This window comes from Cyanistes caeruleus, chromosome 16, assembly GCF_971803275.1.
Source record: "Cyanistes caeruleus chromosome 16, bCyaCae1.hap1.1, whole genome shotgun sequence".
Taxonomy (NCBI): Eukaryota; Metazoa; Chordata; class Aves; order Passeriformes; family Paridae; genus Cyanistes; species Cyanistes caeruleus.
In genome coordinates, this window is record NC_141716.1 from 11,720,024 (window position 1) to 11,788,078 (window position 68,055).

At 44.3% G+C, this 68,055-nt stretch overlaps 1 long non-coding RNA gene across 1 annotated transcript; it reads right to left on the bottom strand.

Annotated features, from left to right (window-relative positions):
* Positions 1–37,510: 37,510 nt before the first annotated feature.
* On the bottom strand, positions 37,511–41,996 carry LOC111938301 (uncharacterized). The gene is made up of 4 exons (XR_002868925.2): positions 41,830–41,996; positions 39,728–39,945; positions 38,646–38,950; positions 37,511–37,633 (listed from the first exon to the last, which is right to left on the bottom strand). It is a non-coding gene; the product is annotated as an uncharacterized LOC111938301 (long non-coding RNA).
* Between the last annotated feature and the right edge of the window lie 26,059 nt (positions 41,997–68,055).

Genomic DNA, 68,055 nt, shown 5'->3' on the forward strand with positions numbered 1-68,055 from the left:
TAGATTTGTAAAACACTGTCTGTGCCAAAAGTTAATGTCAAATGCCTGCAATGAAAGTGCAGGGCATGGCTAATGGAAGGAATATTAGACAACAGACAGTAGACTTTGTTTTAAAAATTTTATGGCTGAGACATGAACTGATAGAAGCTGACAGTGATGAAAAAAAGGTACTGCTCTGGAAAGTGGCCAGGTTTTCTGAAGCTGCTATCAACAGAAAGGTAACAGATGCAGGGTTTCAGTAACAGGCCATGACAAAACACAGCCCCTGCTCCCACCAAGACACCAACACTTGGTTAATCTCTTCCAGAGCACTGCAAATTACTGAATATTACTTACCTACAAAAAGAAGCCTGATTTGGGATCCCAGTAAACCAAAGTTCACGAGGTTACTAATGTCAGGTTCTGCTATGAATCCCACAGCACTGTGGTGGGTTTTTACGTGTGTGCATGCAGTTAACCAAGCCATAAACAAGTCGTGGTGCTGTAACAAGCCTGACGCTGTACGTGCTGCTGGGAACCCTTGGTAAATTTATCACACATGTCATAATAAAAATAAAAAAAAGGAGCAGAACTCCTGACTTCATATTCCACAGGGTTGTTTCCTTCTGCTTTGTCTGACTGAGGAGTTGGATAAAGCCCAGTCCTCTGGCACTCCAGCAGCTCGGAGTCCCTCCAGCAAGAGAGCCACGTTCCTGATGTCCAGGATGATGTGATTTACCTCACACCACAAAAGTGTCACGAGGTCTCTCACTCGATGTTTTCCCAGGTGAGAGGTGCTGCAGAGGTGCCAAGCACTGAGTGGTTTGGAGCTCAGTGCTGGAAGGCACTCCAAGAAATTTCCTTTTTAGAAGCCAACACCTCCTTGGCTTGCCAGACATAAGAAAGAAAAGGACTCTGCTCTTTGTTTGGTGAATCTTGACACTGATGCTTTAGTGTTGACTGATCCTACTACTTATTTTAACTTTCCATTGATGGCTCCTTTATCTGGGCACCCAGACTCTTTCCAGCACAGCCTACACCACATGAATAGCTGAATTTTCCTTCCTTCATCTTTTCTTCTGCTGGTTGGTGGCACATTTCTTCGACCTTCAGCTCCATGGCCCAAGCCCTGTTTTTCCTTCAGTCCCCAGAGGCAGTGCAAGCAGCAGTTCCCTGAATGCCACCTTTACATGGCTGTGCTCTCACAACTAAACACTGGGCAAAGTCTCGAGGGGTACAGGTGTTGTATTATTATTTTCTGTGTTAGCACAGATTTCAAGTAGCTTCTTTCAAAAGCCTTGTCAAAAGCTTGAAAAATTGGACCAGACAATAAAACTAATCTTAATGTTTTCTTGTAGAGGGAAGGAGAACAGACTCAAAAGTTCAGCTTTCCTGTGGAATGGGGAAGACACAAAAGCAAGTTATGCATTAAAAAGGACCTGATTTACCTCTAGGACAATCTTAAGAGGATGACTATTCAAATAGTTGCACATTCAGAATGGAAATATTTGAGTAGATATTTTAACCGTGTTTGCACTCTATGACACAAACTTTAGTGATTAACAGAACAAAACCACTTATTTCAAGGCCAGGTTGGACGGGTCTTGGAGAGAAACCTGCTCTGGTGAAAAGTTTCTCTGGCCATGACAGAGGTTTGGAATGAGATGGTCTTTAAGGTCCTTTCCAATATTTTTATTTTCAGTAGATTCCATTATCTGGACACCCAGACTGTTTTCCTAACAACCTCAACCATTATAATTTTCTTTTTTTCCTCTTTCCTTCAGCTGGTTGCCGGCATCTGCTACATGTTTCTGTGGAATTTTGTTCCCCCACCCCAACTTCCTGCCCCAGCTGGGCAAAGACACCCACTTGTGTCTACTTGATTCCAGACAATTCATTTCAAACCCAGCATGTTTATCTGACTTCCCTGGTAGCCTTATAGTGGATCTGGGAGCACTAACACTCTGCTGGGATATCAGCATCCTGGGAACGTCCTGGACTCTTCTCAGGAATATTCATCTCCTTTGATGGGCAGCACAAATTCTGGTGTGCTCCTCCAGGGCCACAGCCCGATTTCAGATGCCAGGAGGCGTTTGCCTCCCCACAGAGCCACTCACGTTGAACTCTCTGCCATAGCAACTAAGCCAGCAAACAGACAATAAACTGCTTTTTTCTAAGCAGGATCCTGGTATTCGAACACAATGACTAAAATACTGCAGAGATTTCAGTATTGCCACTTCTCTGAGTGCATTAAAACTTCCGTCTGGTGTATTTCTTTATAGCTGAGCTCTTGCAGGGAATGGATTAAGTTGAAAAATCCTTAAATCTTTCTCTTTTTTTTTTTAATCTTGGTGTTTATGTGGAAAAATGCAAAAGCATATAAACTGCAGTTGTACTTAGCAGTATTTTTTTTTTTAATCTACAAATACTTAAGAAAGAAAGATAAGGAAAGAAAATGAAGGCCTTAGTGAAATATCTGGATTGTATTTAATGTTAGCAAGAATTTGTGCACTTTGTAGCTATTCTGTTTTTTCTTATTTTATAAGGTCCCAGCACATTTGGGGGATTACTTCTTATTTATTAGCACATAAAAAAGTGTCCCTCAGAATAATGGCCAAGGCAGAGGAGGACCATGTGGTGGGTTGAGGCTTTGGTGGGGTTTTATGAAGCTTTGGACAGCAGAAGTGAGGAAGTCCAGGAGAGAATGGATGACATGAAACACATCCCTTCAAACAGAACAAGCCCAAATTCCAGCATGGGAAGGTTCTGGCCAGAAGTGATCACTGAAATCATGGCTTGCCTCTCATATATTGGTTTCTTGATTTTCTTGTGAAGAGCTCCTTGTGATGATGATCAAGAAAATGTAAAGCTGCCTCCCTGGGGCTGCTGCCATCAGTGGGCTGGTGCCAGGCTGTGACTTTCTGTCCTGTGAGGTCAGGACACTGGCCCAAGTCAGAGTGACATTGCTGACAGCCTCCCAAAAGCTCTCCCCAAGAGCAGCCAGGCTTTGACTTCAGGCCATTCTCCCCCTTCTTCGTTTCCTGCTTGGTTTGAGCGCTGCAGAAACCTTGCTACACTGGCCAGAGCCACAGGATCGATAAAGCAGAGGAGGAAAGAGCTGCATTCCCACCTGCCTCGTCCATCACTGGCAAACCTGGCAGCTCAGCTCTGCTGCCTGAATCCCATTTTTTCACTTGACAAAAAGCCTCTCTTGGAGACCGCTGGGGGAGAGACCTAAAACCTTATATACATTAAGGCTAGTGAATTGATACCCTGTCAGATGATGAGAATCTCTCTTCATCTGCTGAGAGTTAATGATGATTTATTAGGCAGAACAGACAGGTCCCAGGACATATTTGCAAGGACTTGTCAATCAGAAAAAATTCCTCCAGAGATTTGGACTAAGCTTATTTCATACTTTTTACTTAGAAGACACGAGAGGACAGTGAGATTCAGCTTGAAGCACTTCTCAGATAACATGAAGCTTTAGAAAGATAAAAGGCTAGATGAAAAAAGACCTCTTAAGACCTCGGTACAATCCCATGTCATCCCAGAAATGCCACTAAGGAAACATGTATAAGTGAATAGGATTTGGGGGGTGGTAAAATAAACATGACAGCTTGTAGGGAGGATTCCCACTGAAAAAGAAAGTCTGAAATTAAATCAGTGCCAGGCATACTGACTTAGATCTCAATACAAAATGCACCAAAACACCTTCAAATAACTGAACCTGGGATCTCAATGTGTAAATTTCTGACACTCACACATCAGATTCAGGGATCTGTTGATCCATCAGGGTAGGACTCTACCCAAAAGTAAATGTCTCTGTTTCTGCCAGCCACCTCGAAGTCAAGGGAAATAAATTATTATTTTTAGGGTGTGCTTCTCACAGTGTTAGCACAGCAGAGAGGTGAATCACCCTGGAAAAGCTCCCACTCCTCTCTAGGGAATCAGGGCTCACTCAGTCCAGTAGGATCCATGAGGACTCTGAAGCCCAGGGTGGGGAATCCACCCCCACCACTTGTCAAAGACTGAGCAGGAGGTGAGACAAGCTTAATAAACCTCCCTGAGTTTTAAAACTGTCTTGTCTGTCCTTTAGCTTCCCTCTTTCCAGACCCATAGCTGCTGTTCAAGGGAGGCTGGATGGCAGAGGAGCAGTACCAGAGTTACCCTCCTGTAAACCAGGGTTTGAAGGAGGCAGGGGCTGTCTGAGGTGTGCTCCAGGACGTGCACCAGACACAGCTGCAGAAATCCATCCCCATTCAGACCTGGAGCAGAGAGCACAGGCAGCAAGGACATCCTCTTGTGACTGTGTCCAGAGGGACAGTTAACAGGCTCAACAGACAAAGGCAAATGGGAAATGCTTCCCAAGCCCAGTAACCTCTCTGAAAGACAATAAAGTTCTCACATTTATTGTGACCCACGAGAAGGAGGCGGCAGAAGGGTGGACAGAGCAGTCTGCCTGTGGCAGCAGAGTTAAAAGCTCTCAGCTCACAGTGCCCACAGGAGATGGAAGCAGCAGATATTTAACTTGGACATGGGTTCTGCACACCTCCAGCTCTCTGACCACAGGAAGGAGCTTGTGCCCTGCTCCCTTGAGAACCTTCTCCAGCTCTCTCCTAATCCCACCTTTGGAACGAGCCTTGCAGACAGCGGGCGGGTGGCTCCTCGGGGAGTGGGAGAGCAGCATTAATCACCTTTGAAAAACCCTCATATTTTCTAGTGACAACAACCTGTGCAAAAGCAGAGCTCCTGCTGCAGCATCCCTGCTTGCTGAGATTTATAGCAGAGCAGCAGGAGCCTGCTCCAGGCTGCTGCAAGGCCTCTCTCACACCGTGCCTTCAGCTTCGAAACACCAAGCAGAATCTGCCTTCCCTGCTTGAATTATAAATATAAGCTTTCTCTTTGTACTCCTTTAAAATGAAAATGAAGAGTTTCACAGAAGTGGGCCAAGATATGCAAGCCTTTTTTCACTCTGGAAGATAGAAGAGGTGAACCCTACAATGGCAAGAGACACACAGGCTGGGATTTGATGTGAGGAGAAAAAAGCAGGGTGTCCTATCAAAGGGACTGTGTTCTGCACCCTGCAACCACCCAAGATCTCTCAGCAGTGAGACAAGATCCAGCTCCCACAACAGCCCAAGTCATGGGAGAAAACTGTCTGGCATCAATTTTGCTTTCCTTGCAGGGCTGCATGTTCCCCTGAGAGCAGCCTCCCCAGAGAGCCCTGCGCTGACAGAAGTTGTGATTTTCCCTGCACCCATGGGGAGCTCAATCCTCCCATTGCAAACCAGAGCTCAGCACTCCACATGGGAAATTATGCCAACCCCAGCACTGGGTTTTGGGGTCAGGTGCCAACCACCAGCTCCTCTAAAATTGAAGAGAACTCATTCATACTCAAACCCCTGTCTTTGTATGTCCACACGGCACTAGAAGGCAATTAAAAAACCTGGAAAATTGGTAAAGGATGAAAAAAGACCTGCACTTTCCTCCATGGTCTGGTGGACAGATGAGTTCTGCTGTATATCTCTCTCCTCTTACTGGATTTACTTGTGCAACCTTAACATTTCTGTGTCTGGAATAGAGATTTTCTTCTGTCCTTGCTCCCTGCAGCTCCCCAGCCCATTTCTCATTGTCATTTGAGCAGAACTATACTTCCATGGAAAGTTTATCATCACAGAAAGTAAAAGGCAGGGAGGAGAAACACCCACTGTTCAGACTAATGGATCAGCTGATTGATGCCAGAATGCAGCATCAGCTTGCTTTGGTTGCTTCAGCATTTGCTGTCACTGGGCAGAAAGTTCCCCCACTCCAGAAAGTTGCTTAATAAATACACACTCCTTCCAGCTTCCCATTAGTGGGCATTAAAGGGGATCTTGTGGGAGCACTTGTCTTATAAAGTTAAAACATGAAAGCAATCTGTTCACATCTGTCTAATCTGTAACCAGCAAAGATGAGAGTGAGCTCCAGGAAAACCACCCTCGTTACACCTGGGCTGCCTCTCTCTGCCTGCTCTGCACTAAATGTTGATTATTACCTTGCTCCTCTCCACATTTCATTGTGGGGAAATCCCTACTGAGCTCCAGCATTCTTATAGACCCCAAGGACCTGGTTAAAGGGAAATCTAGAGGGGTGAAATCTCACTCCAGCTAGTCTCTGATGTGTGGATGAACCCAGGATGTGCAGGAAGGGGAAATGCAAGGAAGCAGCCTTGTGGGAGCAGGGCAAGAGATGAAAGAACAACATAAGGTAACATCTTATGAGCCATAGAATCTGCTCCCATATGTTTAATCACTCCAAGGGAAGATAAATCAATCCCTGTGATAGAATCACACAGGGTAAACCTTCCAAAGGAGGAGATCCACACCCCTTTAAAAGTTTACAGGACTTTCCATAAAGAAGATCCTGCCACTGACCCAGGTATAATAAACAGCTTCCTTCTGGCCTGGATGGATCTTTGTAATCCACACTACTCTTTGCTTCACGCTTTTCTTGTTTTTGTTTTAGATTTAGTGCACATTACGAACACCTTGCCAAGAAGGGGAGTGTGGGGATTTAACACCTTTGGTGCTCCTGCAGCTCTGCCCTAGGGACAAAGTCAGGTATTGTACAGCGCATTTGCTTTTCTCTCCCTTTTTTTGTTTAAATTAAACTCTTTGTATAAATAGTCATTCTGTCTGATTATATAATCTCCCACATTTAGATCGTCTGTGTTGCAACCATGGCAACTCCCAGAGCTGAGCACATTCGGTTCAAGTTTCTTTCTAAATTTGCTGATGAGGGTGAAGAAACAGCTTTGGAAACCCTTCTCAGACAACCTACATTTGTTCTTTGCTTGTGAAGCTCAGTCCAGCTTCGATTGACAGGAATCAGCACCCTAAAAAAAGTTAAAAGCAAGTGTCCATCCCCTTCCATCTTAAATGGTTGCATCTCTGGTACTAGCTATGGATAAGAGCAACATCATCAAAGAAAATAAATATCTAAAGTTTGTTTAATTAAAATTGAGCAGGAGGATTGAGCAATGGTGGAGCAGGAGAATGACATCTCCCATGCACAGAGCAGGCAGCACCCACAGTAGCTGGGCAGGTTTCATTGCCTGGCCTCTCCAGTGAGCTTCAGCTGTCATTTGAAAACCAATACTGAAGATAAAAGGTGACAAAATTAGCTTCTAGTGTGGCTAATAAGCCGCTTGAGAGTGATGTTACCTGTCTGGAATGCTGATATTTGGTCCTGATTTTCTCACTGCAGAATGTGACTCAGTGGTTGGGTGAAGTGGAGCAGCTCAGCCACGGAATTAGGGAGCCTTTGGTCACACTGAAATAATTCCAGATATAGTGTGATATTGAAAACTCTCCAGCCCCCACCTCTTCCCATGCTCTGCATGGAGTTTGCAAAGGGAAAGTAAAGCAAGGCCCCACACTGTGTGCAAAGTGAGAAAAGCAGAAGCAGATTTTAAATAACAAGTTTGAGGGGAAAATAAAAAAAAGGTGTAATTAGGTAACTTTTCTAATCAACCATTGTGATCACCTACTGTATTTTGCTATTTATATCAGATTTCTTGGTATTGCCTTCAAAGGGGTGAATCAGCACAATCAGGTCTTTGTTTTCCTTATGGCATAAATACCCCAGATGAGAAACAGAGTCAGATTTTCAAGTAACGTGACTGAAAATGCTCAATACTCATCACAGCTGCCAAAACGTGCCATAGGCAACAATGAAATGCAGTGATTTTGCACTTGAAGCGCTTCCAAATGTACTGGGACTGAAATCCCACTGTACTAGGTACTGGATAAATCCTGTGGTCAAACTGGAGAACCTATGCAAGAAGTTCAGTTTTGCACATGCAATGGCCTGTCTGTTTTGCAGGATTGGCTTCTTCTGCTGCAGCCCAGGCTGGTGGACAGTGGCAGATGTGACCTGAGAGACTGCAGGCTGCTTTAGGTCTGGTTATAAAGCTGTCTCACAGCCCAGAGATTGTCATCCTTACACAAATGTGACAAGACCTGTAATCCAATTGAGGGAACCGAAAAATATTCCTTCATACTCTATTTAAATCTTCACTGCAACGAATGAAAGCAAAGGTTTCACACTTATTGCAGGCGCTTTAGAGCTTGTACAGAATTTAATCTCTTGCTTTGCTTGGATATTTACAAGAAGAAAAGGCCCAGCCATGCACAGACAATGCATGCTACAATTACACTTACAAGAGCAAGTGGCAATCAATAACTCATGTAGACACTGATTTTGATTATATTTAATCCATGGTGATGATAATAACTTACTTATATCAATTAATTTCTTTCCATTTACATCTTAATTGCCATACCAAAGAGTCCTAGAAACTGTACAGCAAGGTCCCATATTTATTTTTTTTCGTCAGGTTTACATGAGCTTTGACACCATCAAGCACTGGTTTGATGCTGCAGGCTGGAGGGAGAGCAGAGACTAAATGCAATAATTAATTATGTACATTTGAAATCGAAGAGGGGAAACCTAAGACAAACAGGTTGCCGAGTTTATGCATTAACAGTAACTTGTTGCATTAATTTGGTTTCTCAATGATGATTGCTAATTCCTAATTCATTACATGAGGAGAAGGAATACACTTAGCCAGAGCTAAATACTTTTGTGGAGATGCTGGACTCATTTTAAGTGTGTCCATTCTCCTACCTGTAGACAATGGAATTCTTTGTTATCTCCTTCCTTGCCTGATAATCCCATGGAGAATTGAATAAACTCAGACATTCCAGGGAATAACAGCAGCAGAATCAGCCTGGCATATTCACAACCCACCAGGACTCAGCACAAGGTGACGAAAGTGTTCAGATAAGCAAATAAAAAGCCACCTGAGCCTCCTTTGCAGGATAATGTGGCAGGAACCTCTCTGGGAGCCGAGTAAACAAATGAATTAATAGGAGTCGTAGCCTCTCGTTGGGTATTATCCATTCTTCTTTATTAGGTTGCTCCCTGGAAACCTGGGTAAACTTTGGCTGTGACTTTCTTTTTGATCTTCTGTGCCCAAATTGCCCTCTTTAATGTAATCCTGGAACCTCTTCAAGAAGTCTGTGTTCACAGGCCATTCTGTGCTTATTTCCATTTGAAAGGGCAGCTGGTGCAAATCCTGGCTGGAGCAGCTCGGTGGGGTGGCCATGGCTGGTTTGAGTTTTGGCCATGAAAAGGAAGAAAGAGAAGAGATAGGAAAGCTGGTTCAAACTGAAAATGCATTCCAGTATCCAGGCTCGTGGGTCAGGGGGAAGAGGGAAGAGAAAACCTCCTCCAAGGAGGTTTCACTGCCAAGCCCTGCCCAGTTTGCCATGGCTCACAGGGAGACACCTTTACCCCTGCCCTGGAGCTCTGCTCTGCTGCTTCAAAATTAGGAAGCAAATCCTGCAGAGTTTGGGGACATTTGCTGTTAATGTATCTAGGAGAAATTAAAGAACATAAAGTCACTTTGTCCTGCTGCTGGTGGTGTTTTCTGTCCATTTTTTCAAGCCTGTGTCCTCTCCCTGTACCCTGCAGGTAAAGTGCTTGCCAGCCACAAACTGATGGAGGGGGTATTTAAAAGAAATAATAGCAATGTCTGCTTCCAAGTGCTCTGGGTGTAGGTCTACAGCATTTGTTTAACCAAGACACAGCCCTATTTTAAACTTTTTACATAAATACAATCTCTATGGGTTAATTCCTATCACTTACATTGCCCAGCTAATCTGACACATTCCCTTTATTGGAGAAATTAAATTATAAGATGACATTCAAGTGGTGGTTTTGATATTTGTGTGACTTCTTTCACTTTTTGTTATTACACACACCCCTTGCTATTGCACCAGCAGTGCCTTTATAGGGCAGGGCTCTGTGAATGAGATGCCTTGTCCAGCACATTGTCACCTGGTGTATGAGGCAAATAGAGAGGCAAGAAACGTGTGTGAGTGTCCAGACCTGATGCAGTCTTTTGGCAAAAAAAAACATTTTTTTCTGTACACACCTGTCTTAGGTTACAGTGTAAAATGTAACCACAAGTCTGTATTCTGTCACCATCCTCATGGGCTGTTAAAAACAGTTGGGGCAGTGTTCTTTACCTCCTCCATGACTCATCCCTGACAGGTCCCTCTAGGGATATTTTCTGCTAATGAGCCATCAGGCCTCACTGCAGGACTGATAAAATGACATCATCCCATTGTCAGAGGCTCTGCCCAGGGGAAGGAGCCAAGCATTCCTACCTGGATATAATCTGAGGTTTGGAACACCAGCTACTGAATTCCCAGGGGACAAGACCTCCATAAGCACCACTGGACCTTCAGAGAAAGATCTGACCCTCCTACAGGATCACTGCTTCAACAGAACCACTTCCATCACTCCAGCAGGACCTGCAGCCACTGTTTAATGGGACTGATACCCTGACCTACAGGGTGACAGCTTGTGTCCTGACTCTGTCAGTTTAAGCCAGTGTTTTCTGCCTTTATTTTAATTTTTCTATAAAATTGTAGTTCTGACTTGGAATCTCTCACTGGTTTGCTTTTCAAACGAGTGCAACATGTCAGAGCAATCTCATGATTAGCTGCAGAAGAACACCCTCATTAGAGTCCCTCAGGAAGCTGCCTTGAACTTCACCAGGAGCCCGCTCACTTCTCTCAAAACCTTCACCAGGAAGGAGTATTGCACTGTGAAATATTTCAGTGCTGCTGCTCTAGATTGCCTCAGCCCTGCTGGCCAAGATCCTGGGGTGAGCACAGCTCAGGAGGAGTCCCAGAGCAAACAGCTCCTGAGGAGGGACAGGAGAGGATGCTGCAGGGCTTGGGTGCTGAATTAGCTCAGTACCCTCACAAAGGCACCACAGCACCAAAATCCATCTGTAAACAAATTATAAAGAAACAATAAAATTTTAAAAATTAAAAAAAAAAAATAGCAGTGTCTGTTGCCATCAAGAGCTGAACATTTTCTGTTGTAATCTCTGTGGTAGAGAAAATACTGGACTATTCCCAGAGTTTCTCACTCTGAAAGCAGGAACAGAAAGAACGAGTACAATTACTATGGTAATTTCCTATTTTCTAACTACACAGAGGCCATTTGGCTATCCTGGTATAATAATAGTTGGTAATTTTTGAGTCTTTAATAGCTACTATAAGGTTGGTCCAATAATGCTGCCAAAATCAGCAGGCAAAGACCAGAGCTGTTTGGACATTCACTGCTATTACGAGAGGACCTCACAAAAGGAATTACTTTATGTAACTCATATTTCATGAAAGCAAATGAAATCTCAAATGTCTTATAATTATAATAATTATTTCTGCTTGATGTTTAATTACTCTCTCTAATGATCCAGCGGCACTGTAATGGACAGGTAAAGCTGGGATGAAATTCTTTCTCGTGTAATTTGGTTTCTAAAGGAGGATAAAGGTTTTGGTGTTTGTGGCAGCAGCTGATTAAGTAACATCACAATTTCCATGAGTTGCAAAATGTGGTTAGTCGTGGCTGTCCTGCTTCTGCAAATCACTGCTGATGTCACAGAAACATGGCTTGGGCTGTGCACTAAACTCTTGCTCCGTGAAGTATTCCTGTCAATGTTGAGTAAAGCACAAGTAAATGATCACTGCTGTGATAGGTGATTATAATGAGAGACCTGGGGAAAAGGAACAGCCCATTAAGATCACCTGGAGACAGCATTTAAAGCAATTTGTATGAATATGTGAAAGTGATTTAAATGAAGGAAAATACAATGTTTTGATTTTGGGTGCTGTAAAAGGTGAAGGAAAAATAGAAGGAGAGTGGTGGAGCTAGAAAAGGACCTTGCCACCATTTACAAGGCAGGAGGGAAAGTAGAATGCAACTCTCCTGGTCTTATATACCAAGTGTTAAAAGTCTCATCCAAAATTACAGAATTTCATGTTCAAATCCTCCATTGCACTAACTTAAGGCAGCAATTTTACCTAAATAATCCTGCTTTTTATGAGAGTATTGTAGTTGTGAGACTGACAAACCCTCTGCCACAGTTCTGTGCCTCTCACCATTCTGGGGGCTGGGCACTCATGTACAGAGAGTGCATTTTGGTTCAAAGCAATGCTCAAATAAAGAACATCTAACTCAGCTTTTATCCTCCAGGCCAAGCAGCCCAGTCATGGTCACAGCATCACTCTAAGACCCAGGCCAGGATAAATGATGAATTCCCTGATGCTTCCATGGAAATAGAGCTTAGGTGGTGGCAGCACACCCTCCTGTTTTGGTGTGGGAGCCAGGACTGATTTCAGCTGCATAAAATCCTCATCCCAGGCAGCTCAGAACGTGCACAAGCAAGATTCCTAAACCAAAAGCTGACATTGGAGAAGCACAGACATTGATTTGTTGTGATCCTGATTTAAAATGAATCACAGAAGCACAGAATCCCCACATCTTTTAGACTGAAAAGGACTTTAAAGACCACCTTGTTCCACCTTCCACTATCCCAGGGTGCTCCAAGCCCTGTCCAGCCTGGTCTGGAACACTTCCAGGGATGAAAGAGAAACAAAGCACAGGAATTCTTGAGTCAGAGACCAGGAAGGTCAACAGCAGAAGAGCATTCCTCAAATTTTCTGTTCTAGTGCTGGGGGGCAACACCAAGGTTCAGGCTCATTAGCAAACTGGGTGTGAATCTGGTGATAGTGGCAAAATGTCTCATTCTTCAGCCTAAGGAAAATGTGAAATATAGTCTGTGTGTCCATCTTTCAAAAACCTGTCCTGAATCCCACGGAGCTGGGGAAGGACCAAGTAGCACACAGCCAACATGAGCAGGAAAGACACTGTCCCTGTGCTCCAGTACCTGAGAAACTGTTGATTAAGAAAAATAAACAGATTCTGTTGAAGACCTGCTGCTCTGTTCCTCATGCCTGGGAGGAAACTACCTGTTTGTGCAGAATTTCTCCCTGCAGCTGGCTGGTATTTTAGCAATACAAGACTCTAATTTTAATACCATCAGAATTCTCCCAGGCTGCAGGTGAATCTATGCTGCAGAAATGGAGCCAGGTTTCATTTTAGTTTGAAGTATCAAAACTGCTGACAATTAAACTTAATTGTATGAATAAGCTCCTTAACAGAATGCACTGCTGGGCTTTCATCCAGCCCAGTGCTGGCAGGAAAAGGGAAATCTATATGCAAGGAGCCTGCCAACGTCCCACAACCTGGGAGAGCAGGGCTTTATCACTCCTTAATAGGAACATATAAGGACCCTGATCTCCCTGCCTTTCCAAGAAAACTTCATTTTTCTCTTCCGTGAAGTGTTGCATTAGCGGTGCTCATCCTCAACAACCTGCTTCTCCCTTGCCACATTGTCTTGAAGTTACATTTCCAGAAAAAGCATTCAATCTTTTCATAAGGTGTAATTATTGGCTTTGGCTCTACCTGCACTAACAACAGGCATGAAAACTCTCAACAAAAAAAAAGGCCAAATATTTTTTTTTTTTTTCCTGGAGATATCCTTTCTGAAATATTAATGTTTGTTCCCTCTAGGGTGGCACCTTTATTTGCTGTTTCTAATGCAACCAGTTTGTTACTGTGCCTGCCTGTGCAACAAGGACTGCAGTGAGCAAATATCTTCCTGGGGCCCAGGGGTCAGTTGCTTCCTATTTCATTTCTCTTTGGTTTAATTTTAATTTATTTTCCCTTACTCTAACACTTATGGAGATCTGAAGGCAACTGTTGAGGTTGAATAAATCTAAATACCATTACCAGTGGTTGGATATAGCCTCAGCAGAGATTTCTATAACACTGTAAACCCACCTATTTTCATTTTCACATAAAGCAGGCTTAAGGAAGGGACAGCTGACCAACACTGCGCTGTGAAACTCAGAATTTTTGATCCATGAATCAACAGATTTTTGTCTCCAGATCTTCTGGTATGCTGTGATTTTATCACATTCTTATAATTACTAACGGGACAAGTCCAAACCCCAGACCAAATGTCACAAGGCTGAGCAAGATTCTTGTGTTAATCAGTGATTTGTTTCTGACTCTCATGGTGAAGAATGTCCAAAACATCTATATCACATCTGTGAACTGTGGCAGAACTGAATCCATTTCCCCCCAACAAAGAATCCCAGAGCCCTCACCCATCAACACAAAGGTTTTGATTGGAATAGATGATAAAATATGGTTCATGGGGAAGTTTGAGGAGTCAGGAGAGTGCTTGGACACTGTGAGTGCTACAGAAAGCATTAAATATTCCAGAAATTAAATATTCCAGAAAGAAAAGCTCAATTCCAAAGCAAAACAAACCCCACAAAGTTGAACACTGAGGCCTTTAACCCAGGGCTGGTCAGGACAGAGCACAAAAATATTCCAAGTCCAATCCCAGCACTGTGCAGCTCTCCTGCAGTGGTGGATTTATCTTTCCTTTGCTTTGCACTTGTGTTTGTGCTACCTGGAATTTTAGTGAGCTTTCAGCCTGTTTTTAATGTGTTTTAGAACAAATCAAACCCGCTAAATTGATTAATGAGGATTTATGGCATTTTAATTATGGAGTGTGGTTTTGAATGATTTAAAGTCTGATATGAGCTCAGAGCAATCCAAGATTCAGCAAGGAAATGAGAAACATGACATTTTGAAAAGGAAACCAATTTCCCTTAACTTAAACTGTTGCTCATATAAACCAAATTATAAATATACTCTATGACTGTAATGCTACAGAGGACAGCTTACAAAAATATGATTAGTGGTGCAATTTCCTTAGGTTTCAGATCCTTTCTTCTTTTCTTTGCCAGCTTTAATGCAGGAAAAATCAACATCCTCCCTCCTCACCCACCCATCTTTTTTCTATGAAAATAAAGCAACAAATCAAATCTGCAGGAGAGCTTGGGGATATCCTGATAAAACTCCACTGTTCAAAGAGAACTCAGGACGAGGGGGTAAAAAAGAAAATACAGGTATAGAAAGGGTCAAGGAATAGCTGTGATCCCGAGGTTCTGCCTCACCTAGTGCCACAGTTCAGCTTGGACTGACACCCACAGTTACTAAGAGAAGAAAAACAAGAGATCTGACAAAAATTTTGTGCTCCAAAGACCACCCCGCTATAATTTGGCAGGCAAAGGAGCATCAAATGGGACAAACACATTAAAAGCACCAAGAGCTTCCTTTGAAATACTTCCTGGTGGGTCAGGCACAACATCAACAAAGTCAGAACCTAAAGAAGCACCAATAAAACCTATTTTGAACTGTGGGATGCTTTGGTACATGAATATGTGGGGCTGTGTGGGATCTGCAGGGCACCTGAGAATGGCAGCACTTCCTTAGGCTTTGTTGCTTGGGGTTAGAAAACTCGGCTCTGCTAAATTTCAAGTAAAATAAATTTTAAAAACCCCCCAAAAAATCTGGTTTGCCTCATCTAGAAACTGAAAATCTGATGCTGCCTCTATCAAGAAATTGGACTTTTTTCTCATGTAAGTAAAGGAAAAAAGAATGAATTCATTGGCATTCTCCTTGCACAAATAACATGTGCAGCACTTCACAAAGGCAGCAGATAAAAGTAACATTATTTTATTTATCAGCAATGATGGGAAGGAAAATGCAAGTGAAGTACTTGCTTGAAAGTGTGTAGTAAGATGACTTTGTGTGTGAAGTATTGGTTTCTTGGAGTTTGGCAGCAATTTATTTGTTACAGAACTCCCTTCTGAATACTGTTTCCAACAAAACATGACCATCAGTTACACGGATAAGGAATTTGAAGCTTCCTTTGGGAGCATCTCCATTAAGGATCATTAGAACCAGTCCCTGCATGTTCAAGGAAGGCTGTGCACCCAGCTCCTACTGGTATGAGTATTTTGTTTTTACACAAAAATCCCTGGTGCTGAGAGCAGCAAGGAGACACAAAATATAGGGCAGCAATATCCTTTTAAGTATTTTGGTGGGTTTTTTTAACATTTTTTCCTTGCTGCTTCTTTTCTCCCATGGTGCAGTCCTGGAGAAAACATTATAAATTCCCCAGTGCTCAGTTTCTAGTGTGTATTTAATCTGTCTGCATTCAAATGGTAATAGATTGTTACTGGGATACCTTCACACAGGTGCCTGGTGTGTATAATACCTCTTCATTACAGCACTGAGTGAACTGGATCCTTTTTTTTTTAAATATTAATCTCTTTAGGTTTGCACAAGTGGTGCCACACATCATAATTTCAACCTCCCAGCTGATGACTCATTCCATTACTCCCAATCCCATGCAGAGCAAGGCAAGAGACTGTCTGGCTCTCCAGCTCTGCTGGATAAAACCCTGTGTGCAACCAGAGCTTTGTGAGGATTCAGGGGAGGAAGCTATTTCCAGGGATGAGGCTTTGTTAAAGGCACAAGGAAGGCAGCTGAAATGCAATAAACAGTTTGTCTCCACCTCTGGAAGAGTCCAAGGCCAGGTTGGACAGGGCTTGGAGCAAGCTGGGATAGTGGAAGATCTCCCTGTCCATGGCAAGAGGAGGAACTGGGTCAGATTTAAGGTCCTTTTCAACCCAAACAATTCAGTGTTTCTGTGATTCTGTGATTCTCTCAGCTCCCTCATAGCCTCTACCTGGATTCACCAGCCCTGTGGCCTCCAGAAGTTATGGAGTGAATAATTTGGGTTCCACCACAGGATCCCAGAGCCACAGCAGTGCCCTGTGCTGGTTCTTGCTCGCTGGAGAGGTTACAGGGAGCAAAGCCAAGCTGTCCCTCCCTGGAAGCTGCAGTGGGGAGGAAGCACAAGGGATCTGTGCCCCAGGGCAGCCAGGGGGTGACCAGCTCCTCTTGCCATGGATCCCATGGACATGGCTTTGCCATGGGAATCCCATGGGTTATTCTGGGCTGGAATTCAGGGAACAAATGTTCTGTCAGTCCCAGGGGAGCTGCTGGGGCTGTACCTGCAGCAAGGCAGCCCAGAGGGGATGAATGCAGCGGCCACCCCATGGCCAGCATCTGCCCAGCTCCTCCTGGCAGTGTGACACAGCTCTGCAGGACACTCAGGACATTCAGCTGATCTCAGGGGGAAAGACTGAGCTATTGCCATCACCTCCATGAGTTTCTGCAAGTGGAGCAACAAGGCACCAGCCTGGTGCCTACAAGATTTGTGCCTGATCTGAAATGACCCTGAGACTAAAGAATTTCATGGCCTTTTTGCTCCCCCCAGGAGAGCCTTAAAAAGAACTCCCCAACATAAAAATGGAGAAAGACAATTATTAAAGGCAGTAACTACAGCACTGGGGACTGTAACTAAGAAAGGTTCTCAGAAACAGGGATTTGGAGCATGACATGCTGAGGAAATTCATGCTCCTTTAAACAGAAGCAGTTGCAAGTGTGACAGTGCACACAGACAATATGTTTCAAGTGTTTGGGACCCTGAGAGATTATTGAATACTGAACATTACCAGGTGCAGTGCCACATGGAAGATGGGAGCAGCAGGAAAGTTCCAGCAGAGCTGAAATGATCTGAAAATAAGGAAGAGAACTAGGAGGGATTTATGCAGGTCTACATCAGGATGAGGAATGCTGTCAGTGGAAGGAAAGGATGAGTGGATAGATTTCTGACAGAAACAGGTCCTTGCAAACTCCAAGTGTAAGAGTTTCCTGTTATTTCCTGCCACCTGTGCTCAGCTCTGAGTGAAAACTAAAAGAAGAACAAGAGAAGCTGTAAAGGAACTGAAGATTTGTCCAATTCTCCATGAGCATGGGCCATATCAACCTCTGTCAGAAACACAGGATGGGTTGCTTCCTCTCATTCTCCTTAAGCAATCCACCCCTTTTCTCCCCATAATTAAAAGTATATATATTCTTATTCTTGGAAACATTAGCTTGGAAAACATGATCCAGAATTATTGACAGCTAAAATGCAGAGCATTAAGAGAAAACAGGGAACTTGATTGCTTAAATCTTTAAAGTCTGGAGAGAGAGCAGAGGGAATTTGTGTAAAAGCAAAAAGACACACAAAGCTTAGTATTGGAAGAGCTTCCACATCTTGACTGATTGTAATTACTTGGAACTTGGATTTTAATAATTTTTGTCTGTTAAGGTAAGTTCTGACTGGGAAAAGGGAGATATATTATTAGGCTTCTTCCTTGAAAAGGTTCTGTTTCCAGGATACTGGAAGTATGGAGAGACTTCCAAAGGCAAATTTCAGTTAGGCACAGTCAATTAAAGCTGAACAACAGGATAAAAAGTCTCCTTGGATAACTCTTGGCTCTGGTGGTAGGTGAACAACACATAATTAGCACCAAGTTGGCAGCTGTCTGTGGGATATTTGACAGAGGAAAGAGCTCCCTCCGCTGTGACCTCTTCTCCCAGCCAAAGCCTGCCCTGCCCATTCCTGGGTGTTGGGGAAACCAGATTTAAAAAGAAGAATTTTTTTTGCTTCCTACATCCTCACGTCCTTCCTAGAAGGACTTTTGGAGCTCTTTCTCCTCTGTCACGTTCAACCTTCCTCTGAAATGTGTCACTCTGCTCGCCCAGGCAGCGATGCCTGGCAGGGCTCTCCAAAAAGCTCCAGCAATCACTTGAGGCCCTGGGATAGCAATCAGCTATGCAAAATGATAATCATCCTTCACTCTGTGATGTCTTAGGAAGAGAAGTGAGAAAAACACGATCTTGGGTGTTTTGGTAAAGAAACTGCACGATAAACAAAATCTCTGCGGCTCTGCACAGCATAACCTGGCAGCAGAAACTCCCTACACCACACTCCAAACTTCATCTGGAGCAGCCTGCATTCTGAAAACAAATCTGGGGAGAGTTACTATACACTGGAACATCCCCAAAATCCCAGAAAAAAAACAAAAAAAGAGTGAAGTTACCAGGAAAATATACGTGTTGCTTCCCTCAAGTCTGTGCATAATGTAAGACATCTCCAGTATCACAGCAGGGAGAAGAGTGGATGGATGAATGAAAAATCATCTCCCTAAGCTCTGGATGGTGAAAAAAATACATATTTTTAGATGTTTCCCAGGCAGTGCTGAAGGCCTGGGTGGATGGGGCACTGGGCAGACTGGTTTAGGGTGAGGTTAGGGTTAGGGTTGGAATGAGAGGAGCTTTAAGGTCCCTTCAAACCCAAATCATTCTATAATTTTATAACACTGCAGTCAATATATACTTTTGTAGTGCTCTTGTCACAAATCATTTCTGAAGGGAAAATTCTATGGTGACAAACTGGATTTCTGGTATTGGGATGAATCTGGCTGGAAGAAATGGGTAAATCAATAAACCAGCAAAACTCCTGTGTGCAAATAGCCAGAAATTGCCTACAGAAAATCACTCTTGAGCCTGCTGGTTCTCAGTAGTGCAGCCACCACGGCAGCTCCAGTGGCTGGGAATTTACAGCTGCTCTCTTCTCCATAGTAACTTAAGAGTCTGCCTGAACACAGAACCACAGGATCCCAGACTGGTTTGGGTTGGAAGGAACCTTAAATCTCACACAATTTCACCCCCTGACATGGGGCAGGGACACCTTCCACTGTCCCAGGCTGCTTCAAGCCCCATCCAGCCTGGCCTTGGGCAATGCCAGGGATCCAGGGGCAGCCACAGCTGCTCTGGGCCTGCCCATCTCCTCAATAAAGAATCTCTAATCCTGTGGGTTTGTCTAGATAAATTACAGACATTTTACCCAACAGATATAAACAAACAAACAAACAAACCAACAATAAATAAATAAATATATATATAAATAAATATATAAATAAGTACACACACAAATAAATGAATAAATAAGCACATAAATAAACACATAAATAAATAAATAAATAAATAAATAAATAAATAAATAAACAAACAATCTCACAAATAAACTCATAAATAAACACATAAATAAATAAACAAATAAATAAATAGAGTGAGCTACATTGCATTTATGGGAGGTTAAAAGCAGGTACAAGGGCACTTAAAACAGAGGAGAACAAATTGCAGGTCTGCAGCCTGGCTGATCCACGCTGACACCTCCAGGTGCTCAGCCTCCCTGGGAAAGGATAAAACGTTTCCCTTAAGTACAGTGCTAATGGCAATAATTGGGAGATACCATCCTGAGTGCTGAAGCAGCAGAAGCCCCGAGCTGGCCACAGGAACATCTCCTAATGTTCAATTAAGATAAGGTTCAGTGTATTGTTCAGTCTGCAGTCTCTTCTTTTTTTTTTTTTTTCTTTTTTCTTTTTTTTTTTTTGGCCTGGGTAGAAGCTTTTGAGATCGATATAAAATGAAAATAAGTAATAAAAAAAAATAATATAACCCATGGTTTCAGTTCTACTGGAGCCCTACTGAACATCTCTCTTCACTCAGCTCTCATGCCTAATTGCCAAGCACTTGTGGAAAGCTCTCCTGGTCCAGCCCTGCTCAGCACTGTTGCCTGGAGGAGCCTGTTTGATAAAATGATCATCATTTTATCAAACCTGTGCAGCCTGCAGGGCTGTGGCTGCAGCAGTGCCTCCCCAGGACACGGAATTAGAGCTCCATAAGGGCTCTCTGCCATGGCAGGGGACAGGGGACAACTGTGCCATGGGCAGCTACTGACCCAGGCCAGGCTTTGAGACAGAAACCAGCAGGGGCTGGGTTTGGGATGGTGCTCTCAGCTCCTCCCATGCTCCTAATTCATGGAAAGTTTACAAAAGGCCTGAAACATTCCATGAATTCAGGTTTTACTTGGGAAAAATGGCCGTAATAAAAAAGAAACCTGTAACTGTCGGACACGAAATGATTCACACAGACACAGCTCGAAGTGAGATGAAAGAAGAAGAAAATTTATTTTGTCCTTTCAGTATTTATAGATTTTCAACAATGACCAGGGATTGGATAGCCAGGTTAACACCTTCCCATCCACACTGGCCATGAGAGACGTCCATCAAAAGGCAAATCTTTAATGGAATGTATAAACACCTGTGTTTATAGTTACTTTCCTGGAAAAGGGGCTGGAAATTATGAAAACAATATGGAAAGGCCTGATTCTCAGGGCGACAGAAACCAAAAGCAGGCCAAACCAATCTGAAAATACCAGTTAAACATTAGCAGCAGCAAGTTTGGCTCAGTTTTTAACACGCACTCAAAGTGACACTTAGTCTCCAGATTAATTCCAATTTTATTTCAAAATCTGAAGGGAAATTTGGCATTTAAATTAACCTTCCAGCCCAAAGTGATGTTTTTTCCTCTACTCTCATTCACTGAGAACATCAGCACACCTTTAATTACAGTTTCACCCCAGATGATTATTCTGCTCCACTTGGCAAACTCAGCCAAGAAATCACCTATTGTACAGCTTTTGTGCCTTTCCACATCTCCCAGGGCCTGAAGAGCAGAGGCAGCTCCTCTGAGTCCCTCCCTGCTCTCCAGCCTGCTGTCCCCACTCGGGGACCCTTGGCTTTGGGGGCTTCCAAGAGCTGAGGGATCCCTGTGGAAAATCCAGACAGAGATGATGATGTTTCCTTGCTGCCCTCCCGTGGATGTGCCATGACCACAGCCACTGGTACCTGACAGAAAATCCATGCCTTTGCATGGAGATGTTTGGCTTGGCTTGCAACCTGGATTGTTTTCTCTCCTCAAAAATAGCTGCATTTACCAAGAAAATCGGTGTTTTTGTGTGTAGGGAACGTGGAGATGTTTCTAGATCATAAATTTTAATCCGAAATCTCTCTGGTACACAAAGATTAATATTTAATGTCTGTTCTATAGTGTACTTTCTACAGGCCAATCTTTTATCTTCAAAACTTGATCAGCACAGACCTACAGAAGTCAGACTTCAATATGATAACAATACTTTGTGGACACAGTGGTTCCTGAATTCCCTCACTGTCTCCTACTGACAGTGATGGTGTTCCTGTGAGTCTTAAAAAATGAGCTAACACTTTTAATTCTCTATTTTCTCTTCAGCTTATATTCAGTACCACTGAGCATCAAGTGTGAAATGCTAGGAGGAGCCAGATCAGTGCCAGGACAAGATGAGAAGCAGTACCTTTGCAATTGAGGTCATCATCGAAAGATTAAAAAGAGGCTGTGATCTAATTCCATCTGTTAAGTATCTAGGGACTCCATGTCTAGTACATGAGAATGCTGTCCTTATAAAAGGAATTTTGGAAAGATCTTCAAGAAATGCATCAACTTTCCAGTTGGTTAATGAATTTATTTTTTTTCCAAATGTCAGTCAAATACGTCACAAGCTCAGAGTCTGATATTACATACAACACGGCCCTGAACCAAATTCCTCCCCTGTTTTACAGCTGCTGTAATTTATATTTCCCAACAAATCACGACTTTGCCTTTTCTCCCCTGCTTTAAACAGCGAAGGAATGGAGACTGTGACCACTCCAGAGGAAAGGACAAAATGCTAAATTGACTCAGCAGGAAAATGTCACATTAGCCCTGGTGCAACCCGTGGTGCTCTCCAGAAGCAGAGGTGGAAGGAGCCAGCTCCAGATATGGGGTGGTTTTCCCTCCCTAGGGGGAGATAACATCAAGTGCTGCTCTCAGGCACGGGGCTCATTCTGGGAACTGAGAGTGCTCCATCCACAGCCTCCTTTCTGGTGCCTTGACACAATGCAAGGTAAAATCTTGCACCACAAACTCCGAAAAGCTGCCTAAAGAATCGTAAAATCACAGAGTGGTTTGGGTTGGAAGGGACATTAAGGCCCATCCAGTGCCACCCCTGCCATGGCAGGGACACCTTCCACTGTCCCAGGCTGCTCCAAGCCCTGTCCAGCCTGGCCTTGGACACTTCCAGGGGTCCAGGGGCAGCCCCAGCTGCTCTGGGCACCCTGTGCCAGGGCCTCACACCCTCACAGAGAAGGACATGATACTGGCCACAATTCCAGTTTGGCAGCAGCTCTTCTTTCTGAAGAATTGATTACATCCCTGACAATGTTGCTTTTCTCTCACTAGCAGGTAGACCCTAGAATGAAACACTCCAGACACCCAAAAATTCTGCAGAGCCCGTCCTTCTTAGATTTGCAGCAGGAATGTTTCCAGTGGTTTGGAATAAGCAAACCTCCAGAGAGTGAGTGTGAGTAGCCAGGGCTCATTTCTAATCTCCAGTGAGTTTATGGACAAATCCAGCTAGTAGAGGATAAAGCTGTTTATGCACTGACCTGTAGTCACATAGCTGCTGCAATCATCTGAAAAAATAAATCCCAGCAGAGCCAGGAGTCAGGTCATGGCTCTGGTATCAGCTCACCTGCAGCCACCTGAGAGTTTTGGTCCCTGTGATCTATTAGGTTCACAAAAATGTGTCTGCCTTAACTTGTGCCCTCTGGGAAGGATTTTTATAGGCTGTTATTTCAGCAGGTGTGTACAGGTAATCCTCAGGTTTCTCTGGAGGTGTGGAACACAAGCCTGTGTGGCACAGTGATCCCCACACAGGCACTGAGCTTTGCAGCTTGTTCTGATTCCCAGTACAAGCCTGACTGGATTTAATGATTGATGTTTGCCTCTCCCCAGCCTGCTCCACTGGCTCCCCTGAAAACCCACAGCCTTTAGGCTTCCTCAGCCACAGCTGGACCAGGAAGATGTGTGTCCTTGGATTCTGTGCAAGGCCAGAGGCATTTGCCAGTTTTACCCATCCCAGACCCCTGGGAGGTGGGAATAGTCCTGGCATTTCATTCCTGGCTGTACCTGCAATGCACAATCATTTCATACAGTCATGTGAACCCTCTGCTCCCCTCGTGTGTTAGCGAGGTTGCTCAAACTGAGGAAATTGTTTCTGAGCTAAACACACAGGGTGCTGTCAAATCAGGAGTGCCCACAAAGCCAACAGCAACCTCACTCTTGAAAATATGATGACAAAGAACAAGTTCCATTTGTTGAAGTTACGGCTCCATTGCTTTTTGGGAGCAATATTCCGTTTGGTTGTTCTCTACCCAAAAATATGTGGCACATCTTAACTGAAACCCCAACTGCAGGGCCACCAGTTGCATGTAAAATTATCCTTTCTTTAACAGCCATGTTCCCTGGTTCCTCATTTCCCAGATTTCCTGTCAGTTTGGGTCTCCCCTAGAAGCAGGAAGGCATTTCCAAAAGTCAGGAGCTTTGCCTAGTGCCAGAGCATGATCCCTACCAGCTGCTCCCCTTGCTGAGCAGGGAGCACAGGAGCAGCAAAGACATGTGCTGCACTCCCCAGGCTGCCTGTGAACCATGACATGTCACTTTTGAGGTCACCTCCTTTCCAGTATTCCAGGTTTGATTGTCCCAGTGCAGGAGGCAGGAGCTTATTTTAGCTCTTGGAGCATCTCAAGAGCTTTTGGAGATGGAAGGCAGAGAGAAATAAGGGGCAGGAACTGCCTGTTCCTCCATCAGGGCTGATGTCAGGCCTTCAGGAGGGGAAGGGGAGATGACAGAATAAGGATACACCTTTCAACAATCATGCAAGGAAATTCCTTATCCTTTTAAATCTGTTTTTGTGAGAATTGTGTCCCAAAGTCAATGACAATTCCCACAGCCCTGCCGTGAATGAGCCCAGTTGAGGTCAGGGCCTCATCTACTGATTCCCTTCTGGCTCCTGCAGATTTCTTTGGGATGTGCTTTTCTGTAATGTCTGTCTGATGGTTTGGTTTTGGTTTTTTTTCCTGTGTGCATAATATTCTTTTCATCCCCTAAATTTAATTTTCTAACTTGTTGGCTTTATTGCTTAAAATTTTAGTAGAGGTTTTGGGTGTGCTGCAGACAAAATAATAATTTATATTGTATCAGTCAGTATCACTCCATTGTCTTAATCTTTCATAATGGTTTTTCTGCAGCTTCCAATTTTCCTCCGAATAAAACAAATTACTTAGCAAGTGGAATATCTTCTTGTCATAATAATTTAATATTAAAATGTCAATAAGATTTGGTACACACAGCAGAGGGCACAGAGGTACAGAGGCAGAGCAGAAATGAAGTAAACTTAATAAAGTGAGTGAGAAGGTACAATAGGGATTGAGGTTGGCTCCTGCACTGGATATGAGAGAACCTTTTTATCCTGCAGTGCAGTACAAGCATTGTGTAAGCAATAAAATGATTGCAGGAGCACTTCTTGCTGCTGATGCTCATGATGCTCGGTCCTGGGGGAGGGAGCAGGCCTGGATGGGGACAGTGGGTGACAGGATCAGGCCAGAGGCTGGGGACACACCCTGTCCTCTGCAGCTCCGAGGGGTGTCAGCCTTGTGGCTGGTGAAGGCACCAGTCTGTGGTTCAGCATCCCGAGCCAGCCCTCGGGGCAGGACTCGTGCTGGGAAGGCTGAGCCCTGCATCAGCAGGCAGATCTTAACGCTCATTTGTGAATGTTCTCATGAAACTCAAAGTTTCATTTTGGTCAAATTCTCCTTCCGATCCAAACTCAACAGATTGCACTGGCAGATGAATGCTGAATGCTATGAATTTATCTAGAACATAACGAGTTCCCTAAAAATGTCTGGGAGCCTCAGGAGCAGATATGTCCTTTCCCCCAGCAGGAGATGGTCAGCAGGACACGCTTTGGGAGCAGCCCTGATCCTCCATACACATCTTTGTCAGATGAAAGTGCAGAATTACAATGACAAATCCAGAATAATTCAGGTGGGAAGAGACTTCAGAGGTCACCCTGTCCAACCCACTTCTCAGAGCTGGGCTAGCTTCAAAGTAGCATAAATTCAAAAAGAAGCAAATTTGCATGAGCTCCAGGACCTTATTATCAGTCTCTCTTCTGTCTCAGGCTAGAGGAAAAGCTGTTCTTAAATCTAACCAGCCTTTTCTCTCCTGCAGCTATGAAAATGGGTGTTGCATTCACAGCTGACTCTTTCCACACAAATATATCACCATTTGAAGTCCCCATTTTCAGCACCTAAGATCTCCTCCTGCTGAAACAAGACATAGGGCTTGATTTAAGTGCTCAGTTTTTCATAATTCCTGGGAAGGAACAAAAAGGAGAGCTGGAGAAACCCTTCTCCCTTTTCACAAAGAATATCTTACACCATAGTTCTACACTGCATTGAAAGTAGGCACCACTATTATGTCATTTCAACCAAAGATGGACAAGAGTCAGCTGAAATATGTCTTGCTCTGTCCTGCAGCCTTCCACAAATAATCCCAGGGGTGCCTGGGCTGCACAGGGTGGCAGCAGGACACCAGGGAGCTGCAGAAATGTTCCCACCAACTCAGAGCATCTGAAAGTTTGATGAAAAGTTGGTTTAGTCTTCTCCTCACATTTTTTTTTTAACCAAGAATGAATAGGAAAGGTCCTTCATCCACTCTGGGAGGTTTTTCCTTATTAACTGCTGCCCTCCTATGTGTTAAAATAAAAGTGGTAAAGAGCAAAGTCCCTTGAACAGTCACAATATTGAATGTCAGGATGATTTAACTGTCAAGAGCTGTAAACAAACTACTGGAAAAGGAGGGTTGTTTGAATCTCTGTGCCAGTGGAAGGCTGTTTGCTGCTGTATGGTTTGTTTTCCAGTTCTCAGGCTGCACCAGTTTATAATCAGTCAGCACTTTTCTCCAGAGCTCATTCCACAGGACTAATTGCTTGGATAATAGGGAGCTGATGCTGATGTTCAGCCAATATTTTCCTCTCCTCCCCAGTGGGCACTTTCTGGCTGCCACCAGGAATCCCTGCCTCTTTCTCCATCTACATGTTAATGCTTCCATCTACATCTTAAATACTTGTTGCTCACTGTAATTCTCCCTCCTCCATTCAAATTTTAGCTCTGCAACACTGCCATAATGCAGCTTTGATTTCTCAGATAACTCTCTGTCACTCCTTAATCGCTTTTCATTTGTTGGCTTCTTCCTGGTGTGGAAGTGGTCATAACAGAATGCAAGTTTCTACATATGCCCAGCTACTCTTTTATGGACAATATTCACATATTTTCTTCCTTCCAAGCCCCAGCTCTTTCAGACCTGACTGTCTGGTGGACTTATTATTAACTTATTATTATATAATGTAGCCGTGCTACATTGCCAAAAATATATTCTGAAATATCAGATATTTTGGGTTTTCCATATTGCCTCCCCCTGCTGAGTGTATCCCAGCTACCAACACCGACCAATCCCACCTCCCAACCCATCCATCCATTGCTTTCATCTCATTGTACCTTGCCTCATTTCTTTCCTCTCTTGGTCCATCAGTGTTTTTCCCAGAATGTTTTTCCCTTTGTTGTTTGCAATGCCTTCCAATTTAGGTATCACCTGGGAATTTAATTACTGTGCTTTCTTCCTGCTTTTCCAGGTCAGTGAATGTGAATTTGAGCAAGACTGGACATAACAGAAGTCCCTGAGGTCACCTTAGCACAGCTCCTAACTGGGCCTTGCACACTGCTGTGGCACAGCTGAGCTTCCTGGGAATGCTCCTTCCATGGGAAATGACTCCAAGGAATTCGACAGAGCTAGTTTTCCAGTAAGGGCTTGTGAGCCACTGTATAAAATTATTTACAGGAGTCCAAAATGACAAAATAAAGGTTTGACATCCAAATTTAGTAAAACAACTGAGAGGAATGATGCATTTGTCTTTACAAACAAGCTGTGGGTCTGCTGGTAGATAAAACCAGCACTGAGAGATAAAAGAAGCAATGAGGTGGATTCCACTGATTGATGAATGGAAAAAAGATATTTGCCTTTATAAACAAACTGTAGGTTTGCTGATAAATGAAACTGGATATTGAAAGATGAAAGAAACAATGGGGAAACACCATAAATTCCAAAAGAATTAAAAATTAAAAGGGAGGGTTATACATTAGAGGGGAATGTTAAATATCAGGTGTTCCAGGAAGCCTGTACCTCTCAAGTACCTCAGCCAATGGGGAAAGAAAGGGACATGATGCTGGGAAATTGGGATAAAAAGGAGGATGAGTCCTCCAAAAATTTGAGAGACCCCAGGGGAATGCCCCATGGCCTCTCCCTTTATTCAAATAAAGTAAAAGGACTCCCCTGTCTCCTTTTTGGTCATAAACCTCTGGTGTTTGTGGATTAATTTTCCTAACACAACTAACCCAGCAAGCTCCTTTCAGTGGGAAACAACAGCTGCTGTCCTTTCTCTATCCCCCTCTCCTCTGGGATTTATGCAGGTCCCCTCACACAGTGTGCATCATTTCCCTGATTGAACCACAGAATGCTTTGGGTTGGAAACACCACAAAAACCACACCATTCCAAGCCCCTTCCAGAGGGAATGTCAGCTTCCTTCCAGGCCTTTTCAAGGTTTCCCTGTCAGCATCCTGCCCTGGCTGGTCTGCCAGGGATGCACTTTTGGCTACAGGGCAATGCTGGGTTTCTCCTGCAGAGAAAGAACACACAGGTGCAGCCCATCCTATGCCAAACCCACCCCACCAGATTTGGTTCAGTCCTGTGGTGGGCTGAGTGCAATCAAACTAAACAGAATGAACCTTGCACCCCTTGCACTCCACAAATAACAATTTGCTCACTAACAAGGCAATTTTGTCAAAATTTTGAAGTTAATTTTCAAAGAGACGTCCTATATGAGAGTAAATTCTCTTCAGTCCCTCAATCCTTCTGCAAAGAACTGAGAAAAACAGAACAAAACAAAACAGCCCAAAAATTATCTGTAGAATTATTTAGAAAAATCTTTTCAAAATATGAAGGGAGCTGAAAATTATTTCAAAACTCTGTAGAGCAAGATTGATAAATAAAGTATAAATTATGCTCTATTATCTACCTTTCCCACAGAGTGGTGCTGCACCCCACAGAGCACTGCACACTCATCCACGGGCCAGGACTGAACATGGATAAAGCTATCACCAATTTATAACAAAGCCTAATAGAGCAGTATTTGGAAAGCACATGGGACCTTCAATTAAATCCATTACTTTTTATTATTTCCCTTACTCCCCTAACACCTAGGGGGCAAAAAAAAAAAAAAAAAAAAGCCAGGCTGGTAACCAATTGCAGATCAATGAAATCCAAGTGTGTGTCCTGGCAGGAGCAGCAGAGGTGGGTAATTATGCATTGCTGACAGGAGGAACGTGAGCTGGAGATGCCACACGGCTGCCTGGGCTCTGTGGCGTTCCCAAATGGCATTCAGGAAACATTTCAAGGGGATCAAAGCTGCCTCACGGGCGCTATACAAATTCACCATCATAAACACTGAATAATACATTACACTAATCTGATTGCTATTGACTGCTACAGTTGCATGTGTGACCTTGGGCATACATTAATCAAAGGCAGCCGCTCGCGTTTCCATCCTGCAGCGACGAGCGCAACTCATCTCAAATCTCCTCCAGTGCCTGTATCTCTTTCTGTTCTGTCTGATGGCACTCGGAGATGGAGGCTGCTGTTTGGAGGGAAATGCCTTTTTTCTACCCTCCCCTCTTTGTTTGAACACACACAGGAACGTTCTGATATGGAATAACAAAAAAACACGCACCTTTTTGTCCACCCAGCGCTCCCTGAACCCAATTTAGCAAGTGTCACAATCTGAAAGAGCTTTGGAGCTTGAGAGTAATTGGTTTCCCAGCAGAGACTACAGCTAATCCCAGAAGCTCTTTGGAACTTCAGCAGACGTGTTTATTATTTACCCTAAGAAATGAGGCGGCGTTGAAATGGAAGAGCCCATTGCTGACGGCCCTCTCGCAGTGCTCTGTGTTTGCTCACATGACCTGCAGCAAAAACCCCAAAAAACCCAATCCCTCACCAGCTCCCTTTCCCTTTGTCACTAGCAGAAGGCAGGGAATACAAGAAGGAGCTGACAGTGTGCTGACAGCAAACAGAAAAGGCATTGCTTTGCCTGCGCTGATTCCCTTCCCTTTCCCCAAGGCTACGAGATGATACGTGCTGCATTATAGGGCAAAAATCTGGTGCAGGTTTTTTTGCTGCCTCCTGCCCCAAGGTGGTTTTTGAGAGTGGAGAGCCTTCCCCGGGGTGTGGTGAAGCCCAACAGCAGCGATCTCTCAAAGCATGGTGTAAAAAATATATAATCAGACAAAACCTCAAAATAATCTGTTGAGCTGGGTTTGATGTGGTCTCAGACCATTGGCATGCAAATGCATTCCTTTAACAGCTTTATTCCTTCACTTGAGGGCAAAGCATGACAGTCAATAATTTAAAGGCAAAGGACTGAAAGAGGCTGGGATTATTCCCCAAGCAAGTGTTGTAAATGTAGACCATTTATATTTAAATTAAATTTAAGCAAGCTATGGCAATACTGATACTATATGAATAACTGGCTCTACGCCCACAGGTACGTGCTTTTTAACTGTTGGGTTTAAAAATAAATAAAATTTTTAAGAAACTTTTCAATGCTTCTACTAAAATTTTGCTCTTTGCCTTGTCAGAGAGTGCTGAGGGGTAGGTGCTGAAGAATACCTGGGCACGAAGGGGAAATAAAGAGGAGCAGGTTGTGTGGCTCCTCCTGCCAGTCCAGCACTTCTGCCTCCCAGCTATGCAAAAACACACAGAACTTAATTAAGAGGGTCCATTTTCCCTACAAAGCCTTTTATGATCCCTGGCCTTTGCTCAGATACATTTACTTTTCCATCAGTCACATCAGAACCTCCGGGCTGCTGCCAGGGGACCCCCTGGAAGCTTTCTCCTTTATAAATTTTTCACACCAGTTCTATTACCTGGAGTGGACTTTCACTCCGTGAGGATGCAGCTTGATCCCCCCAGACCTCTCTCCACCCTCTCTGCAGCTGCCACAATGAAGAATTATAGTGCATGCAGACCACTCTTCCTCCTTTTTCCATTACTCAGCAGCTCTTCAGCACGTAACAGAGAGTTTCAGGATAAATTAATGGATATTTTAGGACATCTGAAGAGTGGTTTTAGAAAGATGCACCAAATTTTGTAAAGAGAATCTCCAGGCTGTGTCAGTCCCTTGCATATGACCATGAATGGACATCAAAGACTGCCTTGGAAATAAAAATTAATGAAAGAATTTTGATGTCTTTGTGGGTTTTTATCCAAGTGACACAACACAAAATGGTCACACACTGGAAACCTCACTGCAAAAGTACTTTTCTTGTCCCTCCTAAGATTCCTCCTCACATCCCACAAGGAAATTTTAATTCAGCTCCCATGTGGAGGTCCAAAAGGGGGGATTATTGGCTATTGCAGACAAGGATGTTCCCAAACTAACTGTAGGAGAGAGACTCCAGGAATTCCTGAAATCCAGGTTCAGGAAATAAAATAAAATAAAGGAATGGCTGAAGACTACATCCTACACTGGCTGGCTATTTTGTATTCCCATGAGTCAGACAGCTGATCTTTTTACTCTGCCCTCTCTTTTCACCAGAAAAGCCTGGAGTTAAGGAACCTCAATTTCACTTGCACAAGTTTAAAGCCAGCGTAACTTCTGACTCTTATGGGCATTACTTTTGATTTATACTCATGACGCCAAGGAGAAAATCAGATCAAGAGAATATAAATCAAACAGAGATCAATACCAAGCATCAAGGTACTAATTCTATCTCCTGAAACAGCCTTTACAAGCTGCAGGAGGCCAGGAGACAATTCCCCTGGCACGGGCAGGGCAGATTTATGTGGAGCTGTGGTCCCGGTGCAGGGGAGATGTTGGAGGTGGAAGGGGACGGGTCTGCACTTCATGCTATTAAGAATCTCTGTCTGTCTGGGCTGTCAAACAGTCTGGGGGCAGCTGTGGGAGGTTGTCATAAATCAGCACACCCTGCACTGGGGACTGGGGATGACAATCAAGTTGGTTTAAGATTATTTTTCACTGAGGTTTTTTGCCTCCAGGAGCCACTGCAGAACCTCAGCCTTGCTTCTTGTGATGGGAGAACCACAGAATAAAGAGTAGTAAGTGGCTGAGACCTCTTCCCCAGACCCAAACCCTCTTGAATGGCATGGCAACATTCTCTTCATCTTCCTCCAGTGACACAACAGCAGCAAACCTGGTCTTTAAAGCGTGCTGGAATGGTTCATGACTGCACCAAACACGCACTGGGTGGAAGGGGCTGAGCCACCCATCCAGGACAGGGTTCAGGGGTTGGGAGTGATCTGCAAGCAGCCCACAGAGTGCCAGGCAGATGTTCACACAAGCCAACAGCTTGTCTGGTGGAGCCCTAATTTGTTTTTAGGAGATGTAGTAAAAAGGATGAGGTTCTCTGGCTGCTTTCTGCCAGTGCTGGTAAATGTGACTTCATATATGATCACAGCCTGAAATCAAAGGGCTCAGGAGTGGAGGAGTGGGAGAGGCACTGAAAATCAGCAAGGATTCTGTACATTGGGGACTTTTACACCTTATTCAACAAAGCACAGATTTGGCAGTTCATTGCTTTGTGGAAAATGTTTGAGAAATGTGATTGAAAAGGGAAACTTGTTTGGGGGTTTATGGGGGGCTGCTGGGGAGGGATCGATGGCATGTTAAATAGCAATAACTGATTGCATAATTAAATAATAAAACTCTCCAAGTAGTAATTATATGATGTGGCAGAGTCATAAGGCAGGAGGCCAAAGGCCAAGTGATAAACCACTGGAGAAGTGTAACAATTCCCTGGAAATGCCCAGCCCTGAGTGCTGCTGGCACAGTGAAACACACTTCCTGATAAACACCAGGGAGTGGGACCAGTTTCACGTCCTGAGATGATGGCAGTGTCACCCATCAGTCTCACATCCCTCTATCACCATGACAAAGAGTCAGGGCAGCTGCCCAGGGTCCCTGGGATGAGGCTGGGCACAGGATTTCTTGTGCTGTTGCTGGGAAGCTCAGCCTTTCCTGGCTCGTGGTACCTGGTGTGATGTCAGCTCACCTCTCCCAGCCCTCATCCACACAGAGACGTTTGATTTTGTTCAGGACAGCTCTGAAAGTGTTTTAGAAATCTGCTCTTTGTTCTCTTGTAGCACTTAGAAGGGTCTGCTGGAAAAGGTGTGGTGTCTGGAATGTATCTCAGCTATCTACTGACACAAGCACTGAGCACAATTCCAGTTGCTGTAGACTTCACACTGAGAGGTTTCTACTTCATTAATTCCAAAGAATAATAATAAAAAAAAACCCAACCCTGATCTCTATCTCAGTGCAGAGATACATAATATTGTATTTTTCTCTGAAATTCATTCTGCCTGCTGATCCAGGGGCAGAGGCAGTAAATCCATTAATGAACTAAGACATCTCCTGATCATTCAGACTCCAAGAACTCGTGGCTGGGCTGAGCTCAGGACTGTGGTGGTTCTTACCTGTCACAGGTTACTGTTCCAGTGTACACTTGGACACCACTGATACAGATGTCAGTCTTCTCTTGAGCATCACTAAGTGTGTAAAGAACATCTAAACTATTGATTTTTAATTTCTTCTTATACACCTCCTGCTCAAGGAATAGGAGTTCTTGACTTACCTTCTTTAAACTTTCTGCTATTTTTTATATCTCTATCATCACTTTGCTATTTTTTTTTATTTCTCTCTGTCATCGCTCCTTATTCCTCTAATGTCTAAGATATATAGTTCTAATATTTTAATCTTTCCACACACTTCAGCTTTCTATTCACTTAATCATTTTCATTGCCTTCTCCAGACCTGTTTTATTTCTGCTCTCTCCTCCCACAAGACCAGAGAGCGGAGCCGAGCAGAGGATCCATGGTGTGGTGTCACTTCATATTAAAGATAAGGAATAATTCTGTGCTTTCCTCGAGCTTTTTCTTAATGCAAACGAACATTTTGTTTGCTTTTCCAGCCACCACTGCTCACTGAAGAGATGTCTTGTTGGCAGTGACACCTTGTTGCTCTCCTGACTCCCTACAGTTAATTTAAGACTGACTCCACACATGAGCAGTTTAAATTGTTTCCTTTTTCCTTTCACTACGCTTCACCTTCTGCTTACTTGAGCTGAGCTGATCCCTGGAATGTGCTCCACTCCAGACTCCTGAAATGAGTTATAATTTCACTGATGCCTTATAAAAATCCTTATTTTGGCTCACTGGTCCTGGAGCATCCCAGGGCCAGCCCTGCCCTGTCTGTGTTGTTCCCTTCCCAGGGGAGCTGTGCCTGTGCAGCTGCTCACTCTCCCAGGAAATGTTTGGATGAGACTGTTTAAAACCTCCTTGCAGATGGAAATTTTTGAAAGCTCCTGCTCTCTCCGCTCTGCTGCAGGAACACAAAGAAGTGTAATAGGCTGGAGAGAAATGATTATTATTTTTTACAGCACGGAGCAGTTTTGTCCATGAGATCAGATTAAGCAGCATTTTATCACCACCATACTTGGAGCTCATTTATTTGATTAAAGTGAGTCCCGTTTCTCTTTGCTTTCCTGTATTTCCTAATGAGAAATTCACACCTGTGATGTACCTGCCACTCCATCAGCACACTGTGACACTGCATTACACATAACCCCAGAGCACCTGGGCTCTGTTTTCATATTTGAGCAATGCAGATCATGATATCGACCTTGTTTTGTTACAGATATTGAACCCATCTGCAGCAAAAATAATGTAAAGATCTTTAACCACGTGATGGAAGAGCCACCAGATCTTTCTGTTTTTTCTGTGAAATCCATTCCTAAATCATCATGATAACAATTTTCTATTAACCCTGCTGACTGTAAAATAAGCATCAGTGCAAGAAAGACAGATATTTCTATTTTCCATTTGAAAATATTCATAAACACAGCCTTAGGAGCATCCAGAGTTGTGTAGACACAATAGCCTGCCTGTGGACTTGCAAGGAAGTGTTCAAAAGATGTGTGGATGTGGCACTTGGGGACATGGTTCAGAGGTGAACATGGCAGTGCTGGGTTAGTGCATGGATTTGATGATCTCAGAGGGCTTTTTCCACCAAAATATTCCATGATTACATGGTTCCAAGGACCCCAGAACTCATCACCTGCATAATCCTATAAATGCTAAAAGTTCTGTGTCCCCGGTGCCTGAGGTTGCTCACTAAATGACCTTTATCCCATTTCTGGAGTGTCATCAAATGTATTAATATTAAAATACAATTGATTATATATAATAAATAATATTAAATAAGTATAATAAATGTGTTACTCTCTTCAATTAACTCCTCACTTTAGCAGGAAATAAAAATGCCTGCCTTCCTCTCCCTTCAGCCACACTCTTCCTCCTCCTCAGAGCTTTGTTGTTCCAGCAAAGAGCCAGAGGAATATTATCTCCCATGCTATTTCCTGGCTCTATTTGTGAGTATGTGCATTAAAAAAAACCCTTTTTCCTCGTCTCTGCTCTCTCTTGGGTCCTATTAAACACAAACTGAGTTGTGGGCAAGGCTGGGGAGGATGGAGAAGTGCTGCACCTGCGTCTTACAGAGAGTTTTGTGGCACAGCTGATGGCTGCAGAGAGGCTGTAGTTATTCCAGCATTGTGGTATTTACCTCTGTGAAGGTAATTCTGGAATTTGTTATGTGAGAATGAGGCAAGGATTCTTTAATAATGCACAAATTAAAGGAACTCGAAGCGTCGGCATCACTGCCTGCTAATAACATTACAACACACCTGTTAGGAAGTGTGTGCATATATCACATTTCCAGCCTCAAAACAGAGGCATAAACACCATTAAATAGAAATTTAATTATATAATACTGTTTAGTGGCTGGGTTTATGCTTTGGCTGTGTATTAAGCAATGTTCCTGAAGTACCCATCTTCACAAGCACTGGAAAAATTAAACCATTAAATCGATTTCACAAATGTTTACTGTGCAAACATGACAAAAACTCTGCAAATGCAGGGAATTTATTATGGGGGCCAAGTGCTTCGCTCATATGGTGGACACACTAAATACCCTCTTTTAAGTCTCAAATCTGTATTTTAGGAGATACCTTTCCAAACAGGGGAGTTTGCTGAGCTGGACATTGAAGATTAGGCAAACAGGCAACCCAATATAAATGCAAAGGCTTGTTGAAAGACATTTCCAACTATAGAGCTGGGAGAAAAAGTTTTTTTTAAAAGGCATTTAGTGGGAACAGGCTTCAAAATTCAGCATTTCTTTGTTGTTGAGAACACTGAGAGTTTCTAAAAGTGCTCCTCTTTTCATGCTCAGAGAGACAGAGCGGGTCGCCCTGTGGTCCTGGCATTTAGAAAATTCCACGTGGTGCTTTCGGTTTCTGGGAAACGGTGAACTCTTTGGAACAAATGGGGTTTTTGAAAAGCCAGGTTTTCCTCTGAAATGGTCATTTCAGGTACATGAGCTGGCTGGATGGAGTACTCTGCTCTTACAGTCTAAGTGCTCCCCCGTGTGTTTGCTCTCATCCTCCTACTAGACTTTTGGCTAGAAATTCCCTACAAGCTTAAAAAAATTAGATAAAGCTGGAGGGGGGAAATCAACAGGTTCCAGCAATATTTCTAATTCATGTCTATAAAACATCACAGAAAAAAAAAATAATTCCAAAACAACTTAGATATTTAGGGTTCTTAGTCATTGTCACACTTCTGTCTCTCTGGTCTCCAAGGAATCAGTCGGAATTGCTCCATGGGATGATTGCAGTGGTTTAATGGCAGGATCAGGTCTGGGTGGGATGGGAGAGGTGTTGGTGGGATGTCATCTCCAGCTGGATGCCCCCAGAACTCTCTGGGGACTGGAAAGAGCTCAGAGGAGTGAGGAGGAACAGGGCATTTCCCCCTTGCCTTGGGGCTCAGAGGGGCTCTCCAGGAAGATCCTGAGAAGAACAATCCCAGCAAGGGCCTGCTCCAACATCCTGAGCAGCAAAGGAAGGACATCAGCAGCACAGGCTGGTCATTCGTGCCACAAGCACACATCTCAGTGATCCATCAAAAATTAAATGAGGCTGCAGCTGATAAACATCTTCTTACTTTTGTTTGCTGGGGTGGGGGGGTTGCTTTGTTTTTGTTTTCAGTTTGCTGCTCATGATTGATTCAGGCAGTGAGGAGCCCACGTGTGCTGGGTGAGGGGAGGTTTCCAGGCTGTGCTGGAGGCTCTGTTCTGCAGGAGCAGGGACACTTTGCACAGCCAGGCTGAGGAAGTCACCTGGCACAGCCCTAGGTGAGAGGTACATACGTCTGAATTTTCTGGCTGAAGTTCCCCATCGATTTTCCAGAGACAGCCTAGGCAAATAATTTAAACTCAGTGCCTGAGTTTGCTTATGCCTTCGATGAGCAATGGATGATATAAAGTGGCTGCCTCCCACAGACCCCACGAGTCTTTAATTTATGTTTGTGAGGTGACTGGAGCTGTTTCGCTCCAGAGCCTGTAACTGCAAGACGTTGCTAATAATTCAGCAGCAACAAGTGAGCCCTGTACCTGGGGATAAACATTTAGATTTGTAGCAAACATTTTTCACCTATGAAAATAAAAGTAAAATTTGCAGCTCCAAGTCCATATACCTTGGAAAACTCTTCCAAGGTCTCTCCCTCTTCTGCTTCTGTCCTGCAGACTCCAGCTCTCCATCCCTGAGCTCAGCTCTGTAGTGACTAATCCTTCCCTCTGCATGGAATTACATGGATAATTGTGCAGATACTATGTGTCTTTTAGCAGATTTACTGGGATATCTCACACCACCGTACAGCAGATCCCTTTTATTCAAATCTTCAATCAATTCACTCGGGCGAGCTCCTAAGCAAATGCAGGAATACATTTTAGCTGAATTTCAGGGGATACTTATTGCATGTTAAATACCACTAGGCAATTATTTAATGAGGTTTAACAAGTATGTAATAGATACATTACTTATGACCTAGAAGTGAAACCTCAATGAATATGTTTAATCAATTGGCATTCAATTTACATACATTAGGTTTTTCCTGCAGCACGGTGCTTTATTTTACTCTCTGTCCAACATTCCAGCCTTGCAGGCTTGTTAACCACTTGCTGCCCATAATTTAGGTCCAACATGGTACCTAGAATATACCAAAACAAAAAAAAATTAGCATCCATCTTGCTCTTGGTGAATTTATCGACCATAATTACTCATTTAGAAATGTAAATCGTGTTTGGTGCATCAGTAAACTCAATTATCTTCTCTGCATTCCCAGCTCTAGGGACCTTTCTGTGCCCTGGGCTGTTGGGGCCATCCCTGTTTCCTGATTCAAGAAGAGAAACTGGCTTGTCCTTTCTTTGGGATGTCAAGGTTTTCCCTGGCTCTGAAAAAGTAATATGGGATTAAAGTGGAATTTAAATGAGCACTGCTGATGGATATCCTAGGGTGGAATTACTCACTTGAAACATCACAAACAACCCAGAAACTCCTCTGCCTCTCTGTAGTGCTACAGTTTTAATTAAAGCTTAAAAAGGAGCTAACTGGGTCTTTGTCCAGCTGTATTCATTAATTTCAGTGTAACCTGTGTTTTTGTTCTCATCAGCAGTAGAAAAGAATGTCTGTCTCCAAAAGTTGTAAGAAATACAGAAAGCACCACTAAATAGTGTTGAAAGCAAGCACAGCCAGAGGGCTGATGAGAAAGGAATGAATTTCCACCACCCTAAAGGTGCCTGAGAGCTGTGCACTGTGACATCTGCTGCCTGTGGAGATTTGGGAGATTTTGGAGACTGGTCCTTCCCCCACGAGTACAGGCAGCTAAACCTTGATCTTCACGTGGCTGAAAAGAGCAAGGGAAGGTAAAAAACCATGGCTAATGTGAATAATAATGGTTCATTTTGGTACAGACCTGTCCCTAGAGCTCCCTCAGCCAAGTGACACACTGTGCAGTATTGTTCCTAAATTGTGTCCTTTGGCCCCAGTGTCACTCCCCATCTGACTGTGCATCCCCATGTGCTGCACAAGGAACCAGGCAGAATATTTAAAAAAGGGAAAATGGTTCTGTGAAGACAGTGGGAGAAGTGAGAAAACAACCCAAATCTTGGTGTACTGGCTTCAGAATACTTAAATACTTGGGTTAAGAGTACATGAAATACCAGTTTGGGTGCAATTCCTCATCTTTCAGGCAGCCAAAGCCTCGGTGCATCCTCAGGGAAGAGGAGCAGAGGTGAAAATACTGCAGATCCTCACACATCCTCCTGGAACACCAATGGACACAGCCCATGTGCAGCAGAAAGGCTGTGTGCCTTTGTCCAATTTTAATTAATATCTTTATCTTGCAGCAGGTTTCTTTGTGGGAATTGTGACTCTGGCTGACTTGACGTGTTCTGTGCTTTCAAGCTCTGCTTCCACCACCAAACCTCAGAGTTGCAGGCGAAGTTTGGTGTCAAGATCTCAAGGGCTACAAAGCAAGAAGATACATTTTGTTCTTTTCTTCTGCAGAAAGGACACCCCGTAAGATTAAAGTAACCGGATTTTGATCAGCATTTCCCATTTGCACTGGGCTCTTTACGAATTGAAATGTAAAAGGTCAAAGCTCCAAAAGCATTTTTCATTTCTAAAGAGGTTTGTTCACCACTGTAATTTAATAGCCATGCCAAAGCTGATAAGATTTTGGAATCTGTCCATGGCGTGTATTGATGTCACAGGTCAAAAATAAAGGCTTCAATGTAATTTATTTCTCCAAGCACAGTGAAGATAATAACTCAAGCACAGAGCAATATGTTAAAACTAAATTATATTCAATAAAGATGACTTATGCCAGTCTTCTAAAAACTAAATACACTTGGCTCAATTTGAATGTGCTCATTACTGTGGTGTGGTGGCCCCCAGGAGGAACCTGGCCATGGCCCAGTGGCCAGTGGAGGATTCTGGATGGAGACTGTGGGGTGTGAGGGCACTGCAAAGGGCAGGAGGTTGTTCCTCCTGTCTCTGCTGAAAATCTGACTTGAGGGAACATTTTTCCTCCATCAGCTTCTCCTTCTGTTTTGCTTTCTGCTGGCTGGAATGATGCATAAGAACAAAAATTCGCTCCTGCTATAAATAGAGGCCGTGCATGTGATCCAAGGGGGAGGAGAGCAGATGCTGCACACACAGCTTCATCTGGAATGGCAGGATTGAACACTCACCGAGGGCTGGGGGAAGGGGGCACTGCCAAAACATTGGCAAAGAAAATTACCAAGAGAGGAGCCAGGTAAAGCCTTTCTGCTGCTCCCCAGGCTGTAATTTAAATTGTAATTTAAAGCATCTGACACTGAGCTCCAGCAGTTGGTCCACTCTTAGTCTTTCAGTCAGAGGTCTGAAGGAGGAGGCTGAGAAGGATGCAGCTCTCCCCTGTGGATGGTTGCTGGATGCAGGAAATCCCACACTGTCATCAGCTCAGTGTGAACTTTGGCCCTGGAGGAAAACACAAGTTAGCAAGTTTCAGTACCAATCCCAACACAACTTTCAGCTTTCACCTTCTTTTTTATAACTCTTTTAGCACACTGCCTCTGCTTTACAGTTTCTTTAGATGACTGAAACACCATGAAGAGGGAGAGGGATTTTTCCACAGTCAGTGAAAGGACAAGGGGAAATGGCTTGAAACAAAAAGAGGAGAGATTTGGATTAGATATTAGGAAGCAATTCTTCCCTGTGAGGGTGTGAGGCCCTGGCACAGGGTGCCCAGAGCAGCTGTGGCTGCCCCTGGATCCCTGGAAGTGTCCAAGGCCAGGCTGGACAGGGCTTGGAGCAGCCTGGGACAGTGGAAGGTGTCCCTGCCATGGCAGGGGGTAGAATGAGCTGGGCTCTAAGGTCCCTTCCAACCCAACCCATTCTGAAATTCATTCTATGCCTCTAACTTGAGGTAATGAGACTTGATTTATACTATACTATACTATACTATACTATACTATACTATACTATGCTATACTATACTATACTATACTATACTATATATATAAAATAAAAATTATATATATAAATATATATATATATATTATAGACTTATATATATATATATTTATATATACTATATATAATGTATGTGCTCCTAGCTGGGTGCCACTGGTTTATTTCAGGCAGCAATTCCTCCTGAGAATTTGTGAAGTCACAGCAGGAAAATCTTTGATTTTAGAGAATTTTATAGGTTTATGTCATGGATTCAAACCTCCCAGCTGTGGAGCTGCCTGAGCACCAGAGACAGCACCAAGGAGAACATAAGGTGAGAGGCATCCAGGGAGAGGCAGAATTCCTGTGGTCCCAGAATGCAGGCAAATATCAAGGAAGTTGCACTGGATAAACCTATAGGACTTATATGAGCCTTAATATCCATAAACAATAAATAGAATTAATTAATAATAAATATAATTAATTAATATCATCTGTTGCTTCTCCAGAGCTGCACTCCCTTCCAGAACAAAGTCCTGCTGGGAGCAGCAATGCCCCTGCACCAGTTTGCACAGAGTTTTTCATGTTTAGGTTATGTGGATGATTTGGAGTTAGTACAGTGTCTACACAACCAATAATTTTCAGCAATTTGCATGTCAGATGAATTGCTTATATCCAGGTTTCCAGTGAGCTGATTGTAATTTATCTACCATCACACACCTCCAAAGAGCTCCGGGGAGGGGAGGCAGGGTCAGGTCTGGAGCTGTCTCCAGACTAATGAAAACCCAGGCATGACTTCCTCTAAACAATGGGAGATTTCTGCTGAGAAAAATCAACCACTGTGAGGAAAAACAATCCAACAGCTGACTTGACTATGAAAATGCAAATGGTGAAAGATTGGTGACATCTACCCTGCTATCAGCTGCAGCTGCAGAACCACCCCTGGTATGGACTGAGGAGGGGAGAGGGAATCATGATTTGCATGGGAGGGTATGGGACTAAACTGCAGACCCAAATAAAATCCTAATTCATTAACCAAACTGACAGTGAAAGCTGTAAGACAAGCACAGGATCAATTTCAATTTGAACTAAAGAATAAATCAGCTGCTACAAGGCTTTGATTTACAGGTCACACATCTTCCTGCAGGATGCTATCGAGCAGTACCAGCCACTGCCAGGTAAATGAACCTAAAGTCAGGGTAGGTGAGGTCATCTAGAGAGTGGGTGAGAGGCTGGAAACAGCATCATCAGCTCCTCCAAAATATCCTCACAAAAACAGCAGAAGAAATTCTTCACAGAACAAAGAACAGTGCAAAGAACAGAAAATGTCACACAAATCAAGACAAGGGGAAGGAGATGGATCATGAAGGCAAAGCAGCTTCTCAGAGAAATGAGAGGAAAACCTTCACTCACCAAGGTTTGTATGGTCAGGTTGGAGCAGCTGGAGCCCCTCTCAGGGATCAGCAAAGGAAGATTTTTAATAGCAAAAAACAAAAGTTAAGCAGACAAACCACTTTTAGAGAGCAGCAAACAAACAAAAACCAAACAAAACTGTTGTTTTTGGCAAAGAAACTTCCAGTATTTAGAAAAACAAGAGTTAAACATTAAGCAGAAGATTCAACAGCTGTTTTCCCCCAGCTGAAGTCCATCAGTGTTACTGGAGTGAGGATATGTGCTGGAATGGAAGAACAGAGGAAATTTTGTGACCACTCTGCAAAACCTGGAGTCAGCAAAGCCCTGCAAGGAACAAACAAAATCTCTCAGTGGGAAAGAGAAATGGTCTGGCAGACTGGGAAGGTCAGCAGTGTCTTTCTCAGCAAACTAGGGGACTTTGCTGTGGCACAGGTGGGGTGAATGTTGTGGTTTGAGCCATAAGAACACACATTTCTGTGATTCTGTGGTGGATAAAAGATGTGCAGATGTGGCACTAGGCTTGCCAGAGCTGGGTTAGAGGTTGGACTCTGTGGTCTTAGAGGGCTTTCCCAACTTAAATGATTCTATGATTCTATAAACCATGAGAACAAATCTAAACAGCATCAATTCTAATCTTTAAAAAGCCCAGTGATCAACAGCCCAGTCTCTAGGCTCAGAGAATTACCATCAAATAGACTTTAAAAACCACCTGAGAGTGCCCACTGCAGAACATCTGGGATGTCTGGAGGTGCAATACAACACAAAGACGTGCCTCTGTCAGGTGCTGTCCCAGGCCAGGGTGCACCAGGTGAGTTTATCCACACCTGCTGCTTGGCAGTGCCACCAACCTCATGGCAAGATATAAATGGCAAGTTTCCTTAGGAAGTACATAATGTGCTTCCAACGACAGCTACGCTCAGAAAAATATCAAATATTGTAATGACAACATCACTCCTGTAAATGACAGCTTAGCCAACACTGAAGTGAGGACCAGAAGGCAATGCAGAACTGTGGGGGAAATACTTGTAATATTCATGCTGCAAACAAGCTCAGCTATCACTGCAGTGGTTACAGGCTCAATAACAGCTTTGGAAGGTAGGGATGACAATTAACAAACTTCTTGGCATGTGTTGGCAGCAACAATCTCCTGTGCTGTGAAAATTTTCAGGGAGGAAATAATGCTGTGAATTTGAAGATGGTCACTGCCTCTACCATATTAAAAATAAATATTTGGTTATTGAAGCTCTGTAGATTAGCATCAAAAAGGGCATTTTTGCTTCTTTCATTTCTCTCTTAACATATGAATGTGGAAACTGAAAATCCATAGTGGATACAGGCAGATATGAAATAGCTTTAAGAGCAAATGCCATAGAAACTCTTGATAGGAAATATAATTTACTTCTTAAAATTCAGAGAATTACCAGATCTCTGAAGTTATCCACAGCAGACAGCCTGATATGTTTGCTAAGAAGGAAGTCAACACATCTGCCCACATCTGGACAGCCAAAAGAAGACGTGAGGAATGTGTCTAAAAGGTCCCTTTCTAACTCTATTTAGCCTCTATTCAGAGGAGAAAACTTGTTATGTTTGACTGTATAAGCTACTGCAAAGGTAGGCTGGAGATGGGATGTCTTTTAAAAATTGCTGGGGAGGGCTGGAATCAACGCAGTGGTGTGAGAAAAGAGCTAAAAATAAATGGGTGGGCAGGAGGGATAGATAGAGCAGAGAGGACCAGAAGAGGAAGGAAGCAGCCCATGAAGGGAAAGCTGATGTTAATAAGAGGCCTGAGGAAGGGCAGATGCAAAGGGAATCAATTTAGAAAGCAAGAGTAGGAAAACCAGGCAAGTAGGAAACTGGTGAGGTGAGAGATTTTGAAAATGTCTGTGTTCACAGGAAGAGACCAGGACATGGAATATTTTTTTTACAGGTTTTCTTGTAGGCAAATAAGAAATATATTAGTCATGTGCTCAAAGCCAGAATGCCCCCATAAGTAAGAACATTGGAACATTCCTCACAGAGGGAAATTCACAGGTTACTTCCAAGTAAAATTAATTGGACTGATTTCAGTTTGGCTGGTTTCTCATGGATAGAAAAATAGCACGCAAGAATTGCTATAATTTGTTTGATTCTTTTTACTGAAATTTCTAACATAAAGCTCTAGTACTCTGAAGCACAGGTACCAGAACTCTGTTCCTTTGTAAGTGTATCATTTACAGGGCATTTTGGAAAAGAGACAAGCTGGAGTCCCAGCAGGGACCTGTGGTCTGGATTTTGCCAGTTCCAGCAGGACAACCTGGGCACAGCCCTGAGGACAGGAGCTCTGTCCTGCCAGTAGGGCTCAGCTTCACAGTGGGGTCACCTCTCATGCTCTTCTCCAAGGAGGAAGCAGCGTTAGATCCCGTTCCTGTTAGATCCCATTCCTGTTAGATCCCATTCCCCTTATGAATGCCCAGAAAGCCTCTTGCCTCATTTCCTAGATCCAGTATTTCTACAGGTAGATATGGGCAACTGATTTATCTGGCTCACCCACTGATATCACAAGACTTTTTGCCTCTTCCTCAAATTCCTCCTGGGGATCCAGCAGTGCAGAAGGGAAGGCTGTCACTAAAGGACACAAAATGATGCACACAAACACCTCTCAGTGTCAGAACAGGAAAGAAGAACCTTTATTCTCTGACTCCAGTATTTATAGATTCACAACAATGACCAGGGATTGGATAATTAAGTTACCACCTTCCCAATCACACTGGTCATGAGAAACATCCCTCAAAAGACATCTCTTAGAAGGAATGTGATAAACAACTTATGTTTATAGAACTTTCATGAGAAAGTAACTAAAACTATGAAAACATTATCAGAAGGCTTTAGGTTTCAGGGTGACAGAAGACAAACTCTCACCAGGAATGTGTGCCCCCCCTGGTCTTATCACTCTGCAGCTGCACAGCCCTGGAGCAGCTCCAGATGGAAGGTGGTATAAATTTGCCATTAATTCAGGCTAGTTCTAATAAAAAATAACAGCAGCACTACTGGGTCAGACCAACTGTCCATCTCATCTAATTCCCTATACTGAAAGAGGTTTAAAAAAAGCTAATTGGTAGAGTTGCTTGGTACAAGGTGAGTGGGGTGGGTGAACACATGCAGTTAAATTTCATAGGTTCCAAGCCCTTTACTTGCAGTTGAAATGTATTTCTGCTGTCTATTATGTTCTGCAGTAAGTTCAGGACTCTTCTGCAGCTAAACAGGCAGATCACTACTAGTGAAGGTTACTTTTTTCACCAGTGAAGGTTATTTTTTGTTTGCTAGTTGACCAGGCCCTGGGCAAATGCTTACATTACATGGAAAGTGAATAGAAGCAGCCAGGACTTAACAAAGAGACCTCAGGAAGGATGAGGGAGAACTAATGAACTAATTATTTGGAGGAATAGTATAGCTCCATAAGGCTGGGGCTGCCTTAGGCAGGGCAAACACCAAGAGACAGGTGAGGTTTCGTTCCCTCTTTCTCTGGGTGCAGTTAAATACTCACTGCAGCCATGTGGGAAGTTTCTGGTGGCCCTGAAATGGATGGATATCAGTGAGACTAACAAGCAATTAGTGTTGGCTGTGGTTTAACCTCCCAGCCTTAAACCTCTGCAAAAACACTGCTTTTACTCAGTCAGTGCACTTGGGTGCCACTGCCCTTGACCTCTGCCATGAGCAGACCTTGAAAGCCTCCTCTGGCCCAGACAGCTGCAGGAGATGTGAGATCAGCACAGCCACAGTCCCCTCCTGTCCCAGCACAGCCCTGTCACGGTGGGAACAAGGATTTTGGATTTCAGTGAGCTCTGCCATCACTGCTCAAACCAAACCCCTGCAGTGAGCTCAGCACCCCCAGAGGCTGCCCCAGGTGAGCAGCCCCTGGCCCAGGCTGCAGCCAGGATAGCCAGGGTGCCCAGCAGCAGCTGGTGCCCTGCCAGGCTAACACAGCCCCAGGCAGCACCAGCACAGCTCCCTCCCCACTGCCACAGGCTCTGACCTGCAGGCATCTGGGCTCACTTCTGTAGCTGCTGAAACTAGTGGTTTACATATAAATTATCTGATGAATGTAGCCTTGTTTCCCATTCATGAATCATTCATGACCAGAGTCCAGTTTTGGCAAAAATGTGCATTTTCTGTAAGTATCCTCTGACTCTGAGCACAGGCTGCCCATCAGGGCTGTTGGACACACAGAGCCCTCAAGCAGGGCAGGTAACTCTCAATCCAACCTCTGCCTCTTTCCATGGATGGCTTAGAGGCTTAAAACCAAGTGTAGAGTGGTAATCCCAAATAGTTTTCCTCAGACACAAATCCCCTGGCCTACCTTCAAAGGTGCCTGTTTTATGAGCTGCTATCCCTCAAACTTCCCTTTAGACAGCAATCTTTACATGCCCCTGGGCTGCCATTACACAGCACATTGCAGCCACAGTGCTGAGTCCTTCCCAAAAAACACCACACAGGAACATGTCCCCAGTCCTGACACTCCTCCAGCTCCATTAAAAACTTTATAATGCACCATTCATGCTTTATTTCACATTGCTGTTAAAGGGGTTTGCCCCCACTTGTTACAACACTGATTTTCAGCTAATTTCAAGCCTAAATTAACTCCTGGTTTATTTAAGTCATTTGTCCTCGTGCCCATCACTGTTATTTTTCAGCAGCAATTTTCTCCTGTGAGTGTTTGCCCCTCCATATGTTCCACTCCCAGTCCTTACCTAAAGTATGTGCTTTTTTCCTCTCTCAGCTGGACAGTCCCTGCATTCCTCTGGTTGTCCTAAATCCCCTTATGGCACCATTTACTGTTTGAATTCTTCCCTCTCACTCTTGGGGGAAGAGAAGTGTACACACTATTCTGATGAGGTCAGGCCTAGCTTTGTAAAATTGAATTAAGGCTTCTCTAGACCTGTAGCCTTAACTGAAAAAGTGAATTAGGTATATCTGATCGTTTTTTCCTTGAAACCATATAATTGCCACTTCATGGTTAACCCGTGATGCCCAAGCTTTCAGGTCTTTCTCTTCCTCAGTCATTTCTAACAAACAGCTGAAATTCTCACCACTGCTCCATAAGTACTCATGCATACATTATATATTATTGTATTTTATCCCTTTTCTATTGCTTCAGTGTTCAAGGTCAGTCCTCAGTTAACAGCCCCATCCTGGTTTGCATTGAGGATGCACCTTCCATCGCGTGAGTGTCATTGCCACTCTCATCATTCCCCTCCAAGGTCAATGCAGAAATGAAATATGTTCAGATCCAGTCCTGATCCTCGGGGATGTTTGCTGGTAACCTCACTTCAGAGTGATAATTCCCCTTTTGCTGCTCCCTGTCACGGGCTCCCCTTTAGCCAGTGCTGTTCCCACCTCACGGCTCCTGTATAAATTCTCGGTGCTTTCAGCTGAGCCGATAATTTCCCATGTGGCACTATATCAAATGGCATCTTCAGACCAGATAGATGAGATATCTTGCATTTCCTTTGTCTAGAAAAATCATTTATCTTATCAAATTTATCACAAACAGACAGGGTTTGCCCAGAAGAATTTAATCGTCAACAGGGACGATCGTGACTGCAAGAGAAAATGGGAGGGCAGGCTGTGCTCCCCACAGCTCTGCTGGACACACACCCTTGTTGAGAGAACCCTGATTCCAGGGACAGTATTTCCTCACTGCTAACCCTTGAAATGATTCACTCTGTCACTGGAGGCTGTGAATGGACAGTGACCCTCATTCCCAGCATTCCACAGCGATGGATTTTCGTCCATCAGTTACAGCCCTGCACTCCAAGAAGAGGAGCCGAAGCATTTACCTGGTTTATTTTGGCTGCTGTTATATATCTATTTGTTTATTACAAGGGAAAAAGTGCAGGGTTTTTTACACAAAACTGATATGTTTAGTGCTTCCATTTTATGTTTTGAGCAGTTAAGCTATTCGGTGTTTAAAGGTAGTATTGGTTCTTTATAACTCTATGCTGACAACAGGAGTCTAAGATAATGGAGCCTAAAGAGAGAGATTTTTCCATTCCCACATTGTTTCTGAAATATGGAGCAATCAAATGCACTCAGTAGAAGGTTTCTATCAGTAAATCTTCAGTAAAAGTGTCTTTAAAACTTAGGCAGGAAGATTGCGGAAGGGAAAATGTCTCACAAAAATTCTGTAGATATTCCTTGAAGACCCTAGAACAGGTTTTCTCTAATCAGGATATCAAAATGCCTCTCTCATTCAGGCCATTCTGGTGCTTTGGACCCATTTCAGCAAAGCTCTTAAGTAATCAGCATTTGTATTAATTGGAACAGAAAACAAACATGCTCAAAGTTAAGCACGAGCTCAACTCTCAGCAGGCTCTGCTCTGTGCCGTGCATGGAGAAGCAGGCTCCCACAGGGGAGGAGGCATGGGATGCTTGTCCAAATGTCATCCTCCCTGCAAAGTGATTAAAGGGTGCTAATTAATAAAGGAGTATTAGCCTTTCCCATGTCTCCTGCGCTGAAGAAGGAAGGGTTAACGTGAGCCAGGCCTTCCCTGCGGAAGGCTCGTGCTGTCCCCTCCAGTGCCACGGGATCTGCTCAACATCCATCACAAATATTTATTCCGTTTCTCAGGTTCATAATCTTCACCAAATCCTGCCTGCTGATTACAGCCCGAGCATTCATTGTTTCCAGACCGCTCAGAAGTCCCCAGCCCTCTTGGGTGTCTGGTTTTAAATTCCTGCTTGTGCACATTTCCTGAAGTGAATAAAAATGTGCGACTTATCTGCACATGCAGTTGATATGATCTTCTTGCAAAACCTGCCCACGGGCAATTATGCATTGAAAGGGCAATTACACACACAGAATGACCCAATTTGCATACAAAATCTCAATTATTGCCAAGAATTGCATGTGTATTTTTGTGCAGTATTCAGAAAATTGGACCCCAAAGACATAAACCCTTTCTTCTGCCATCAAATCACTTTTTACTTGAAACAAGAAATGGAATATACATAAGTCATATATTATATAAAATATTCTTTTCAGAGAACTAGGATGGCCACATTGGGTCAGAGTGCAGGTCTGTCCACACTCTTCCCACACCTGTACCAGCTGAAGGATGAAGAATATGAGCAGCATGTCCCAGGCCTGGCTCAGCACACTCCCTCAGCCTCCAGCACTCTGGGGCTCAGTGACTTTCAGCATCAAAGATGGGGTTTTAGTATTTAATACCCTGAATTATTCACTAATAAATGGATTATTGTTGCAGATAAAAATTCAAATATGGCATAAACCAATTTGGTTTGTGCACATTTGTCCATATCAATCTAGCATCTGATGAGTACATGTGCTGCAGTGAGCAGATTCCCTGCTCTGCCGCAGCACCTCGGCAGTGAGGGACAAAGAGAGGTGCAGGTGTCACTGCTTTGTCCTGCAGGGTGTGTCCATCAAAACCTCTGCCAGCACAGGCTGTGGGAGCCAGGTAAGAGCCAGCCCTTCTCCAAACCTCATGGGGCACCTTTGGCCTTGGCTGCAATAAGGACCAGAGGCAGAAACATCTGGGTTCAGGGTATTTCTGCACAGGACTGATGGGAAATGGTGGTCCCTGCTGGGGTAGTCAGCACAGGACAAGGGGCAATGGCTTCAAGCTGGCAAAGGGGAGGTTTAAATCGGATATTAAGAAGAATTCTTCCTGTGAGGAAGAAGAGGCCCTGGCACAGGATGCCCAGAGCAGCTGTGGCTGTCCCTGGATCCCTGGAAGTGTCAAAGGCCAGGTTGGATGTGGCTTGGAGCAGCCTGGAATAGTGGAAGGTGTCCCTGCCCATGGCAGTGGGAGAAATGAAATTATTTTTGATGTCCTCAACTCAAACTCTTCTGTGCCCCTGTAAAACCCCCATCTCACCTATCCCAGAGTTCAAAATGTGGGATTTGAGACAAGGTCACTTCCGGACGCACCAAGACCTCCTCTTGACAAAACAGTGAAATTTTTAGTGCCCTGAAATGTTTAGCATAACTTCCTAGGAGACAAAGAGACCGGGGTGGGGAGGGAGCAAGGAAGCCAGACAGCAAAGAAATGTTTATTTGCTTCATAAACCCCCTGTTAGCGAGGCCAGCAGCGCCTTCCTGCGTGACAGCCCACAAAACACCTGCCACGCTCAGCATTGTCACCGCGATGTGCCCAATAAACCTCAGGCCGATAAACGCTCTGGTTCAGCCAGTATATCTCGATAACCCCCACTTCCCACTGTCACAGGTATTCAGAGTCAAAAAATAAAGCCACCCCTTATAAAAGTACATTTAATGAGAGTTTAATGTTGGCGCAGTAAATCTGCGAGCAGCTGGATGTGTTTTTAAGTTTCCTTGACGTCTTTTATTTGTTTAATACATGGGTCTATAAAAGCCGCTTCTCTGAGCCTGCTAATGAGCAATGGGGGACTCGCAGCTATTTAAAACCTGGAACGAGGCATCAAAATGAAGGATGCAGTAAAGGCTGCTGGAGCAGGGAGCTCCAGATGTGACAAGAGGTGTTTTATGGGGCAGGAAGATGGAGCACCAGGCTGTGGTGTCACACTGGCTACAGGCTTGCTCCAGGAGCCCACAGACTTTCTTTTCATCGAGGTGAACAGAGATAATGAATGTTCTCCCTGTGGAAACATGGAGTCCCAGAATGATTTGGGTGTTGGAAGGAACCTGAAAGACCACCTCATTCCTACTCCCTGCTCCCAGGGACAACATTCCACTAGATGAGGTGGCTCCAAACCCCATCCAAACTGGCCTTGGACACTTCCAGGGATGTGGCATCAATAGCAACGGGCCCAGCTTTAGTCCAAGCAGCAGTGGGATCCTCAGCATGGACAGCTGGGACAGAGGAAGGCTGGAATGCCAAGAGTTGAGACCTCTGTGAAAATCCCCATGAGTTTGGAGTTCCATGGCTACAGTGAGGTTCTGGAACACCTCCACCACAGAGATCTTTGCTGTGATTGAATTCCCAAACTCTGTCTGGACCCTGTAGCTCATCCAAAGCAAGGAACAGTGCCCAACACCCACGTGGAAGGAGCATCAGTGGCAGTTCCAGGCAGCAGCCTGCAGGGTTAGCTCCCATCACACAGTGGCAGCTTGTTCCTGGAGAAGATGCTGCTGTGGAGAGCACTGAGGGCTCAGCACCTCCTGCCTCTGCCCTCCTGGCCCTCCTGGGTGCTGAGGATGATGATGCTGTACCTCAGCACCTACTCATGGAGGCAGTGCCCATCCATGCACATCATCGCTGCACAAAGGAAAGCAAGCACCCAGGAGCATCCAGAATCAGCCAGACTTGGGGAAGGCTTTCCTCTGAACATTTCCCATCAGAAAAATGAAGCTATTAATTGAAGTAAAGTTTTGAATAAATTTTGGGTTGAGAAATCGTTTTGGAAAAAGAAATCCTTCGGAGAAAAATCTAAATGGGGGTATTTTTTTCTCAATGCCTTTGAAAGAAGTATTTCTACATTATATAACAACAAGACATCTATTTTATTTTAAATTAATTAAAAATGGATAATGAAAGTCTTTGGTTTCATGAGAAAGATTTTTTTTTACTTTAATTTCCCTGAATGAATTTCATAAATTGCTTCAGCTTGATGTGAAATGATTTCTTTTTACATTTCCTCATTTGGGTTGTGCAAATGACAGAAAAATCAGTCCTTTGTACATCTTTACTCTTGAATATATTGAATTCCTCTGTGAAGATGGAATGGATGGAAAGCCTTGCAAACTCAGTAATTCAGATGAATAGTGTCTTCAAAGTCAATTACCACTGTACAGAGATGATATCTACTTCTGCCTCATCTGGACTTTCCAGCTCAATTTTTGCTCTCCCAGAACTTTCAAAGATTTTTTTTTTTTTTTTCCAGGAAAACTAGCTCAGTTGTGCTTATGGATTAATTAAAGCAAGGAGGCCTAAACCAACTCCCAGATTCCAAGTGTAGGATAAGTCACCAAAGGCTTTTCCCTCCCACCTCGTGTATGAAAAAGTTCCTGACAGCTCCAGTCCATCCAGTTTGGAGCCATCAAATGGGAGAACAGCTCAGTTTCCCCCAAACCCAGGTGATTGAGGGACAGGCAAGCCCCAAGCCTCAGCAGGGCACCAGAGCCGCCTAATGAGACACAGCAGATTCCTCCTCTGTATCCAATTAAGGGAAAACACTGATGACTCTGTTAATATCATGAATACCATGCACATTAAAGCTCGTGAAAGACAAGCATTTCACTGCCTGTGGGCTCAGAGCAGGAGAGCTGCCTCACTGCTGGTCCTTAGCTGCCCAAGGAGCCTCTGAGCAAAGCAGAGCCATGAATTTAAAGCACCTTTCCTGCTCTAACTGCCCACCACGGGCAGAAAACCACTATATAACTTCTCTCCCAAAGTTCATGTGCATTATAGGCCTTCCTGTTTAGTCTGGCAATGTGCTGTTAATGCTTCCCCTCCTCTATTGCTGGGAGATAATAAATAAGGGCAATTATTCTTATCAGAGTTGCAGTAAGAAAGACGACTTCCTCCAGTGCGATGTAAATGCCACTTTTCATTCTTACTTTTATGATTCTTTAGCCAGTTATGGATCCATGTAGCTGTGCTTATATCAAAGCCAGTTTTAATTTATTTTGAGATTAAAATTTTATGAGAGATTGCATCAGATGCTTTTCTAAAATTCAAATAGACTACACCCACCACATCCCCTTCAGCTAGTAACTGTAATTCTATTTTAATATGATATTGAATTTGTCTGCAAGGTTATTATTTTATTTTTTTTCTGTACGAACCCACCCTGAAAGAAATATTTATCTCCTAATATTTGCTTCGAACTGAGAAATTGAATGTATGGTAACTGTGTCATTCTCTCTCAGATCTGCTGATGAATAGTACAATATTTGCATTTCTCCCTTCTTCTGATGCACCTCAGATAGGAACCTGCCCAAAGGGAACCTACAGGGAAGATGGAGAGGAATTCTTCATATGGAACTGTAGGGACAGGGCAAAGGGGAATGGCTTCAAACTGAAAGAGAGCAGGTTTGGATTTGATGTTAGGAAGAAATTCTTTACTGAGGAGGGGGTGAGGCCCTGGCACAGGGTGCCCAGAGAAGCTGTGCTTGCCCCATTCCTGGAAGTGTCCAAGGCCAGGCTGGGACAAGGCTTGGAGCAACCTGGGATAGTGGAAGCTGTCCCTGCCCACATCCCTGCTCCTGGCACTGGATGATCTTTAAAGTTCCTTCCAACCCAGACTCTTCTAAAATTCAATGGTTCTACCTGAAGTTTCTCAGAAATAATTTTAAACAAGTCAGGGACATTCCTAATTTCAGGAGGCAGAATCCTACTTTGGGTGATGGCTGAGAAGGACAGCTCGTCCAGAGGAATCTCAGGCCCCTCAGTGTCTCAGGGGCTGATGTCCTGAGGTGGCCCCTGGGAGGCCAAAGCCAGCCAGACCCATCTGGCAGGGTTTGTCTGGGAGCAATCCTTGGACATTGGCAGTTTAAGGTGAAATCCCACTTCTGGCACCAGGCACCCTGCCTTGGAGGACAGCTCTTCTCCAGGGAAGGAAAGCCTGGTGCTCAAGTGGCAGCAGCTGAGAGGCATCCCCAGGGAGAACAGGGCCAGACAGGCCCTTTGTCCCTGGCAGCTTTTGTCTGGGAGAAATCCTCCAACATTCACAGTTTTAGGAGGCAGAATCCCACTCATCCCACTTGTGTCACCCGGCCCCTGCAGCGGGGGACAGCTCTTGTCCACACGACAGGATTCCACACTGACTTCATTTAAATGGCCCCTGCTCTAGGGCAGGAATTTGTTTACTCCCTGAATTTCCACCAACAGCTGTGAAATGATGGAAATATTCTTTTATCCCTTATTTTTCCACAAGAATTTTTTGCCTCACCATTATACACTCCGCAACGAAATAATAGAAAGAGGCAGATCGAGATATTCAGCCAGAGGTTTGTTTCCCAATGTTCTTTCTCTGCTCTACCCTGCTGTTCACACTGCAATAAATCTTGCTGTTGTGGGCCCAATCTGTGCCCATTTCCAGGGAGAGTGGAGCTGCACGTGTGGATTTAGAGCCTGTCACAGTCCATGCTGGATGAACTTTCCAGCCGTGCTGAAGGAGCAGGTCCAGGCTCTGCAGCACCCTTGGGAAGGCTGAAAGCACCATCAGGGGATAGTGCTGGAGCTGCTGAGCTCCACCTGAGCCTGAATCACTCAAAAATATCTTGGTCCTGTGCAAACAGGGTGCTTGTGCCCGTGGGTGATAATTTTCTGTGCAGAGAGGATGAGGAGTTAATCTCCCCTAAAAATGAGAGGCTCCATCAGGGGATGATGAATTCAGATTGCTGTAAGAAGAAAAAGGGAGACTTCCAAGGATCATTCCCTGTCCTCTTCCACTTCCACACCCATCATGTCTCCTTCCACCTTCATGTAAACATTTGTGGGACTCCAATAAGACACATTAACCCTGGGGGATGCTACAGAACACGGATCCAGCTCAGCTCCAACAAGGACACCAGTGGAGCACCTGTGACACTGCTGCCACCTCCTGCATCCCTGGCAGCTCCTCCTCTGCTGGTGTGAGCCACCATCAAATGTTCACTCTGCTGGGGCTTGGCTCTCTGCTACCCCTCAGCTAAAACAAAGCCATCTCTGCTCTGCCCAGTCATTCTTAGAAAAGAAGATATGATTTGATCTTGTTTTAGATGCAGACATTCAGTTTATTAATAATTATGTGAGTTGCAGCAGCAAGGACTAGACCTAATTCCCATGAATGGCAAACTCACTGAAAAAAATGGCCCAGTTTGGGGATGAATCACCTTTTCTGTATCAGTGGGGAGGTTCAGATAAAACATGTTACTGCTGCTGTCCTCGCTGAGCTCCAGTTCCTAATGGAGATCAAAGATCCCATTAGACAGATTTGATGAAGAGACAGTCCCTCATTATAGAGTTTGAATAAGCTGAATAAAACCCATAAATAAAACCCAGGGCCTGCTCTTTCTCTTGGCACAGAACCTGGCTCTCCCTCTGGCACAGCCTGTGCTCATCTGAAACATCCCAAGATTTTATAAACTCATTTCCAGAGTTCACTGGAGTTGTAACAAATTTGTCCTGCTCTCTGACATGAGGGAAGGAATGCAAGAATAGTCCATTGGTTTAAATCAAAAATAAACAAATGGGAAGAAAATACTCTGAGAAGGAGTCATCAAGGCACTGAGGCTGTGAATGCAATTTAAATAACAAACTTCTATAGGACACAAGTATTGGAATAACTCGGCCTTTGGGAGTTTGGGGCTGGGATTTTTTGCCCAGGGACATCAGCTGTGCTGTGTCAGGAGAAAGATGCTCAAAAGGAGCAGGAGCAAAGCACTGACAGGAGTAGATGTCCATCACAGCCTCCTGTCCAAGGCAGTTCTGTTGTCACTGACTTCCACAGGACATTTACACCACGTGCCATCCAAGCAGCCAAATCGTCTTTCCAGCAGCATTAGTGCAGCTGGGGAGGCTCTCTGCTAATCCAAGACTCATCTCCATGCTTTTCCTGTCCCTTCTTGGCCTCTGTGTAATTATATAAATCTTCTGCCATGCCTTGAGGTCCCACACCACAGGGATCTCCTCAGGCTAGATTAACAGTCTCCATACACCAGACCAGCTAAAAATCAATGTTTGAATTTCCATGGCAAACATATTTCAAAACTTGGTGCCATTCTGTTTTGCAGCTCCACATTTAATCAATATTCCCCAAAAAGAACAACAAACAAAACCCAACATATTTAAAAGTCAGCTTCAGTTTATTGGCTGAAATCTCATCAACAGGAGTTTAGCCTGATGCACTTCAGAGTTTTAATCTGTGGGGTGTTTTAGCTGTCTGCTGGCTTTGTCTCCTCTTGATGACTGGAGATGTCTTTCCCTGGAGAGGAAAGTTCTCACCATTTCCCAGCTCCTGCTGCTCTGTTCCTACCTGGAGAGGATGAAACAGAGAGAAATTCAGGGCAAGATGCCTCCAATTTGTTCCCTGAGTGCAGCCCTGTGGCTGCAGCCTCAATCAGATTCACACTAAACACTTTAGTTAATTGGCAACAAATTGGAAGCTATGAGCTGATTGCAATAAATATTTTATTAATTTTAAAAAACAAAAGGTTGCATCCCTTCTGGCCCAGTCTGATTGTGCACAGTCACAGGTATTAATGTGTAATTGCCACATCAATTGGCACTCGTGGGCCCAGAAGGAGCTCGTTATGAGAAATACTTATGCAGGTGTCAGTCAGCATCGTGCCACTGAGATCAATGGAGCCAGGCTTATTTATAGAGTTAAAACTCCAGCAGCTCACCTGCAAAATAAACCCAGAATATCCTCAAATATAAGCTGGGCAGAGGAAGGATAGATTTTTCTCTGCAATTTTTATTTACATAAAAATGCCGTTTTCTCCATACCTGTACCTTGCCTATGTGCAGAAACAAGTTGGTTTGTTTTTGTTTTTGTGGGGTTTTTTGGGGGTTTTTTTTTGCAGTAAACTTGACTGAAATACAAATATTCAAACCCAGTTGTGCTGTAGTTATCCACAACCCACGTTTGGCTGGGTTTGGGGGATGTATTGCAGGTGTCCTGAGCTGCTGGGGACATCTCCAGGCTCATCTCCACCCCAAGAGAACACAGGGAATGTTCCAGGCCTTGGGAACCCTTGTTCTGCCCTTCCCAGCTCCATTTGGAGGTGTCAATGATAAAATCGAGTGTGGCACAGCAATGACAAGAAGTGGTTGAATTATTCATGGGGAATAAATTAGCGATGAGCAGAGCCCCTTCCAGGCTCAGGAGGATTTTTTTGAGGGATCTTGGAGCCACTGGAGCCAAGAGCAGCCCCAGTGAACCCCACAGACCTGTGCTGAGGGAAAGCTGATACCAGAAACAGCTTGGTAGGCACCAACAACAGGCTGGTATTTCATTAGCAAACGGGGTTTCCATTTTCATTGAAATCTTGCAAAGGAAATTGCTGATTTCCATAATATTTTTGATGGAAAAAAGTCAAAATAAAGTGCTTCTGTCTCATTTTGATAAGGAAAAAACTATCATCTCCTTAGCTGCTCAATTCAGTTCTTTACTTTTCTGCAGGATTCAGATGTTCTCACAGTTTAGAGACAAAGCCACAATAATATTGAATATTTATCCTACTTTTTTGGTAATGTGCCCATTCTATGGTGGAAAAGGTGAACCATTTTTCTTCTGTTTGCTTTTTAATTTGAGGTGTTTCTGTAGAACAAAAATTCCTCTTCTATGACCCATTTGTTGTGTGGATTTGTTGGGTGAATAATTTTTCAGGATGCCTTTTCCTCACAAGTTGTTTACTTTGATTGCTTACTAGTCATTCTGTGGGATATTTGAGCTGTCACTGAAGTCATTTTGGTTTTCTTTCTGCTCCTAGAACAGAGGACAAACTGTTTAAACAGCAAAATGCTGAAGAGCAACTAAAGAAATGTAAATAATTCGTAAATACTTATTTCTGCTCATCCTGGGGCCCGTGCACAGCGCAGCTCCACAAACAAAAACCTTTTGGTGCAATGATGCTCCCAGCCCCTTTTCCACCTCTATTTGCAAACAGCAGCACAAATGCAGAGCAAACAGTTGCAACCAGCTGTACTGAAAGGGGCAAGATAAGGCACAGCAATAAATGTCTTCCCATCCCAAAGAAATGGGATTAGTCTGCTCTCATTAGTGTTTTATTTGATAAAGAGTTCAGTGGCAGGGCTCAGGACTCGCAGTGGGGTGATCTGCCGAGTCACACAACTTAAGGAAATGTCATGAGGCTTGATGAATTTAAATTCATCATCTTGCCGTAAAATGTGGTGGTTTCTTCTCATTTTTTCAGGTGTGCAGGTGGGATGTTTTATTAATTTAATGTGGGGTGCCAGGATACCTGAGGCAAAGGTGCAGAGAGGGGACATTATGTGTAAGGGGCTTGACTGAAGGCAAAAAATAGCTGGAGATGATGAAAGAAAATAATGAAAAATCTTCAGCTAAAATACCCATTGAAGCATTTTGGTACTTGAGGAATAAAGTGAATAAATATTGAAGGGATTTAAGTGACTAGAACAGCTCCTCAGGGCAGGAGGAGTGGAGCCAGCTGGGGACATGGGTATGTGGGGCAGGGAGGAGCAAGCTGGGCTCATGGCAAGGATCCCTGTGGGATCAGAAGTGGTCAGCTTGTGCCAAGGTGCAGCAACCCAAGCACCCCACTGTCCAACATGTCCCTGGAGGATTAATGCCTGCAGTGCTGGAAAACACTTCCCAGGGATGCATGTCTCCATCTGAACCTCCAGAAGCATTAAATTTGTCCAAGATACAGAGTGAGACCTTTCCCTTGGCAGCTCCTCCACCTTTCCCACGGGGCTCTGGCACAAACCATTGCCCAGCCAGAGCTGCTGCAGGCCCCCAGACCCCATCCCACCCTGCACAGATCCAGCTCCAGGCACTAAGCAGGGTCTTCTAAAGGTGGGACCTGTGCTCCACCAGAAAGGTGCTCCAAGGATGGCTCCAGGAGGTGCTGTGGAGTCCTCAGCCTTTCATTTAAACACATACTGGGGTAAATCAACAGCAAGGAGTGAAGTATTTCACCGTTTTCCATTTGGCAGGGGCTGTTCCTCCCATCATTGCAAGCTCCATGTTGTCAGCTGAAAAAAATGGGCAATAATAGGTGGATGAGAGTGGATAAGTTTGAGTAACCCCCTGGAGAGAGCTCTCCAAGTGACCACAGATTTATTATTTACCTCCCAGAAGGTACAAGTTTACTGTTGGCTCCCTCCTGACTCTTTTCTCCCTCATTTTTCTTTTTTCCACCACCACAGACAAGTTGCTGCACTTGTCTTCTCCTAAGCAAAGGGCCTTTATTTATATAAACAAGGAGGGAAAGAGAAATGGGTGGCAGGAGTGTCAGGACTTTCTCATACCATCAGTCCAGCTCTCTGCAATGTTTTATGGTAGGACAGAAAAAAAAAATAACACAAACCAAACCAAACAAATCACGGGCAAACATCCTACTCCACTGCTTTTCCAGCAGAGATTTCCAGGGTCAAAGCTGTGTGGATGAGCTTTTCCAGCAGCCCCTGACGTCACCTCGCAGAGAGCCGCCAAGTCCCCTCACTCCTCAATCCCTCTTTGTGTTTCACCCGGCCTAATTAAGTGACTTAATTGCATTTGGTGGCTGCGCTGTGGGAGCAGAGCTCTGTTCCAGTAACGAGCCTGGGTGAGGAGTGCCAGCCCCCAGAAATGTGGGGTTTGCTGGTGGGGCAGGGCAGGGTCAGCCCCAGGTTCAGGTGCCTCTTCTCACACCTCACACAAACCCAGCTCTGAGCCCCTCACACAAAGAACAGCCCAGCAACAGCACCTGGAGGAGCCAAAATGTGCCTCGAGCTTTGCCCTTTGAAATATTTTTAACAGCAATGATTTTGGTTCTCCCTAAAGTGACTCTTTTTGGGACACGTCTCCATCGAGGGGGAAGAAGGGAGTTTATTGCAGCTGACCTCTCTCCTGCTGCCAAGAAATCCTCCCAATGCCCAGCAGCTCCTCCATCCCACAGGATCAATTCTGCACATTTAATTGATGGCTCCTTCATCGAGTCTTTCTTCCCTCAGTAAATTCACTTCCCTGCAGCCGGCATTAGCATGGTCAAGTGAACTCTTTTGCAATCAATGGCCAAGGGTGAGGAAGTTTTCCTGAGAAAATGATTGTGTTAGCAAACTTGGAGAGTTTGCTGCTGGGGCAGACAGGGAGGGCTGAAAGGAACAGCACTCAGCTTCTCTCGGGCTGTTTTATTCCTATACTTTTTGTGTACTTTGCATAATAATGCAATAGAGTCGACAAAAGATTTATTCCTGGCGCCTATAAAATGACACAACACAATGAGTTTTAAATGGAGAGAAAAAAAAAAATCCAAGAGAAAAGGTAAATAAGTGGGCTCTTCTTAAAGTCTGTAAATGTTATGGACAGAAATTCAATTAGTGCAAGGAAGCTGCAGAAGCATTCATTTTTCCTTACTTTTTTTCCAAGCCTTTTAATGTCCAGGCAACAGGGCTTATTTAAAAGATAACTTTGTGCCTGTTCACAGGCATGAAGGCACATCCAGGCAATATACATCTGTGAGTGTAAAATCATCTCTGTTCTTCTCCTTTCCACCCAGGCACAGCTGTTCTGTTTGATGATGGAGCACCACTTGTTGAAGTAGAAATATTTTTATAGATTATGTGTAATCTTAAACTGGTGCTGCTCAGCCATGGCCTACAGTGGCTGAATAGAGTTTATAGAAATCAATAAGTCTCAGAGAGCACATTTTGGTTTGGAGCACATGTTTGGACTGAGAAGGAGCTGTTTATACGAGTGCTGGGCACCCAAGCCTTTTACAGCTCACCTTGCGTTTTAAGGCCTTATCAAATTCTCACCCTGAGCTCTAAGTCCCCAGAGAAGACTTCACACAGGTGTTTATCCTCTTTGTAAAGTATTTTTAAGGCTTTTCCTTGCCTGCCTGATGATAAATCCTCTCAGTACAGAGCATCATCAGCCCCCAGGCAGCCTCTCTGTGCCGGTGATGCGCTGCCTCGCTGCTGAGGGTGTGTTCACCACACCAAGCCTTGCCCACACCCATCTCTACTGGCTTTTTAATCTTCTATGGAGATTAAAAACCATAAACCAGCAATCTTGCCTGGTTCTTGCTGTCAACAGGAGCTGGCTGGAGCTGAGGAGGGCTTTGCAGAGCTCCCATAGGAGCTGGCACATGGGAGCATGGCACTGTTGTGCCTTTTTGGGGTGTTTCCTTCTGCAGAGGGGCCTCTCCAGTATGTGGTGCTTGGAAAAGGAGCCATGGGAAAGCTGGCTTGTTGCCTGTATCATGGAGTCACAGAAAGGGTTGGGTTGGAAGGGACCTAAAGTTAATCTCACCCCCTGCCATGGGCAGGGACACCTTCCACTGTCCCAGGCTGCTCCAAACCCCATCCAGCCTGGCCTTGGGCACTGCCAGGGATCCAGGGGCAGCCCCAGCTGCTCTGGGAAACACACACTCAGCACTTCTTGGACTTCTGGGGGCTGTGGCCACTCTCCAAGGCTGATGAGATGCTCAGCCATCCCAAGGGTTGCTTTCTGCAGGACATTTCCTTGGGAACAGCCCCAAGAGCAGAGAATCTCCCGGTGCTGTGTCTGCAGGCAGCTAAAGCAAACCACGAGCACCATCTACTGTCGTGGCTGGCAGGAATCCCTGTGACTGGCACGGCTCAGGGAAGGGTTTCTCAGCTGCTGCACTGAACTCTGACCAGAAGATTATTGGAGCTTACTAACAGGGAAAGCTCCCAGAGGAATGGATTTTTCTATTCAGCACCTACATCACGAACAAAGCTAAACATTTACAGGGGCACAGTGAGCCCCTCGGAATGGCACGTGGTACAATACCACAGTAAACCTAATTTCCAGGGTGCAATAATGCACATTATGGACTGTGCAGCCAATTAAAAGGGTCATAAAACAAACCACTGCCTTGTGCTTTTTGGTAGGCATAGCCTGTTTGAACACCAACAGAAGGAACCTGTTACCCTGCACTCTGTCAGCTCCAGACAGAAGAGTTTTTATAAAAATGGAGCAGGAATTGCACATCTGGAGGGCTGGATCCATCATTTCCAGGCTGTGCTGGGTGACCTGCCCTCAGCCTGCTAGGAGAAGCACTTGCTTGAATGGTGATTAATCATTTGTTTGTTATGTTATTTGATGTAGTTATTGGTTTGATGTTTTCCTCTGATTTGCTTGAGGGGGCAGTATGCTACTTATTTATTTATGGGGTGGGTGTTTGTGTGTTTGTTTACAGTTTGGGGGGTTTTGTTGTTCAATCCAGATTGATATTTTAATTATTTCTAGTGGCTCCCAGGGTTTTTGCAGTCAGTGGGTAGGGGAGTGTCAGGGCAGCCCCATCACACAGGGAAGATGGACAGGGGATGGATGGGGCAAAATCCCTCACTATTTAATATATTTATTAATTACCTGAAAAAAGCCTGTAGCAGTCCTGACTGGCTGTCCTTCCTGTGGCCACAGAAGTAACTCAAAGGAAGAACTTTTTCCTATCTTGGTCGTCATTAGACCCATTTTAGGTCACCCAGCAGCAGATAAACTCCAGGGCAGATGTGAGCACTGGGGCACAGATCAGAGGCTCTCTCCAGCTGGTAGCAAGTGTTGCTGGTTTGATTCAGGAGCATTTCATACACACTTTGATTTTGTGGAATAAACAGCCAAGGCACAGATCAACTGGCCTCATTTTTACAGTGAGACTTTTAAACCCTTCCCTGCCAGATCACAAAATGCATCATTTGCAGTCAGAGCTCTCCAAAATAAAATTGGGTTGATGCATGGTCTCACAATGAAGGCAGAGGCTGAATCACAAATGTGAAGAAAGTAACTTGGTTTATTTTCCTTTCCTTTCCTTTCCTTTCCTTTCCTTTCCTTTCCTTTCCTTTCCTTTCCTTTCCTTTCCTTTCCTTTCCTTTCCTTTCCTTTCCTTTCCTTTCCTTTCCTTTCCTTTCCTTTCCTTTCCTTTCCTTTCCTTTCCTTTCCTTTCCTTTCCTTTCCTTTCCTTTCCTTTCCTTTCCTTTCCTTTCCTTTCCTTCCCTTCCCTTCCCTTCCCTTCCCTTCCCTTCCCTTCCCTTCCCTTCCCTTCCCTTCCCTTCCCTTCCCTTCCCTTCCCTTCCCTTCCCTTCCCAGTTTCAGTGCTCCATGAGTGGTACCTGCAGCGGGATGAGGCACTTCAGAAAGCAATCGATGCTCTTCTCATGCATTCTTAGAAAACAATTAGCAGCAGGAGTGATGAGTGCACATCTAATTACATCCTCTGTCTCACCCATAAGCTACTTCAGTAAGTAAAGGGCATTCAGGAAAAAAAAACCAAACCCAAAAAGGGGTTTCATTCAGTGACAATTGACTCAAGGGAGAATTTCACACCCCATTTATCCTGACCCCCCCCAAAACACCTCCATGGGTTTTGCATGAGGGTATCACTTCTCTGCCTAGTGCTGCCATTTCCCACTGGTATTTAGGGCAGTGCAACATTTGGATGCGCTTTTTATTGCTTCCATTATAATCCAAAATTATACTTTTTATAAGGCCATTGTGTGATAGGGCAAGGATGATGGCTTAAAGCTGGCAGAGAGCAGGGTTAGAATTGATGTTGGGAAGGAATTGTTCCCTGTGAGGGTGATGAGGCCCTGGCACAGGGTGCCCAGAGCAGCTGTGGCTGCCCCTGGATCCCTGGCAGTGCCCAAGGCCAGGCTGGATGGGGCTTGTGTTGGGATACTGGAAGGAATGTTGGGATAGTGGAAGGAATGTTGGGATACTGGAAGGAATGTTGGGATACTGGAAGGAATGTTGGGATAGTGGAAGGGATGTTGGGATAGTGGAAGGAATGTTGGGATAGTGGAAGGTGTCCCTGCCTATGGCAGGGGCTGGATTAAGGTCCCTTCCAACCCAATCCATTTTGTGATCCTGTGAAAAGCAGCTCTCAGCTCAGGGAAAGGCTCAGGCACTCTGGTACAGACAAGAAGAACTAGTTTGACCTTTAAAATACATTTTTTTGGCTGATGATGGATAAAACACTTAACTGGGGCTCACCAGCCTTAGTACAGAAAGCCTGACCCGGTGTCTGATTTGGAGAACAAGTCTGTGCTTCATCCAGCCTTGTAAATCCATTAAAGACAGCTCCAGAAACACAAAAACATACATTTTTCCAAAGAGATCAACACCCCAGCTACCTGTCCCAGCTGCCAATCCAACAGCAAACAGCTCTGCAAGCTGCCACACTGATGGAACAGCTCGGGCCTGGCTCCCTTCCAAACCCCCACAAAGATTTGCATCCACCTCATTTTAATTGGCCTTTTGCCAGTCTCTCTTTGTTTCTGCAAGTTGCTCTCGTCTCACGAGAGAAGTCACGAAGGCTGTGGATGCTCGGCTGGCCTTGGGAAGGCTGTGCCTCCCCTGCAGCTCCTGAGCTGGTGTCTCTGAGCGCTCCTTCCCTCTGGAGAGCCCGGGAGAGGCACACAGCACCCTCCTCACCACGGCTGTGCCAGCTGAGCATCCCTTCCTGCCCCAGAGCCGCGCTCACCGAGCGCTCTCCTCTCCTCCACGGGATGTTCCAGGCCAAGGGCTGGGGCAAGCGCTGGTCAACGCAAGTTCAAACAGCGCTAAGCTGCATAAACACACAGCTCTGCTTTGTAATTACTTGCAGGACTTGGCTAGGAGCTTGAAAGTAGCATTTATCTCACTGAGAGTGACCTTCTCCGTGTGCTTTTCTATTTCAGACTTCCCTGCAAACAGGTAGGCCAGGCAGTGTGGGACAGGGAGAGAGAAAAGTCGCAGCTCCTACTGTGGGAGGCCAGAAGAAAGGGCAGCTGCAGCAATTTGCCATGATACCCCAATCTTTAAGGAATGTGGGTGCACAAAATGAATTTGAAATGGTTTGGTATCTACATTGCCAAACACCAACAAATAAATTGGGCTTACTCTCAGCTTTGGAAAAGGGCACAGTGCAAGGCAAGGTGGGATGTGATCAGAGACTGCTGTAAAACAGAATCATTTTAAATCTATTATCTAAAATACGTAGCTCGCTGTCTTTGAGACTGTAATTGAGCCTTCTCTTTTCCTCTGTGGATTTCTCTTGTTCCTTACTTGGCTCATGGCAGTCAGATAGATGGCTTCATCTTCCCAGGAAAAGCTCCAGTTTTTAGAACCCTCCTTTAATTTTATTTTTTTTTCCTCCCCTTTTTCCTCCCACCCCCTTTTGTTCTTTATTCTGTTTGCAATTAATGCGAGTCACAGAATATTTTATATTTGGAATCCTGTTATTTGCAGACAGTAGTCAAACGTGTTTGGGTAGCAGCCAGATGCTCAGCATATGCAGCAGAGGAGTGAGATGAAAGGCTGGAGGTAAACAGGGAAGACACACACGCTGCTGGAGAGACTGACCCCCACCCTTCTCTGTGCTGCTGCACGTGCCAAAATAGGAGCCAGTCAAAAAAGGTAAATAAAAACCAAATTCAGATGGAAACCAGAAGTAATTTGGAGGATAAATTTTTAATTAAAAAGCCAGTATGGGATAGCAAGTTTAGAAAGATTGCTTCTGAAAGCTTAAGGCTCTGTTTCTCTGCCCTCTATCTTTAGCTTTTTTTATTGACATGGAATGAGGAGAGAGCTTTTCTAGGTGCCTGATAGGAAAGCACAATCCATTCTATAAGCATCTTTCTCATTTCCATCCAATATTACTGCTATGCCCTTTGAAAGTTTGCAAAAAAATACAAATACAGAAGAAAGGGGCTGTCTGCTTCCAAATTATCTATCTCTAGCAGGGGAAACACGGATCCAGAGCTGGAACAGCTTCTAATTGTCTTGCAAGGATAATTTAAATTAGTTCAACTCTTTATTTATGAGTGTGACATTTATTCCTTTGTATTACAGCCGTTCCTAAATGCCTTAATGTGGGATCAATAGCACTTTGCACCAGCCAGACCTGAACAATGTGCTGCTCCTCAGGGAGGGTTTGTTTTGCCAGGGCTCTTTGCCTGACCAACCTTCAGCCAAGAGCTGAAGGACAGGGCACTGCAAGATGGAATTTTGCTTCCCTGGGTGTAGCTCCTGGTGCCCAGCCAGGCTTTTGTGCAGTGATGCCAGCATCTCAGTGAGCAGGTGTGGCCTTTGCCTGGCTGGAGATAAAAAGGAGAGGGAGAGAGGATGAGTGTGGTCACAAATATCAGCGCGGAAAATGTGGAGCTGGAAATCTTACTGCATATAAGCTAAAATAATCCCACTCTACACACTCATTGCAAATTCACAATGCATATGACAGTGAATATGTCCTGAGCTCTTTCTCTGCCTTTATCTTGTTGTTCCAATAATCCACCCCAGTAGATAAAATCTGCCAAGACATGTCTGCATGGTGCTCTCCAGGTTTTATCCCTGGAGAGCTGATGGCAGGAGAACGTGCTGCTCCCCAAATCACACCTGCCTGTGGTATGACAAGTTCAAGCTTTTGATTTGCTTCCTATGGCCACAAATGGATGAGTTTAATTAAATAAATTATTTCTATCCAGTGTCTGTATCATGAGATGGAATCACAGCAGAGGCCAAAGGAAAGGGTAGTGGTTGTGGCAGGAAAATAATCTGCAAACCCTAAAGGTATGTGGTGTTGGAGACTGGGAACTGTTGTGTCTGAGAGAGATCAACACCAAAAAAACTTTTTAGAGGAATTTCTGAGATGACAGATCCCTCTGCAAGATGTCACATTCTCTGCAATTACACACCCGTGCCTGTCTTCTGAATCTTTAGGGTGGATCAATCAAATTAAGGAGGCAAAAGCAGAGCTGGAGTTTGATCTGGCTTTAACAGATACAGATCAGAGCAGCTCCAGCCAAGTGAGGAGCAACTCACTGAAATCAGAGAAGGAAGAGAGACTGCAAGGCCAGAAAGGGACATTCCACAAGGCCACTGATGCTGGCACGGGCAAAAATATTTGAGTTCTAAGTAAATGTGGCTGGCCAACACCAACTGTCAGGTCTTAATATTCCCCCTCCCCAGAGGCCAGCTGATACAGCAAGCGATTAGACATGACGAGCTGAGCCTCAGAGATGAACAAGCTTGTTGATAAAGGACGAGCCGGCATTATATTTTAATGACAGGAGAAATTTGCACATCAAAATCTTGTTCTTCGTTCCAGCAGAGCGCGTTTGCGGCGCGGGAGGAAGCGGACGCGGGGCAGAGGGCTCCTCTGCACGGCAGCACACGTTTGTGGCTGTGCTCAGGGGGGTTTGAAGTGGCATTCAAATCAAAATGCAGCAGAAGAATGGTTAACAGGGGCTGGTGTTTTAAGTCTGAGGGTGCCAGCTTCATACAAGGCGTCTCCTTCCCTGTTAATTGCAGGGCACACGCAACAGAGGCCGCTGGCTCTCGAGATGAAGAAATGCATTAGCAATTCCTGCTCAGTATTGCTGTTAAAACACCTCAGGCACGTCTGGCTGTGGCTATTTCAGGAGAGGAGCAATCTCTGCTGCTGAATCCTGGGGCATAAAGTAAAGGCTGCAGCAAATTAACAACAGCCTGCAAATATTTTTGCAACTATCACCTTTGTTTTCAAATCCCACGTGGCATTAATTATTTTCCCATAAAAGTGACATGCACAGAAGCGAAGGAGCTCCAGTGAGGATTTGCTCTTTGTTTTATGGCTCCAGATGGTTTCACAGCACAAGGTAAGTTATAAAGGACAGGCAGGAAGAGAAAAAATATCTTGCTTTGTGACTTCTACCTACAAGAGCCCGTAGGAAGGGGATGAGTGGGTGGGGGAAAGTTACCACTCCCATTAACAAAAATACCCGAACTACCTCTATTTATGTTGTTTTACCCTCTCACCTACTCAACACACAAAACTACAACTGTGGCTGATACAAGCTCATGTCTCACCAGACTGTCTTGACAATAAACAACCTTGGCTTTCTACAAGTAATTTTCAAAATTGTTGAGAGCTAAGATTACGGGGTTTTGGGGTTTTTTTTTACATGTATTTTTATGCTATCCATTTATCCATTATCCATTTAAAAGAAAACAACTGTGAATTGTGTTCTGCAGGAAAGAAGGCAATCCTTTTCCAAGGTTCTGTTTCTAAGAACTTCACTCTAGCTGTGTCCTTATGCTATTTTTTAAGAAATGAACACTTCAAACTTGAGACAGAGTCATTGATTGAGTGAAAGCCCAGCAGCCATTGCTACCCAGAGTAATCAATCCCATCCTTTCACTTTCCGAGGGTATAGGGGTGCTCATCCTGGTAGTATTTTATGAAATTTGCATCAGTTGCTCCCTACATAAAGGCAGCTTGAGATATTTCAGACCTGATTATTTAGAGACATTTATTTATAATTTAGAGATTATTTATTTATCTAAAGACAGATACTGAAAAGGAGAAAGCACACACAAGGCCTGGACTGCCCACTTGGGCTGCAGAGCTACCATGGCACTTCCTAAGGAGTGAAACAATTTTGGCAAGGTATAATTCACCTTCTGTTAGGCAAACCAGCATTGATATGAGCAAAGCAGAAAGCTGCTGACACACAAATTACAAACCAAAACTGCTATGTGGAAATCATGCCCTTTTCCCAGCAAATTTACAAAGTCAAATGGATACACCAACATTCTGTTGGTTTTTTCCCAATGTGCCCCTTCTCTTACTTTCCATCAGGAATCTGCTGA